Raw genomic sequence first — 72,089 nt, forward strand, 5'->3', positions numbered from 1 at the left:
GAAGAGGTATGACAATGGAATTTCCTACTCTATCCTCAGTCCCTCTATCATGCCACCGTAATTGGATACGGTGTCGAGAAGCCTGAAGAGATTGCTTCTAGTCGTGTCCGTTGTCTTACGATATATATAGGTGTTGAAGCCCTTTTAAACACTACAGAAAATGGCGCCAAAAATGTCAACAGTGCGGCTGCTCGCTTTATACGCTTTCAGTCGCGAAAGCCGCAAACCGGCACGAGCTTCCTATGGCGACATTCTTGCATCCCGATTCAAACCACATATATCCTCCTTGACATCTGTAACCACTGAAAATTTAGGTACCAGAGGTCGTAGCAATCTATTCTTTCTCACGCCATCTTTTAAAAAGCACTAAGGCTTTCTTTGTGTATACGCCGATGGCTCTGTTACCACAGAGATTTAAACAGCATTAGACATTCCGCGGTGGCCTGATGGATATTGCAAAGTTGAAGAATGAGACAACTTGAATCGTAGGGTAAGCAACAAAATATTTTTGGGGCGAAGTTTCATTGGAGCAAGGTTGGCATGCAAGTACCAAGAAATCCGGCCTATACCGATGTTTCAATACTCCTCAAGAGAGAACTGGTCGCGTAAAGTAGTGACGGGAAGCAAGAAAGAAGAAATCTTTAATAAACAATACAGTAACAGAGTATACACAATATATTAGCAGAGTATTCAAATACAGTTATACGAGAACGTGTTTCATCTGTGCTCGATTGTCCCAGGCATGTTGCGCATACGCAGTGCCTCGAAGAACTCGATTCTCATTGACTTGATTCCGATTGACTTGATTCTCATTGAATTTTTTTCACTTGCCAGTGCTGCATCGCTAAGCAACGAAATCACTTCGACGCGACGAATGTGGAGTCGACTGTACAGTGAGTGCCGTTATTGCATCAGAAACTTCGAGTCAGCCATTTACGGTGTCGCTACACAACGATCGTTTACGGTCGGGTTACACGATATTTTGTAAACGCAATAACTTATTTTCTGTCTGCACTATTATCCAAGTGAAAAAGAGTTTGCTGTCACCAGCGAAAGGCTGCAACGGCTCCTCTGTCATATGTATTTCATCTTAATAAAAGAAGAAACACCTTTTCTCGATCACAGCGGCTATAGTGTGGGTCTAAAAAGTCAACGCGAGTAAACATCCGCGCGCGATCGCCCTTCGCTTGTCGCGCGAAGCCAAACGCGAAGCGACACAAATAAATACACGAAATGAGAAGCGTCGGTGCGAGTCAGTTTCGTCTCAAGCACTCACTCCCTGGCTTCCTTCCCGTCCCGTATACACTTCCAGCCACTCGAAAAAGACACGTCCACAGTAAAGGAAGGGTGTGGGGAGGAGAGTACTAGACGCGCTCGACGCAGTCACGTCTCCGTTCGTCTCGCAGGCGCGTCCGCAGCATTCTCCGAAACGACCGGCGCGATGCATGCCTCGAGATAGAGGTTGAAGGATGCTCCCGAAAAATGCTCGCGCGTGCCATACTTCCCTTTAAATGCTCTTGCTTTTATTTTCTTTATTTTTGCGCGCCGTCTTTCGAAGCGTGCAGATGCTTAAATCTTGTTTCGTCGTCAATAGATGTCCTCCACCGAGTCCCCCCTATACATACAGGCCTGCTCCTTCTAGCTGGCTAGCTCGACCCTTTCTGACAAATGGCTGGTGAGAGGAGGCGGGGAGGAGGGGGGGGGGGGGGAGAAGCCACCCAGCCCGCCGCACGTGTCTATGCGGCAACGTTTTCGGTCGTGCGAGTGACGCCCCCTCTACCCTCCTCTCCACCTTCGCCTCTCACAGAAGAGATAAAGCGGCGGGAAACGTCGGGCGTCTTGTCTCGCTATTGTTCATAACGTTATTTCTCTTTGTCGGCTCCGTGGATAAAAGGGTTCGCTTCGAAGGCGCCGAGCGCGCATAGGCGCATATATCGTTCGCCTTTATGCGCTTCCGCGTCGATTGAAATGGGAGGGAAGAAGGTGGCACTATTAGGTTAGTTTGAAATTGGGCGTCGTGTGTGCAGAAAGAAAAAAAAAAGGGGGGGGGGGTAGCGGTAGAGGGGTAGTCAGTTCAGCGACTCGCACCCCCGCGTACGTGCTCGGCGGCCCTTGCCGTAACTGTGAAGTGATAGAAAAATAAAATAAAATAAAGGGCTAGGTAGGCTAGGCGGTTTGAGAAACGGGATGGAAAATAACTGATGATACACATTCCTTTTTATGGCTTACGAAATATCGGCCCGTGCAGAGGTTCTCGAAAACTGCTTGCTTTTTTTTTTCCTTTTTCTTTACCTTTCGGGAAGGAGATGTGCCTTTACTTTTAGCTTTATCTAGTCTCTCGATGTGAGCGCATTCTAGTGGAGTCGTTCAACGTTAGTGCCATTGCTTCTAACGAAAACTTCGCGATGGAGAAAAACAAACCATTGTCTTTTCGAAATAACGCTTCAGGTTCTCAACGCAACGCGTTCGTTTAATATATGATGCACATGTATTTCTGAGGAATGTGGCAGCTGTATTTCTAGGGAATGCTTTGTATGGAGTTTAAAATCAGCAGTTGTGAATGACGCGCTCGCTTCTCACGTAATTGCTCTTTCTCTCAATGCATACATGATTAGGAAAATGAGTTTGTTTGTTTTTTTCACGTACATGATTGGTTTTTTATTCTGCCTTGAATACAAGCTTGCCCACCGTTTGGTTGCACACTGCTAACAGCTGAAACGTTCATCTTATACAGGGGTAAATATCGGAAGACCTCTTCTTATACTCTTCTTCTTGTTTCGTTTATTTAGCAATTAGTAGCTGCGGCAAATGGGGCCATATGCTTATTTTGTTGCGGACATTTCTAATCCATAATTATTGAAATAAGTACATTCATTTTTTTCCCTTTCGTTGTCTTTCCTCCTTCCGAAACGTAGCTTAACCAGCCGGTAACCGCACGCAAGCGTATTAAGTTGCGCTAGTTCATTGTTCAACGTATAGGAAAAACAGCGCAGGCACACACACACACACACACACACACACACGTGCACACACACAGTGCTGTAGACATATTACCTCTGTAACGTACCTAGAATCATTGAACTTTTTTTTTTAACGCGATAGCGTTAAAGAGCTCGTATCGCAGAAATTCCGCCGTCGGCGTCGGGGCCGTTGGTTGTGAGCGAAAAATCATCATCTTGTCCGTGACCGAAAAATCGAAAAAGCTGCAAATAAAAATAATAAAAATGCTGGGTCCGAGTGAGAATCGAACCCAGGCCGTCTGCGTGGCAAGCAGGTGTTCTACCACTGTCAAAGGCAAACTCGAACTGCCTTTGACAACACAGCCACGCCTCTGCTTGGAGCTGCATTGAAAATAATTTTCATGCTTCCCAAAAATACGCGTCCTGTATACAGGTGTCACAGTACGAGATGTAATATCGCAGTAATATTGCGTGGTACAAGCGTACATTGCCATCGGGCGTCACACCATGTCAATATCATAACGACTTGGTGGTTTAAAGACAGCCACCCATTACAAAAGGCACACACATTACTGCGCGTATTCCCTTAAGACCACGTAGTGGGTGCATCGCAACTTCGAAAATGTTTCTCGCGCATAATTGTTCCTGGTTTAAAGCATGCTACCCATTACATAAGGCACACACCTTATTGCGCGCATTCTCTTAAACACTCATAGTGTTCGAAGTGCGCACTAGGGGCAGGATATCGCTATCGCGTTCAACTCTTAAAGGCGAAGCTAAAGCGTCCCCCAATTTTTTTGTATCGCAACCACTTTACAAGGCAAAGAAGAGTTTTAGAAAGTTTGTTTCGTCAGATTTATTGGCTTAACACAGACTTCAACAATAATTATTCCGCTTAGGTCGTCGTCACTGGGACTTTGTCGCGGAGATATCTTCCGTGCCATTTGCAATTTCATCGCAAACACAAAGCGATTATCTTGCTAAATTACCAGAAATTATGCACTGATTCTTTATTTAACTGACTATTGTTATCATTGCTTTACCTCAGCAATAATGTCATATTTCATATCGTTTATACATTTTCTTTTTCGCTCGTAATTATGCTGTAGGATTATAAAGTTAATTAATATAATTATTAACATAGCAAAAATAACATCGAAACCGCCTGGTTCTTGGTCAATCTCCCGTAGTGGGAATGAACCAGTGATAAGGAGCAAAAGTAAAAACAATAGAAGGGGTACAAGGTCCTTTTTTGGTCTTCGTCGATTTTCTGCGCTCTGCACGTGAAACAACACCAGATGGTCCAAATTTCTGGAGCCCTCACTACAACGTGCCTCATAATCATATCGGGGTTTTGGCACGCAAAACCTCAGATATTATTATTATTATTATTATTATTATTATTATTATTATTATTATTATTATTATTATTATTATTATTATTATTATTATTATTATTATTATTATTATTATTATTATTATTATTATTATTCATTTTCCGCGCTGTTTATCTGCACCAACCGCAGTTCATAAACTAACTCTTTACATCTACCGTGCTCTCTTTTAAATGCGAAGCATTTCTTAGCGAACCCTTGGCACTTTGAGCGTTTCTGTCGACGTTATCTATCTATCTATCTATCTATCTATCTATCTATCTATCTATCTATCTATCTATCTATCTATCTATCTATCTATCTATCTATCTATCTATCTATCTATCTATCTATCTATCTATCTATCTATCTATCTATCTATCTATCTATCAAAATTGTCGTGGGAGGGTAAGAGGATTTGACGAATATGACTGTCTGGTCATGACATGAATAACGTGAAAATCCTGTCGCGTACGTCGTCAAACCCTCTCCTCCAGTCACGTTTGGCACATACCCGTTTACCACGGGCCCTGGTGTACGGGTGTGCGCCACAGGTGATTGACAGTTTATATCTACCCAGGAACGGCGAGAACAGAGATTGGTAATTTAAATGAGAGAGCGTTAAGAAAAACCGACATCGGCAGCGTTGACCCGACGAATGCAAAGAATGAAAATTAGGATCCCAGCGGGAATCGAACCCAAGCATTCTGGGTGGCAGTCAGGTATACTATATACCAAAGAGCCACGCCAGATCTAGAATCTGCTTTGGATAAACACCCTATGCAGGCGTAACGTTGGTGCAACGTCACTTTTGGTTGAGGTGCTGACTATCTAATTTTATAACAAAGCAATAAACACTACATATGTACTTCTACTATACAGGCGTCATGTCAGGTCAACGTCTTTGGTTCCAGTGTTGGCTCCCCTTTATAGCAGTCTAATAAGCATTATATTTGTATTCCTATGATTCAGCAAGCTATATTGAAACGTTGCTCGACTCCGGAGGAATACATTAATGAAAGTTACGTATGATATCACATCACTGCACCGTAAAGAGCACTTCGTTTCGGTAATACTAACTGACGTATGTGCTTTAACGTGAGTGCTGACGTTACGTCACATCATAGATTACGTCACATCACACCCTTTAAACGCTGGTGTTGTCGACGTGCCTGGTAAGCCCACGATGGGCACACAACTACTACACTTGCAAAAACGCGTCGCTCGATTGGCTCAAAGCCATAAAATGCAGCATAGAACTACTCGCTGGCTGCTTCGCATTAAACCGGTTCCCACAAGGTGTGGGATCTGCCGAATTTTTTAACGAAGGCCAGTCAAAACTGTTAAGAAGGTCTCCCGGAGGTGCATCTTGGGGTAACGGAATAAAGGCGCCGTTAAGTCCATATACCACTAGCTCCGTACAACGACCCAGTCGTAATTTTGTGCGAAACTTCCAAATTCGAGGCGTTTGGTGACTCTCCGCAGGGACAAAGGCCTTTTCAATTTCCTGAACCCTATGTTTTCTCGCGATGCCTCCACTGGCAAAAAGTAAGCGCATCGAGAGACACGGCCGGAGTGTGACGCAAGATCCCACCGGAACAATAAGACTTTGGGCATCGATCGATCCATACAGTAAGTTCCCTGCTTCCACCACTCAAGGTCCCCCGCGGGTCCACCTTCGTAGCCATGGGCGTCGCGTGCAGCCTCGGTAAAGAAAAGAGGGCCCTGCGAGAGCCCGGTGATTATGTTGACTTTGCCGTGTCATCTCTGCGGCGCTCAACAACGCGACCAACCAACCGACCACATCGCGAGTCGCTGTGCGGAGAGCACCGTCGCAGGAGTGTTCCTGCAGTGCTCGCATATGCTCGTCTCGGCTCTTGCTATAGTGGGCCAAATGAGACGTCGGTCTTTAAGGCTATGCCATTGTTTGCGTTCGCCGTGCCGAAGAGCGCGAGGCGTTTAGGCGCCGAACGCTAAAACGTCTTGCATGTACCCGGCGTGATCTACTGGCCCTGATGGAACGGCGAGTTTGCCTGTACGTGCGAGTGGCCGCGCTGGTTATGCACCACCGCGTGTGTTCGTGCGACAGGCCCAAGACAGACGAGAACGCGCCTCTTGGATCGCTGTGCGTGCTCCGTGTACGGGTTTGTTTTGCTTCGGTCCTGCACCGCTAGCCCTAGCTGGCGTTCTCGTATAACGTTGGCTCGGTCGTTCTCGTCTGAGCCCTCGCAGAGCCTAGTCGAACGGCACGTCCTGGGAAAGGGATGACGTCGTAAACACGTCGCGGAAATATTTGCACGGGGAAAGAAGTCATGGCCGGAATACGTTGGGGTCGTTAGGCTTCGCTGGTGTGTATGGTCGCGTTAATAAGCTGACGCACGCCGCGAGATCGACAACTGCGCGAAACGTGCTTTATACTATAAAAGCGCGCTGAATTCTGGCTGAAATACGTACTGAACAGGGGAGATTCAAAGATGGCTCTTTCGGTCGATAAATGGAGTTCGGCGTGAGATGTCTGCTGTGAAAACTCAAGGGGGAAATTGATCAGTCACGTGGCTTCGGTAGACGGGCACAGAACCCCCTGCTTCGCTCGTCCATAATGATGGACGCAGATGGAAATAACTTAGCAATGGCTGTAGGATCATCACATTGATCTGTGAGCACAGTGTTCTCAAGTATAAATTCAACTGCCCCAAAGAAATATCAGGTTATTGTAACAAAATAAGAGCAGGTTGCTCTTAGACAGGCGGAAGTACTCTTGAACCGGGAGAGTAAGGTGGTGGCCCAGCAAATAAAGTGTGATTTCAATGTGGATAGTGGAGTAACAAATCTTTCCGGCATTCCCTCACGCTCATTTAATGGCTAATATTTCAGCCAATAAAGATTAGTAAACCTGATAACTGATCACATTATTTGGAGTTACGACAAAACATTGAGACCATATCGAATCCACGATGGTCGAATCCACGTTCAAACGAGTGCACATGCTCATCAGCCCCTCATACGTAGTATCTATCTATCTATCTATCTATCTATCTATCTATCTATCTATCTATCTATCTATCTATCTATCTATCTATCTATCTATCTATCTATCTATCTATCTATCTATCTATCTATCTATCTATCTATCTATCTATCTATCTATCTATCTATCTATCTATCTATCTATCTATCTATCTATCCGCCTACGTCTGGGTGCTCTCGTTGTCGCCTCCTTAACTTGGTAAAGACCAAAATTGACATAGGAGTACATGAGGGTATGACTGACATGACTGCCTGGTCATAACATGAATAATGTGAAAATCCTGTCGTGTAGATCATGGAAAGTCTTTCCTCCAGTCACGTGTGGCATATACCCGTACCCCACGGGCCACGGTATGCGCCTAGATGGTGGTGGCTGTGATGCTGCAGCAGGTGGGCTAAGCCTGGCCTGCACGGCCGGCAACTGTTCCACCTGGGCATCTCCTGAATTGTAGGTGTCTGTCATCACGTGTTGAACAGCCCAGTGTCTCGCAGGAAGACCATCAAAATTCGTTGCACGCTCCTCCTCGTTGACACGGGCCCTTCAGGAAAAATGACGTCATCAAATGTCTGGTGCCTATATGACACCTTTTTTGCAAGCTGCGGACCATCGCTGCTCTTTCCACATCAAACTGCGGGCAAAGCCAAATAAAATGTTCAATGTCCCCGATGTCACCGCAGAAGGCATCGAGAAGGCCCAAAACGGGGAAGCGTATCGCCCATTCTTGAATAACCAAGCCGGGGGACCGGGGTGTGTGCGGAGCCGGTTCTATGCGGTACAACAGCGTCGCTTGTTCTCGAGAAAGTCCATCGATTACACATGCTTGGCGTGGAAACTTGATGATTTCTTATTACATCTTTGTTATTCTGGTAAGTCTTAGGAGCTCTTACTTTTGGAACACATGTCCGCGCTTCGCATGCAAGGACATCGGCCTTTCATTGCCTTCAATGCCAACGTGGGATGGGATCCACTGAAACTTTGCATTAAGCTCTTGCCAATAAGGTGTTTAATGAGCGCCAGAGATTACCTTGTGAATTTTCCTTGAGGTAGGCCGCGATGCAGTCTTTGTAGCGCCGACTTGGAGTCCGTCAGCGCTAAAACATCTCGTGCAGAAAAAAATCGCAATTTCCGCAAAACCGAGGTTATTGCGGCGCTTTCTACAGTTGTGGACGAAACCACACGATCAAGGCGGCCCGACCATGAAACCTATAGGTATGCAGAAAGCCACTGCGCAGTTATCCGTTTGTGTGCACACCGATGCGTCGGTGTACACTTGTAGGTGGCCGCGGTACATGGTGCACAAGTGGTCCAGCACAAGAAACTTTGCTTCCGCGGCTGGAATGGTGCGTTTCGCCGGTAGCTTGGGTACACTGAAGTTACAGGCAACATCCACAAAAGAGTGTGGCGGGTCCATAGGGCTGCGCTTAGCCGATTTCCAGCCTAAATATATCGAAATGTGTTCAGCGCCGCGTTGAAATGTGAGCCATGCAGTTCTTGCTCTTAGCCGCCGGAGAAGCGCCGTGCCTGCGAAAGACTTTCCCAGTCTTGACAGCGCTGCGTCATCAAGGCCTGAGAAGCCAAAAGGCGGAGCGGAAGAGACTCGGCTTCATTGGTGTCCTTGTTTGAAGCCGCCTGAGGAACTCCCATCGCCAAGCGAAGACCCTTGCTGTGCAGTGCCTCTAAGCGTTCAAACTGGTTAGGTGGCGGGGATATCAGTGGCTGCTGATAAAGAATGCGGCCTGCTATGAGCGCATCATTCAATTTAAGCAGTGGACATAGGATTGTTGCCCCAACGAACCCCTGCCATGCGACGAAGAGCGTTGATCCCTTGAACTGATGCGATCACCCTGTACCATCAACCGCACGTCACCATGCATACAGTAGCTTGTTGTCGATTGTATATATACGCAGGAAACGGACACTTGTTGCACAACAAATTGAGTGGCCTCTAATATTTAGCGAAAGACGTGTTGACTTCCGTCTCACACCCGGGAAGAGTATGAAGGTCGGTTTTTCCGCTGATAACGACAGGTCAAGTGCCGACAAGTGACGTTTAATAATTGAAATGGCGCCCTGTGCTGTGCGCCACAGGTGATTCACAGTTTGTATCTGCCCAGGAATGGTGATAACATACAGTGGTAATTTAAGAGCGAGAGTGTTAAGAAATGGCCGCATCGGCAGCATTGACTTTACGAATGCAAAAAATAAAAATCAGAATCTCAGCAGGAATCGAACCCAGACATTCTGCATGCGTGGCAGTCAAGTATATTCTACCACAGAGTCACGCCAGGTATTGAAACTGCTTTGCTAAGCAGGCGTCATGTCGTTCTCGCCAACGTCACTTGTGGCTGCAGAGCTGGCTATCTAATTTTATAATAATCTAATAAACATTTTATAACAGTCGAATAAACATTACATATGTACTCCTATGATTCAGCAAGCTATATTCAAGCGTTCCTCGGCCCCGGAGGAATACGCTAACGAATGCTACGTATGATATATATCCACATCATCGCACTGTAGCGTGCACATTACTTCTGATAAAACTGACGCCTGTGCTCTAACATGAGTGTTGACGTTGCGTCAGACCATATGTTACCCTTTAAACGCCAGCGTAGTCGATGTGCCTGGTAAGCCCACGATGTGCGCACAATTATTCCATTTACAAAAACACGTCGATCCACCACGTAACGTTTGGCTCAAAGCCAAAAAAAAATATATGCAGTATAGACGTCTACTCGCCGACTGCTTCGCATGAAACCGATTCTCATAATGCCTAGGATCTCCAGAATTTTCAATGTACTTTTTTCTGCGATGCTGTTATCTCAGTGTGTTCAACAGAGAGTAACATTGAACCCGTAATACCAAAACAATTATTAGGCTAAAAACTACTCGGAACATTCAGTTGTTAGACAGCGCCTGTGTCGTCGTTTTTTTTTTTTCTCGTCCGTGTGCCGTTTGCGCTGACCGTCATAAGATGTCATTAAATCTAATATCGGAGGTATTAGCTAGCGAGCACTTACAAAAGAAACACTTGTATTCGGCCCCTGCTCTTTCTTCATAAACGCACTAAATAAAGTTGAACTACTGAAGTTTACTGGCACGCATGAATATTTCATCTGAGAACTCCGGTCCAGTGGTCGTATGCGGCATTGAACATGCTGTCATCACAAAAAATTAATATGGCGAAGAATAATACAGCCGTCGGATACGATTCTGACGCGCTCCCAAACGAGCTCGTTAGTTCCACAGGTCGCGCAGTTTCTAGCGATTAAGCCTTCGGCACCCTCGCAGATTACTCAATTGGAAACGGTGTGTGCACGGGTGGCATGAATACGTAAGATGGCCTGACTCATCTGGGTCATTGAAAACGGCGCCACTTTGTGCTTGCAGGAACTGAAAGTGCGCCAGCAAGTTGCAACGTAAGCCGTACAAACAGAAGGTTAGCTGCGCTTAATTTCACTGGCTTAGAGAAGCTGTAGTGTCAGTGTCCGCAAACACACACACACGCACGCACATGCACAAATACTTGTGACTTCCTTGAAATGGTTATTAAATAAAGGTATTTAATACATTTCTCTGTTTGCCACTTTAAACCAACAAGCACGTTTACGCCCTTGTATGATGCATCTTTCCCTCGAAGGTGAACATTCGACAGAATTCTGTCTGGTTTGGAAGGAACCTATGGATAAGTGGGACTCGAAATGTCGGCTTTTTCGTTTTCGTATATTAAAAAAAAAAAAAAAAACTTTTACTCTTTACTTTCGTTGGTGTACCTCTGTTTCACCCATCTTTCCCTCAAACAATAATAATATGTCCCACTTACGCTTCTTTCCGTGAAAACATTGGTATCGCTTCTTTCCTGTCGAGAATAACATGCCACTCTGACAACGCGCCTAGTGTTCAATTCAAGAACAAGTCTAGGCCATTTAACACTTACTAAAATTCGTGCCCGAACAATAATTGCCATCAATATATATCTAGCATGTCTTTGATAGTAAGTTATCTATCGAGCTTTTTCAAGAAATTTCAGGGAACAGAAGCAAGACAGATGATTGATTATTGTTTGGACATACAGTTTTCTATGCTATGCGTTTCGAGACAAAGAAAAAAATACAAAGGGTGTGAACCCTTTTCAGTGATCATGGATCGAAATGCCAGGCTCGCAGCGTTAGAGGAAAGACACGTAGGATATACCACGATTATTCCTTGAGACAAGATAATCTCATAAAAGACTGATTATTTTTAGACTGGTAGTTCTAAGCCATTGACATGTGCGCGAATACAGGGGGTATAACCGTGAAAAAGACCTGAATCCGAACCCACCTAAATGAAGGCAAATTCACAATTTATTTTTGGTATACGAGACAAGTAGCAGCTTTAAATTTTCTACTGAGTAATGTAAGCCATGGAACTTGAATTCTCTGCAATGCTTAAGCAAGAACAAAACAGCGGTAAGCCAAGAATACCCTTTTGAAAAACGCGCGTCGCCGTACAGCAACGAAACCGAAAGCAAAGCCCCAAATACGTCACGGCAGCCATGTTCAGCTCGATTAAGGCTAGGGATTCTGCTACAGACACGACTTCGGCTAACGTCGCCTGCTCTTCTTTTTGTCTTGTTTCGTTTGTTTGTTGCTTCGAGTTGATTGCTGGCAGCAGTTCCGAGTTTACGTGAGCACGGCTCTTTCCCTTTTCTCTCGCCTTCTTTTCACGTATTAATATTAATGTGTCGCACGTGGTGTTAACTTACTGTCACGGAACTAGAGCTTGTAAATCTTTGAAACGATTACCTGCGGCACTGTTATCATGCCTGCCGCTTTAGCTTACACGACGGCACGTCGTGTTCTCTCAAAGTGCTTCGCGGGTCGTTTAGCGGTTCCCGGGCTGTCACTGCGCTACTGTTCAGTTGCCAACACTCTCCGCGTCAAGCAGGAAATTGAAGAAAAGCGCAAAGCGGCCTTGCTCGGCGGAGGCGAGAAGCGCATAGCTAAGCAGCATGAAAAGGTAGGATAATGATCCTCCGCTCGGTGTGTTTCTAATGAATGAGCTGTACCTGACAAAAGCCTCGCGCTTTCTTCGTGTCGTTATCCCACAGGGAAAGCTGTCGGCGAGGGAGCGCATATCAATCTTGCTGGATCCCGGAACGTTTGTTGAGTATGACATGTTCATGGAGCACACATGCAGTGACTTCGGTATGCATAAGGAAAAGGTAATCGTGTGGTAGATGGCTACCTAATTGTGATAACGTGAAAGAGAGGCTACAGATTACGTATTTTCGCTCTCTTTATAGTTTTCTGGTGACAGCGTCGTGACAGGGCACGGAGAAATTCACGGCCGACAAGTGTTTCTCTTCAGCCAGGCGAGTACTAGTACGACCCAAAAGCACAGGGGCGTAATTTTTCATTCTTGGGTCATTTTTCTTTTTCTTTAAACAGGACTTCACAGTTTTCGGCGGGAGTCTTTCAAGTGTCCACGCCAAGAAGATATGTAAGGTAGGTGCCGTGTGGTGTACCCGCTTGATGGGAATTCTGTCTGATCATTACCTGACCTCTCAGCAGCTACATCAATGTACGATACAAACCTATGTTAAAGAAGCAACACGCTAGTAAATAAACACTTGAAAAAAACACTACTGCAATGGTTCCATTGATTTCATGTCAACAGCATAGCTTCATCATCACTGTTGCCTATCATAATTATCTCTGGTGTTGGAGCCACCCCATGAAACAGTCGGGCTTACCGTCATTACAGCATTATTCAGTACACGTAGTGTGGCCTGGCTTTACTATCTGAATGAAGCAAAAGAGACCTGGCCTCCAATTCCAGTGTGCCATTTATAGTCAACAGAGATATCAGTATTTCTGCATCCTTGTGTTAAAGCTTGGTATGGTGGTAGCTCCATTGCCAATGCAAAAATATTACCTTTTAAAATGGGGTTTAAGCCCTAAAGCTCTTGATTCAGAGACTGGTGTGCTATCAGAATGAAACTAAAGCTTGCAACGTGTTGAATGATAAGGAACTAGCATACTATGCTGCATGTAATCACTCACTCTTCATGATAGCTTTGGAAAATAACAAGATACTCGCCTCTATTTTTGTAGGTTATGTACTCACTCAGCACTAATGTACTCTCAAACTTGCCTGCACTCGACTTGTGTTCCTACTAGTGCCTGCCAGTAGTCACTCACATCTGTAGACTCTTCCATCAAAGTTTACCAACGCCCGCTTGTGCTCAAACTCGTGTTAACTTTCACTCATAGGCATATGTCTACTTACCAACACTCAGCGTTCATATGACAATTGAAACTCACCACCACTGACTCTCGTTTTGTACTCATGTTAATTGGTACTCTTCTTCAGTCATGTCAACTCGAAATCTGCAGCACTCACTCCTGTTCTCTGGCATCATTCAATCACTCACTGTCTTACACCTGTCAAATGAACACGGGGATAGCTTGTGTTGGAATACTCATGAGCGAGTATGCTAATCTGAGCCCTCGATGGGGGTGGCAATAGCAGCCAGCTGCATTTGCCTTTTAGTTTATGTATGTTGCTGTTATGTTCATTCTCACTGAAGCGCACTTTTCATAAGCTGCAAAAATGCCGAATAAAGTGTGCACCAGACAGGAAAAGACAATGTGTATTGTAATCAACACCATACTGAACCTGGTTTTTACATTCTTCGGGGTAGGCGTCACATAGTGTCAGTAACAAAGAGAAGATAGAATAAGCTCGAATGGTGAATGCTATAAAAAGATTGATGGTGGCTGTCGAATCAGTGTGTGCATGTCAAGCAATGAAGATCAGACATGACCATAGGTCGGCAAACTTACTCATGAGTCTACTCCCTCAGACTCGGATTGAGCCGCGAGTCTTAGTCTGAGTGAGTCCGAGTTAGTCTGGCTGTGGAAAATTTTGGTGAGTCCAAGTGAGCATCAAGCCCAAAATATATTTCATGAGTGAGTCTGAGTGAGCTCCACATTTCTTGCTGACCTATGGTCCTATCTACTCAACTTCGGCACTACTATCAGTCTTATGTCAGTTCACGTTTATACTCGCATACTTCAACACACTAGCATTCATACGCCAGCTCAATCTTTATGATCAGAGGCGTGAGTTACGGAGGCGGAGGGAGAGGAGGGTACCTTGACCTCCCCCCCGCCAGCAAATTCTTTCACAAGAAGTTCTTGATAAAAATATGTCGTGTGAGTCATCTCTTTCAATAAAGATGTCCTTACTGGATTGCAACCACTGATAACTCGCATTTGAAGATATGAGATCAAAAGGCGCCAAGTAGAGCGCCGATTATGCGAAATATTGGTGTTAAAGAGCATTGGAACCTTGGTCGAAAAAGCTCATTACATGCTAACGGACTCTGAGTCTGCTCACTCAGACTCATTCAGACTCGGATCGAGGTCGGAGTCTGAGTGAGTCCAAGTGATTAATATTTTAGGTGAGTTTGAGCCCGAGTGAGTCTGGTTGCGAAAAATTTTAGGGAGTCTGAGTCCGAGAGTGTCCGGTCGAGGAGAATTTTGGCGAGTCTGAGTCTGAGTGAGCCCTAACTGCAAAATATATTAAATGAGTGATTCTGGGTGAGCTCCACACTTTTTGCCGACTATGGACATGATACATGATCTAGAACACTGAAAGGAAAAGCTTGTTGCATGCCAAGTCTGCATTAAATTTTCTAAAGACAATCTGCTTTTTCTTTTTTGCCTTGCTATCTTTTAGACAGCTGTCTCATTCGTGTGAGCAACCTTACAAAATGTGCCTGTTGCATTAACTGGTATTCAGTGATGACAGATGCCAATAATCTTATGACTTATTACGTCTTATTTGTCAACACTAATAGGCATTTTTCATTTCCCGCTAGATTATGGACCAAGCCATGCTTGTGGGAGCTCCTGTGATTGGACTCAATGACTCTGGGGGCGCGAGAATCCAGGAGGGTGTGGAATCCCTAGCTGGCTATGCCGACATCTTCCAGCGCAATGTTCTCTCTTCCGGTGTTGTACCACAGATCTCTGTGATCATGGGGCCCTGTGCTGGGGGTGCCGTTTATTCTCCCGCTATGACGGACTTCATCTTTATGGTCAAGGTAGGTGATCATACACCTCGGACATGAACCTACAGCATTGTCGCCAAGTCATATGAGCAAATATAACAGGTATTAAAGCTTATAATGTATTATTCATTTCGTTAATGCGGTCCTCTGGGTTAGGGCCGGTAGATGCTTAGGCCACCTACTGCCCAAGTACGAGATATTGCTTAAGACATACTGTGAGGGTGATTGGTTAGTCATGATGCTACCATATCCGATCGCTAGGAGATACTGTTTCGCAAACGAATGCTTTGCCCAATCTCAAAGCAGTGTGTATCTATGGCAATATGTAGCATCCACCCTGTACATTCATTATGGATGGACTCAAGTACGTACAGAGGTGGTCAAAAATTCCCAGGCCGCAACGCCCGGCCGCGGAGCAGCAGCTCGCTGCTATCGGGGCACTGCCATCACAATCACGCCTTGGTGCACGCTGGTGTCCAGCGTGTGCGTGTGGAGAGGGGGGGGGGGGAGTGTATCCCTCTCTCTTTGTTGCTCTCCTTGATAAGGCTCCGACTGTGTTCGTATGCAGCCAATTGGCCTGCGCAGGCGGCTGAGAGAGCCACCGCAGTGAAAATAGATAGTTAAACGCACGATATTATTTTCCAAGAAGCCCAAACCACGGTAATGTATGTGGTGTCTAGCTAAATGTGGCCGCAATCATGATGCGTCAGTTTTCCGGAAGACTGCCGCCTCGCTGCTACACGCTACACGCTGCACGGTAGTAAAACATCGAAGAGCGGACATGAGGGAACATGACGCACCAAGTTTATACGTCGGTTTCTTATCAAGGAAAGCGAGGAAAGAAGAGAGAGATGCACCCCCCCCCCCCCCTCCCCCATGCACACGCTCGACGCCAGCGTGCGCCAAGGCGTGATTGCGATCGCAGCGCCCCGATAACAGCGAGCCGCTGGCTCTGCGGCTGGGTGTTACGGCCTGGGAACTTTTGACCACCCCTGTGCATGTTTATGTGTACTATAGTCACAGCATTTAAAGTTTTTTACTGTTCCCTGACAAACATGGTAGCATAAACAGCACTAATTGTGAGATATGCTTTTCTCGTCATGAGCTCTGAGGTGTAGCAGCAATACAGGCATTTTAAGTTTGTCTGTTGCCACCTCTGTTTTCACAGGATACAGTTATACCTCAGTAATCACTGGGACACAAATGGCTTGCTGCGCAGCACGCAAAACTGAAAAAGCTGAAAAAGCAATCTCGTAACAGACTGCTGGCTCAGCTCTGTTGCTGTAGAAGTGGCTCAGAAGACACCAAGTACAGGTGTATCATGTGACCCCCCTCTCAGCCAGATCTTACTTGCATCCTAAATCGGATCAGTCTGTGGCGCTAAATGTCAAGGGCATACCTCTGTATTCTGCAGCATTCCTCAGCTCAACACTTCACCTTGACTTGAAATAGTCTATGGCAGTGCTGCCTTTTGACGAAGTGGTTACTGCACTTCGTTGACACCCCAGAGTGATTCGTGAGAAGTGTGTTTTTCTCAGTCTAAGAGCAGTCTAAGACACAAACTAAGAGCAGCATTTATGCAACAAAGCATTGGCTTCTAGTACTAGTGTGCTAATGTCGAGGTCAACTTTAACTTGATCACATGTGCATGAATAGCTGTATGAAAGAAGCTTATGAGATAAGGGTGTTGTAAAATAGAGAGGGACTGTTCGACTTACCAAAATGCTGCACAGGAACTTTGTTTTTTGTGGTGTTGATTGGACAAAGGTATTTATTTTGTAGACTCAACCATGTGGAATTTTTAGTACCAGCTGGCATAGAAAATCTCAGCAATGGTGTTCTTCAAAGAGATTGTTGGATGATTAAAAGAAAAAGACTGAGTGTTCCGTTTACTTGGGCAAGATGTTTACATGAATTAGAAGAAACTATGGTTAGCATTGCGCAGAGGCATCTGGTGAGGAGGAGGAATAAGCGTTTATTGTACAAAACGGTATCGCGGTGCTAGTCCCGCTTCTACGAGAGTTGTCCGTAAAATAAGGTTCCCAATGATTTTTGACAATGAGAAACATGGTTATTGCCATTGATGTACACGGATGTACGTCTGTACATCCATGTTTGAATTCTCTGAACCATTTGCGCACGTGTTGTACGCTTATGCACTTTTGCTCGTAGTCTTTGCGCAGTTGGGAATGCATGTCCACCGGCACAGTGTTTTTTGCACAAAGAACAAAAAGAAAACTGAATCACTGGGCGTGATTCGCTCCTGGTCGGGAAAATTGAGTGGGAGCTCCATCTCAAACGGCTGCCAAGCCAAGACTGAGCGTCGCAGACAGCTAACCTTGGGCGGTGACTGCGAGAGGGGAAACCAAGCTACACGCCAGTGTCGCCGGATCACGCATAACAGCGTTCCTCGCGACTACAGCTCCTTGGGAACCTTATTTTATGGACAACCCTCGTACCCTAGGTGGGAGGTCTCCTCATTCCAGGAACCCTCTGGCCTTCGTTGCCTCCTTGGCCCTGGCGACAAGACGACGTTGTCAGTCCAGGCATTTGGTGAACAAAAAAAAAATGTCAGGCTTGCGCGGAACACGCAGCACAGTCACAGTGAAAGATGGACGAGTGGTCTTTCTAGAGCCCGTTCTAAACTCTGTTGGGGCAACTAATGCAAGTAGACTTGCAAGGTACCCACTAAGTCATAAATCATAATTTTTTTGAAGTATATAGGGAAGTATGCACTACGCCATTATTTGTCATTCTGCGGAGAAGTGTGTGGTACCCGCTACACATCTGTGAGGCGTTATGTTGACATTGTTGATGCTGTGGCCATAGGTCGTCAAAAAAATTGGAGCTCTCTCAGACTCACTTAGTATATTTTGCTCTTGGGCCTCAACTCAGACTCACTAAAATTTTCCTCTACCAGACTCACTTGGACTCAGACTCACTAAACTTTTTCTCAGGTGGACTCACTCGGACTCAAACTCACCAGCACATTACGCAGCCAAACTCACTCAGACTCACGGCTCGATCTGAGTCTGAGTGAGTCGACTGATGAGTGCGTTAGCGTAAAATGAGCTTTTTCGGTCATGGTGTCAGTGCTGCTTAACTAACCAGTATCTCACATTATCGGTTCTGCACATGGCGCCTTGTGATCTCATACTTTCATATACGAGTTATCAGTGGTTACAATGCAGTAAGGAAATTTTTATGAAAGATTCGACTCGCACAAATATTTTTGTCAAGAACATCCCATGAAAAAGTTTGCAGAGGGAGGTCAAGGCACCACCCCTTTAGTCACACCTCTAATCAATAAATATTGAGGTGGCACATGAACACTAGTGCATTTAAATGTGTGTGAGAAGACGGGAGTATAAAAGTGAGCCGAAATAAGGCTGATAGTAATGCTGAAAATGAGTAGATAGGACCGTAAGTGGAACAAAAGTGGAGCTCACTCAAATTCACTCAAGAAATATCTTTTGCGCTTATGGCTCACTCGAACTCAGACTCGCCAATATTTTCCTCAACAGGACTCACTCAGACTCACTAAAATTTTTCTCAAACGGACTCACTCGTACTCAAACTCACGAAAATGTTACTCACACAGACTCACTCAGACTCGCAACCCGATCTGAGTCTGAGTGAGTAAACTCATGAATGAGTTTACCAACCTGTGGCTGTGGCTGATGACAATGAATAATTATGACTGAGCCCTTTGTAATGGGTTAGAAGCATAAAACGACCCACTCGTTATGCTGTTCGCATTGTGTGATGCCTGATTATTATTTAGGTGCTCTTCTACCACACTTTACTACATAAGTTAATGTGATCCCTTGCCTGACAAGACACCTGTAGAGGGTTTTTTTGTGAAGGAGTTTGAAGCACTGGCTTGGCTCCATGGTAGAATAGTCAGTGGCCATGCTGAGGGCTTGGGTTCGAATCCCATCCGGTCCTGGATATTTTTTTCTCATTTCGTTTTTTTTTTTAACCTCGTGCAATAGTGGTTATGACACCGGCAGGAGCGGCGGCAGCGCAGACAACTATGCCACTAAAATCGGCTGTTGTGATGTCGTAACAGCTTTCGCTGTAAAATCTGTGGGTGTGTAGTGCATCAGGGTACCTGTTTTTCTTTCTTCCGTTAATTTCATAAATCCTTTCACAATGTAGCATACTCAGTGGGTTTATACAGTTCTCATGACACCACAGTTACCAGGTCTATTTGTTGTACCTACGTGTCATTATGTTCAGACTTAATAAGATACAAGAATTTTGTGCATAGGTACAATTCTGGTTGACATTGTTTTCACATTGCTTTGTTATCAGAGTGAAGGGAAATATTCGCATGAGCAAGGGCCATTTACTACAGTGAGGCTTTGCACTAGTCATTAAAACATGGGAAAGGAAAAGTGATTGCTTGAAAAGATTTCCTTATTGCGTACGCATACACACGCACACATGTGCACACACACAATGGGAACGACATGACAAGTTCGTCTGCATGTAATTTTCTAATCAACTCAAGATCTTAAAAACTTTCTTTGCCCTCTGCTTTTTTTTTCCAGGACACATCGTACCTCTTCATCACAGGCCCAGATGTTGTGAAGGTATGTAGTAGCATACCTGCATGCATAGCCATCAGTTTTTTTTTTTTTCAGTTTCAGTTTATTAATCACTCAGTTGCATCATTTGTATACGGATGATTATTCAGACGACAGTCCCAAAGTCAGTTACTGCAAATGGGATTTCCGCTCGGTGACTTGGTGCCCATAACATTCTTCTGCATAGCCTTATGGACAGCATGATGTCACAGACTCGTGTGTTCTTTGCAGCAGGCTCATTGCAGTGGTGAAAATACACAACAACACTTCTGTGTCATGTTTTGATGTTCACTAAAACAAAGAAAAAATTGGAAGTGACCAACTCGGCAGCATCTGAAACAGCTAGCATTAATTTTTCAGCCGTTTCGCCGAATGCAGTCTGTGGTTTTTGTGGTCTCAATTTAAAGGAACACATAGTCATACCTGGATAGATGGCACTCAAGGTGGATTGCAATGTAGCTCAACATATTATTCGTTCGAAATGCAATATATGCCTTTCTGAATCATATCTAAAGACTGTGTACGCTTGAGACAGTCTTTTGAGATTGTGAAAAACAGGACTTTGCTAATTCGTTGCTCTAACGCGTTGTTGAAGGCATTAAAGTTTACTTATTACTATTGACAATTTATCCACCCCTTCTTGTGGAATTGTGAATATCACACCGTGAGGCCTTTCACATTCTTGAAGCAGATGGCAGTCTTTTATTCTGAAACAGCCGAAAGCAGTGTGCTTCACTGCACAGCAATTACTTCTTTCTCCTAATAACATCTTTTACAGCACTACACAGCTGCATTGCAGTGAAGCTTACTAGTAATCAAATCGGTTGTTATGGAGCACAGGTAATATGCCATGCATATTTTGAAGAAATAAAAAATCCTTGAACCCGTGTGTGTTGCTGGAGCCAACGTTTTGACAAGCGGTCTTGTCCACTTCTAGGCAGGAAGGCAGCCATGAAACGACAAGACCACCTGTTGAAATGTTTGCTCCATTGTCACTTCCTGTTCAACGATTTTTTGTTTCTGCAAGCCTCCATCTTCTGAACTTTTGCCTTGTATGCATATCTTGAGACATGCACCTCGCTCAGTTTTCCTTAGTTGCTTGCCCTTCCCTTAAAATTTCATACCCTGTTTGGCAGCATCTGCCAAAATGGGGCTGCTTCGTAGGCCTGAATATTTCCTGCGACAGATTTGATTGCGGGCGCATCAACTGAAATGCGTTAACAGGTGCACTGCACGGTGCAGCCTTCTATGTATTGGATGTGGGCATTAGTGGGAGCTTGATATAAGCGCAGTGCAGGGCTATACTTCCTGCATAGAATCTCCAAGATTACCGTATATATTTGTAGAAACAGAAAAGCTGGCAGCGCCATCTAGCTGCAATTGGACTAAATACCTTTTCTGGCAGGACTTTTTGAATTTTTTTTTTTTTTTGAAATTCCCCCTCCATAGTAGGGGTGTGGTCCTTACACGAGTATATACAATATGCGACAGCTGTTCGATATGGTGAATAATTCTTTATATCTGGATTCTATGGCATCGTACTGTTCTAGTTTGTGCAGTTCTCATTTTTCCTTACTACTACTGTTACAATGCTAGCAACAGTTGTTCAGTCCTTCGTGCTATAGTGTGATATACTGCCTGCTTATCCTGTATGTATGCACACATTACATAAAGCAAGTGTTGCAGTTTTTTTTTTTTTTCATTCTGCATGGCCCCTTACATTAAAAAAATGTTTAGGGAGCCCTGCAACACTTCTTCACACAGCTCAAACCATGCTGCCAAAAATTTTTGGCAGCAATTTTTGGCAGCATGGCTGCATTTTTAGCCATTTTGATACAGTGCAAAGGGTGCTTCAGGCATGAACCAGATCTGTCCTTATATTTCATCAAGTGTCTGGCTTTTCAATGAAGGAACAGCAGCAGAGGGATGTAAAATACAATTTTTTTTTTCACACATTCTCAGTCGAAATCAGCGCACTTTTTATAACAATGTTGTAGAATTTTAAACCGTTCAAATACAGATTACATTTGAACCCACATAAATCGAGCAGTTGTAGAATCCCCTTGAATATATTTTCGATATGTAAAATATTTTATGCAGTAAAAGCTTGTTAATTCAAGCTTAAAGGGGACTACAAAATTGTTTGAATTAAGTGGAGTTTGAATTAGCGGGCAAGCACTAATATGAATGGACATCGCTCCACACTGCACGGACAGAACCCAAAAGAAGTCACCTCTGGAGTCGTAAACGCAAATTAGCTGCTACTACATGTTTGTGGCAGGTGATTTTGTAAATTATATTCATGGAGCTCTAACAGCGAACAGAATGAATTGATCAATCAGTAATATGCCAGAAACGAGCACCAACATGCGTTCATGTGAGCAGTGAGCCTTAATGTCGAAATATGTGACAGTATTTATGCCACAAAACACGTTTATTTACATGGCAGAGTTCACACAGTGAAAACTAAAACAAATCAATAATTTGCATTTGCTTCCGTTTCTTTTGTCGCGACTTCTTAAAAGGACACTAAAGGCAAATAACAATTTATGTCAGAGTGAAAACTCACTGTATGACAATGTCTAAAACGGCAATATTATCAACAGCAGTACCCTACTTACCGAGAAATTAAGCCAAATGTATCACACAACTTGCGCCACAAGTGGGACATTTTGGAAATGATCCCGATGACGTGAGAGTGTCCGACTACAATTAATCACTAGTAATCAAACTAGCTGCAATAAAACAAGAACCTTCCGTGCATCAAGAGATGTAATAAAATGCTGCTTGTTCGTTTCTGTTTGATTCATGGAAAAAAGAAACTTTTTGGCGTTGCCACAGGGAACGGCGCACGTGGTTCAAAGGTTCCGATTTCGCTGAACTGCGCTTCGCCCGGCACCCGGCTTCGCTCACGCGGTCGTGTCTCAGTGGTCGTTTTGGTAATGCGTACTGCTGCGTGTGTTTTGCGCGCTCGTGAAAGTCGCTCTGACAGAAAGTTCGACAAAATGCCACATGCATGTGATGTTGCCGGATGCCCGAATGGTGCACGCCGCCAGTGCACGCTGCCGCGCAGTAAAGGCGGGCAACGTTGGGCACGGCAACAGTGACGTCAGAAAGACCGCTTTCATGCGTGTGATTTGAAGTGCGCTAATGCGATGCGGATCACTAAAGCATGACTTTATTTCAAGATAGGCACTTCCTTGGCACAGTAGCACTACGAGGTTTCTGGACCGCTATTTCAACAGTCAACGTTGACTTAATATTTGCCTTTAGTGTCCCTTTAAGCATCATTCGCAGCTTGCTTAAGGCCAACTCGGGCGATTTTTCAAGGTCAGTGGATTTTAATCAAATTCGCTGGGTACGTTCCTTTTCATGTTCCAGTCATTTATGCCAAATTACAGGCTGGAGAGATATCCAGATTCATTACAAATGAATTTTATTGATTGCTCCGACTCTCTCTACCTTGCTTCCCAGAATTATTTGCAACATTGTCAGTGTGACGTTATTTTTGGCAAACCAGAAGTGACAGAACCGAGGTGCCACTACAGCATCTGCTATCCACGAGCCAGCAATTGTGTGTGTTTGGCCAGCGCTTCGTTGTCTGTGCGTGTGAATTTCACTTCATTGTGGGCGTGTGTGCGGTGGGTGGCTAGTAGTTTTGCGTTGTGGGCTGCACACGAACCTTGACAGTCACGAAACACTCGCACCTAACGATTAACCTACGACTTTTATGTTAGAGTGGTTAGCTAGCAGGGCCGGTTTGTCGCACGGAAAGTGCGGTAATACGGTACCATTTGAAGAGTGCACATGCGTGAACATTACCGTACGCAAACACTTTCCATAACATATACAGGGTGCACCGTGACTGGGCCTATTGGTGTACGGTGAGCTGCGCGTCCTACGAAAGGTGGCTTATTCTTGGCTTATATTGTGGCGTATTCGGGTGGGCGATTTTGAGCGCTCTAGAGCGCTCTGAAAAGTGGTCGCGCGTTCGGTTGGCAAAATCCGAGCGCTCGAACTACCTTCGGGTGGTTCTTTCGGAGCGTCAGCCTCCGACTCGGAGCGCTCCCGACCGCTCTGACTTCGAAGTGAGAGCGTGGTGCGATCTGGCCGGGAGGGGCACTAGACGCCGCGTTTACCGGCAGGTGACAGGGTGACAGCACGAGCGCGCATTTCAGAAGGGGAGAGCATCGGACGCGTAATACTTTGTACACGTGTGTTGTATTGTGTTCGTGGCGTTTTTGAGCGTTTGTGTGGTGAGTTCACATGTACCAAGCCATAACTGCACCATGTCGAAACGGAGGCGGCTACTGAAGGCGGACGAAACGTAAATGGTGTTACAGCAGCTCGCAGACGAATGCCTTCACATCGATGACGCCGAGCAACTTAATAGCGTATGGTAACGCATTACATGCGAGTACAAAGCTTAATCGTGTTGGCAAAAACAAGCGCTCTATGCCGAGCTCGCGTGTGATCGTGAACGGCGTAGGAGACGGCCGGCGTCCGCCATGCTAGGCCTACCTCTCCGAATCGTGAGTGACGGCGAGCTATTGCGATGTGCTTGTCGTTCGCGAAGGCGTAGTTGTAGTGATTATTTTCTTATATAACGAAGCGTGGCTGTGCAAAGTTGTTTGTTTTGTGCTTTATTACGAAGATACGAAGTCCTCCAAGTGTGCATGCCGAGGCGCCCTATGTGGGCGGAGCCGCTGATTGCTCGTTCGCCCCGTGTGTGCTGAATCGCCGTACGCCGCACGCCGGACATCCGACGCCGCACGCCGGATCGGAGGCAAAAACGTACCATCTGTCTCGTCCTTAAACCAGCAGCTCGGACGATGACGCCAGCTCGGATGGTTGACCGCATTTGTCGATGTTTACCCGGCGGCTTCCCGCGCTGGTTGCAAGGTGGCGCTACAGGCGCGCTGCTCCGAGATCGTCGATCCATTCGGTTGGTACGCTACCTCTCGCGCTCCGATTGCGGGCTGCCTCCGCATCTGCCGACTCCGAGCCAGAGGATTGGAGCGACCAACCGAATACACCATTAAATTCCTTCGGCCCTACCAACACGACGTTGAACACGGCTATTGCCAAACTTATGCACTCTTCAGCAATATTAGGAAGCTTTAGTTAGTCCACAAACTACTCAGCGATAGCATTTTATGCGATCGCGGCCCCACAAGCTTGAGCAGCCTGGACAGGTGGCACCATCTGGCGGTGGAATGCGCAACCAGGCAAGCAAATAACTAAACAAGTGTGTTCTACTTCATCAAAGAGGAATGGCGATTTTAGTTGGCCTCCAAATGCGTCTGAATCGCAGCTGTCATTTTCCGACAGCTGTGACTGACTGTGCATGTAGCACAGTCAGTCACAGACATGGTACGGCTGTTGCGACAGGGTCTTTAGCCTGAACGTCCACTCTTCGCCGCTTTCATATTACGTGCTGGCGGGACTGGCATACCTTGCACGATTTCCAGTTTTTGCCAACTTATACGTCACGCGAAGACAGTACTGCTTGGTTGGGTTTCGACTGTAGCGCTTTTTTGCTTATTTAAAGTTATTGTCCAATTTGTCGAGTATTTCTGCTATCGCACCCATGACTAGGAGCGTCTCAGGAACATAAAAGCACCATTACTTTGACATGGTCAAAAAATCGCCGCATTCGGCCTTTAAGAACTCCAGCGCAACGTACGAATTCTTGTCTGCTGAGAAAGGCTGCTGTTTCGTTGTTTTGCATAACTATTAAATTTGGTTTGGCTTGGTTTTGCAACACATTGTGGTCACTCTGGGCTGACTTCTGCGAAGAGCGATGAAAACGAGGGGCTCCCAGTTCAAATCAGTAACTGTTGTGGATACCGACACGCTCGAATTATTCGGAGTTTTTCCCCATAGAAATAAATGCACAGGGCTGTGCTGGGACCAAGGCATCAGTTCGAATTAAGCAAGTTAAAATTAACAAGCTTTTACTGTATACAGTTGAACCTCTGTATAAAAGACATGCATGGGGGAGCAGTTCTTGTCTCTTACATGAGGTGTCTCTTATAAGCAGGATACCAGGTTCTCATTTTCCGGCGAATCCCTATTTCAACGCAGGCACACTGGTGTCTCTTATATCTATGTGTCTCTTGCATCAGTGTCTCTTATAAAGGGTTTCAACTGTGTCAAATTACCTATACGTAGAACTTTTTTGCAATCCCCTTCAGATTCGATATAAACGGGTTCAGCTGTATAAGTTTCAGCATTAATCTATAGCTGCGGTGTCCTTTTTAGTGGTTGCAGATTTATGACCTCGCAGAGATTCCTCGAAATCTCTAAGCACATGATAGTCATCTATGCAGTGGAACAGTGGTTACGGTGCTCGTCTGCAGATCAGTGGTTACGGTGCTCGTCTGCTGATCTAAAGGACGCAGCTTCAATCCCGGCCACGGCGGTCACATTTTGGTGAAGGCAAAATCCTAAACGCCTGTGCACTGTGCAGTGTCAGCACACGTTAAAGAACACCATGAAATAGTGCCTGCACTTTAATAAGCTCAGCATAAAGAAGCTGTCCTAATTATTTGAAGCTTTCAGTTATTTACCGAGTACTAGCGAATTCGTTTTTTCTGCTTGAGATTATAGCAGCCGTGCTACCTCAGCTCGAGTACTTTTCATTTCTTCTACAGTTTGTATTCTGCCTCTAGTGCAATGATATTTCACTGTGATTGCAATTTGTTTATCTTGTTTTCAGGCTGTTACAAATGAAGATGTCACTCAGGAGGAGCTTGGTGGGGCCAAAACTCATACAGTCACTTCTGGTAACTGCTATATCCTTTGTATATTAACCCTTTGAGGCATAGGCGGAGAGCACGGGGGGGCTGGGGGGCTTGGGCCCCCCCGGACTGCCTCACTGGGGGGGCGGAGCCCCCCCTCGCTGGCGCCGGCCCATGATATTTTTTAAGAGCTTGGCTTAGGTCCCCGTCCATTGATAACATACTGTTGGCCGTCCTGTCTCGCAGCTATCCTGTCTCGCAACAGGGGGCTGTTTGTGCCCGCTTATTTTTGATTTCAGTCCTTTGAAGTTCGGCTCATGGGCCAGTGACAAGTCAAACATTCAGTGGAAAATGTTCCTTAAACGGATTTGCACGTGCAGAATATGTTGTGTTGATGAACAACTGAAGCGACGGCTTAAGCTATGAAAAGTTGAAAAATTCACCGACGATTATGATACTGCCTAATGCGAATCCTGAGCCCAGCTTCATGTTCGGGCAACGCCAACCATGTATGAAGTTTTGACTATCCGCAGTTGTAGCAATGTAACATTCCTTACATGTTGCCACAGAAACTGCCAGCGCTCGAGTGCTATGCACACTGCTCTGTGCATTGCAGGCGTCGCGAACCAAGCGAAACGCTGATAGCCCCGTTACGACAAGCGAAGCCAGCCGGAGTGCACGTGCCAGCCCTGCATGCGCACAAGCTCCGACCCAGGGGCCAGCGCGCGTGACGGGGGACGAAAGCGAGGTTAGAGGCCAGTGGCTCGTGATATTGACAGATTCCGCGTTCGCTCTCTTTCGTCCTCATTCGCGCTATCGGTTCCGCTGCCGACGCCAACGGCGACGCCGCTCAACGCAGGAACGGACGCCTAAGAGCTGCACCCTAAATGTCTTGAACCCCGTAGCGAAGGGTTTTGAGAACACAAAAATGCTACTGAGAACACAAAGCAATCCCGACACATTCAGTCAGTGAATGTTTTGCACAAACTTACTCGCCATAAAAAACGGGTAATTTCTTAGTTGTCTACAAATTGGTGGCCTTCGACATGCCTGCCTATAAAAGTGCCGAGAAAAGATGGCACGCATTGTTTATTTATCAGTAAAGGGTTTTACTACAAGTTCGGTCACCAATGAGCAACTCAATTACTCGTCCAGAAAACAACGTTTGGTGGAAAGATTCGTAGCCGAAGCTTCGCACAAAGTTTAGTGGTAGCAAATGGTATTTGCTATCATCTGAGAATTACTTTCGGCCACCTTGAATTGAATTCACTGGCATAACTAAAGCTTCCCGTGCCAGCATTATCCCGCTTTCTCCTGTCTGCTGCATGTTTTAAGAAACTAAAGCCGGTTAATAAAAGAAATTCGGCAGATCCCATGCATTGTGGGAATCGATTTTATGCGATGCAGTGAACAAGTAGCAGCCTATGCGGCCTTTTTCGCTTTGAGCCAAGAGCTACGAGGTGGATCGATGTCTTTGTGTAAATTGAAAAATAAACCTGGAGTCTCCCACGTACAGATCTTCATGATGATATCGCGATGTCAGCACCTAAGAGACTAAAGTTATAGTAAATTCTTTAATTTGCAAGTTAGACTCTCTCTCTCCTTCCTTCCACCCCCCCCCCTGTCTCTCTCTCTCCCCCCATATACTATATATATATATATATATATATATATGGGTGGGGGGGGAGAGAGAGAGAAATGTGGAAGAGCAAGTCGGGTCCCCGCCCCCTCCGGTAAAATGAAAACTCTCCGCCTTTGCTTTGAGGGTCAATCTTTTTCGCGAAATGCATCCCAAAAGATGTCTTTTTTTTATGGCTGAATTAAATTCGTTCTGATGAACCTATTCAAGAATAAAATTGTCTAAAACTTTTGGAGTGACCGTAAAGTGACAAAAAAATCTTTTGTGTTGTTACATGCACATAGTTTTTTCATGAGTAACAGCAAGATAAATTCTAAAAAAAAGAGAGCCTATACGAGTGTTAAAAAATTATGCATTGCAATAAACGTCTGTGTGGTTCATAGACATACAAAAATAAGTGCATGAAGTGGCGTCAAGTGGAAACTACGGAGGGAGAAAAGCCTCTTTTTATCCAGTCAGCATCGTCTCGTTGCAAACACTTTTGAGATGTTGCTCCCTCATCAACATCTGAATCTTAACCCGTAAGTGATACCTCTTATGACGGGCTGACATTTACTGAATCAGATTTTGATTTGCCAGTTGAACAGTGATTCCTCCGAATCGCTGCTAGATCCACTTTTGCAGCCGAGAGACTGGCGCACACTTTCATAGTGCAGGCAAACTGCACGTGTGAGCACACTGAAGAAAATTGTGTAGTTGTGAGTGCGTCTGGAAAGCAAAAGCAAGTCCAAAACTTATAATAATCATTCGTCTTATCACCAACAAAAATGGAAGCGGTTTTTGCGAGTCCCCGAAACAAGAAACGCAACCACAGCGGCATTGTTTGTGTCAGTCAGTGCCTATGTGGAAACAGGCGTAATCGCGTACCGGGGAGCAATAAACAAGATAGTAACAAATCCCTCACCTTTTGAAAGATTCTAAACCACAAAGCCATCAGTTTTGCGGGCGCAATAAGCGGAACTGGCTGAAGGACGAAACCAAAACTAGCTGGGGCACCGCTGTAGTAGAGCATAAAAAAGAAACGGAGAGGCATTGGCGCTAGAAAAAAATTCCACGTATTCCCGCAGTGTGGCAGCGCATGCTAAGCAAGAGAAATGATTGAAAAGGGCACGCGTTTTAAACATAGAGGCATGACGTATATGTACATTTTTGACCGTATTGTGGCTGTTCGGAATGACGTACATGTGCATCTTTGACCCTCAAAGGGTTAAGATTTTACTTGTATTTTCACATGTCATTGTCTGAGAGTCTTGCATCTTAAAGGGGTCATGAACCACTTTTCCAAGTAATGATCTAATGACCTCAGTATCGGAGTTTACTGCCTCCCGAATCGATTGCCGCAAAAATTTCTCGAATCCGTCAAGAATGAGCGGAGTTATGGGGGTTTGGCGCACGCTCTCAGTGCTTTCTCTCTTTTCTCGTGCCGACGAGCGCACTGGAAGCTAGACAGGGAGGGATGGCACGGGGGAAAGAAGTTACGTCAGCGCGCGTCATGAAACGCGATCGCTCTCCCGCTGTGATTTGCGTGCGCGAGTGCGGCTACCGTGTAAATTTAGCAGACTGAGGAGTGCGCAGCGGGCAAGTGGCGGCACCCCGTGGCAAGAAGCTCATCTCATCCGGCTATCGGCCAATAAGCATGCTATATCTCTTGCGACGTAAACTGGCAGATCCGCGACGTCAACGTGCAGACGCCCCGCCCACCAACGAGAGTGAGAACCGGCCTCTGTTTGAAAAGAGGGCGCCTGAGGAAACGGCAACTTCGCGCTCCGCTTGTGGCCTTTACGCGGCGCGCACGACTGTAATATTTTGCAGAGCAGTTCATAGCCGTGTCAGCTTTCCGCAGGATGTGTTTTTTCAACAAGCCGAATGGGTGCTTTATGACCCCTTTAAACTAAGGCTCCAACAGGGAGTGAAGGGTCTATAGTAAATGTTTAAGTAAGCCGTCAGCCCAGGGCATTGGTCGGATGACTTTGTTAAAACTGAGTTAAATGTGTTTCACCACCAAATATCATTTTTAGTTCACGTTCTTACCACTTGTTTGTTATTTTATGCACGAGCCATAAATGTAGTCCATTCCAAAGGCATATTTATGGCAAGAAAAGGATTAGTATATACCGTGGTACACTTCCAATATAAGGACCCTATAAAGCTAAAATAAAGTTTCAAGCCCAGCACTGAACTATTGTTTAACATGCTGTGTGAATGCTTTAGTTCCATACAGTTAGCCATCTCTACCAGCATGTCTAGTGCTTGAAAGGAAAACTAAAAGCAAGAATAAGTTGAGCTCTACTGGTAAAATATTCGACTGGAGTTCAAAGGGGAAAGGCACCCTTTCTTTTTTTACTGTACCATGAGAATTGCTTGGTAAACCAGAAAAAAAAATAAAAATGAATGATATCGATAGAGCTTGCCTTTTCTATACCAACTCGCCGTGATGTCACGAATTTCAGTCGCATCTCCTTGGCCATTGTTTTTATTTTTGTGGGTAAATACAGGCAACATTGCATTACAAATAAGCCAAAGACTGAATATGGCAAATTTCAAGAACCTTTACTGCTCAAGAATGGTTCCAACGTGAGAAAATACATTGAAACTGATCATGCATACTGACGTAGCTTTGGCGCTTTACAAACATAAAATCTTTATAAATTAACGTTTGACCTTTCATTTCTCTTCTAGCAACTGGCTTCTTAGTGTGAAGTAACAGAAGCAAAGTTCTGAAAAAAAAGTTTTAAATCTAAACGTATTTAGCGTTTTCCTTAGGTATTCATACTTTAAAACACGACATATTTCGAGGTTTTCAGGCCAAAGGGCACTGCTCATTCTCGTTGCTGTTTTGTTGTTGAAACCCAGGTGTGGCTCACAAGGCATTTGAAAATGACGTGGACGCCATGATGGAGCTGCGTCGTTTCTACGACTTCATCCCAATGAACAACAAGTCTGGGCCTCCTGTGCGGAAATGCTTTGATGCCTGGTGAGAGCAATTGGTCCGGTAACCATAGGTCAGCAAACTCGCTCATGAGTCGACTCACTCAGACTCGTTCAGATTCAGATTGAGCCGTGCGTCCAAGTCTTAGTGAGTCTCGGTGAGTAATATATTCGTGAGTGCGAGTCAGAGTGAATCCAGTTGGAAAAAATTGTAGTGAGCCTGAGTCTGAGTGAGTCCGGTTGAGGCAAATTTTGGCGAGTCTGAGTCTGATTGCGCCCTAAGTGCAAATATGTTTCTTGGGTGTGTCTGAGTGAGCTCCACATTTTTTGCTAACCTACGGTTCTATCTGCCCAACTTCAGCGTTACTATCAGCCCTATGTAGGCTCATGTTTATTATTGCGATAGCAATTACAGTAGAACCCCGCTGATACGTTTTTGAAGGGACCGTAGGAAATAAACGTAAGAGACTGGAAACGTAAGAGCCGAAAAACAGGAAAAACGGCAAAATATTTAGTGGTACAGAACTTTATTTCAATTCTTAAGAGCAGCACGAAAATTGGCGCGCTCAGCCGCGATCTAGTCGATGAATAGAAACGCGGAGCTTAGGACGGCCTTATCCACAGAAATGTAATCAACGTATGTGATTTTTTTTAACACCAACAGCTGTAGGCATGAAAGAACTAAGCACACGCAATCACGACCGGCGCGGCGAGTCCGACCGCGAACCGCACGCACGACCATGCGAGCTCCAACCAGCTCGAACTCCTCCCGTTCTCCGACAAATAACGATGATGATGAGTCCACGCCAACGCGATGGAAGAAGTGAATGCCAATCTCGAAGGCCTTGCTTTCGCAAGCAATTACGTCATACACGCCATGTTTGTGCAATGCAATCTCAGAGGCTATGCTTTTGTCAATAGTAAATGCCAATCTCGAAGGCCTTGCTTTGCGAGCAGTTACGTCATAGACGCCATCTTTTGCAATTTGAATCTCGAAGGCCATGCTTTTGTTTGCATCAATTGAAGATTCTGTTGCTTGCGCCCTCATGCGGCTAATATTACGGTCAAACGAGGCCAAGCTGCGTGAAAATGCGTCATGGCCCTCCGCTCTCTTGGTAGTCACTCGGTCGGCTCCGGGCGCACTTCGCGACGTTATCTACGGGGTCCGACAGTTACGACGTAAAGCGGGGTTCCCAATACATTGTATCCTATGGGAGCTATGCCGGACGGCGGCGGAGGAAAACGACCCATAACAGCGGGAAAACGCAGCAGTGAGGAACGTAACAGCGGGGTTCTACTGTATATGGACACTCTCGGCTGGTTTTGCTGCCGCCGTCGCCGTCATGTCCCGTATATGTATATGTATTTTAATATCAAAGCATCAACAAAGTGAGCAGCTGCGTAGCTTCAGTGTTGCCTTAACCGAACACAGTAGTGGTCCTTCGCTGATTTGTAAAGGAAGAATTATGGCGTAGAGGGTACTTAACAACTGTAGCTTGCAGTAGGCATTCCTAGTATAGTTGGAAACGAACCCAATGTACCACACACAGTCGTTCAGTTGTCTGTACAGGCACGGGTTGAGGCATGCACCGAGAACCGAAGGCCAGGCTAGCATTTGAGAAGGCGATGTGCATGGGGTCCGATTAGGCTATCGCGTTCTACTCTTGAAGTCGAAGCTCAAGCGTCCTCCAAGTTTCTTCTCACGTCTACTCACACGTACTTCAACGCACTAGCCTTCATAAGCTAGCTCAATATTTATTGATCAGAGGCACAAGTTACGGAGGGTGGGGGTGTCCTTGACCCCCCCCCCCCCCAAGCTCTTTCACTGGAAGTTCTTGTTAAAAATTCGCAGTTTCACCGCAAGGGCGAAGCAATGAACGTGATAGCAACAAATTGTAATGTCATACGAAGTAAGGCTGGCAGCTAACTCTTTTAGACCCAGTGTCGCATAACTATACAGAACGCTGATTTAAGAGAATACAGCCGCTCCCAGGAGATAAGCGGATGTCGCACAGTCTCCTCGCGTTGAGAGCGCTGCACGTATAAGGGTAGCACGAGCTGCCCGCTGATGCCTGCTGAGATAGCACACGCGCCAGCGATCGCGGACCGCGCCCTTAGAATCAAAGTTCACAGTTGCTGCTCAAGCGACACCCCCACGTCCCTTCATGCTCGTTCAATACGGGCGGGGTGTTTCCTCTCTGCTTGAGCAGCATTTGACGACAGCCTCGCACGCAGGTGATGTTATCGCATTCGCTCTCCGAGTGACGGAGATTGGCCGGATTGTTTGATCTCTGCTTCAGCCGTATGCATCACCCGCACTCGCACGCTTTTACTCGCGGGCGGAACATACGATGCACGGTGGGATGTTATCGATTTGGACCTTATACGGAACATGACAGCGACGGCGACGCCAACGGCCAAAACCCGTCGAGAGTGTCCATATAATTGCTATCGCAATAAAATATCTCTTATGAGTCGTGTCTTCAATAAAAATGTTCTTACTGGATTTGAAGGCACATGATCTTGAAGGCATAATCAAAGGCACCATGTAGAGCACTGATTATGGGAGATCATGGTGTTAAAGAACATTGACACCGTAGTCGAAAAAGCTAAGTATACGGTAACACGCTCATGTGTCGACAAACTCAAACTCAGATGGAGCCCGGAGTCTGAATCTTAGTGAGTAATATTTTGGGGAGTTTTAGTCCGAGTGAGTCGTGGTGAGGAAAACTTTAGCGAGTCCGAGTGAGCCAAGTTATATCTTTTGAGTGAGTCTGAGTGAGCCCCGCATTTTTTGCCGGCCTATCCCAGGAATGCACTCGCATTTCTTCCTAGAAAAATAGTCAAGCATATTTGTGATGAAATCGGTTTTAACAAGCTCACAAATAAATCGGTTTTAACAAGCTAACTGATATAATGAAGTGGTGTTGCACTCTTTCTTTTTTAAATTTCATGCCTTTTAGCAATGGAAAATTTTCCTTCATTGAATATTGCAAGCTCTTCTTAGCTTAGAATGAAGGCTTACTGATCATATCGCACTCATTAGACTGAAGTCTGGTGGTGTCTAATTTAGCCATTCAAAACTCTTGCGAGCTGCCAGCTACCTGGTAACATGCTTTACCAGCCGCGCTGCTGAGCGTTTCCGTTCCCTAAAGAGTGCAGCATCGGAACTTCTGATCACCGTCACATACGGGAGAGTCGTGTGATCTGAGCTGAAAGGTCACGTATGATGTCATATTACCGCCAAAACTTGAATAAATGAGACGGTTCTTATGGCGTTGCATAAGTATTGCTGTTTAGCCTGCGTGATTGGCTTGATCGTGTCATTGGACAGGCAAGTAACCTATGCTGTGGGGCTTCGCGCTCTCACTATTTCGTCTGCATCACTACTGCCGGAACCAGAGTCTACAGCAACATGTCGCTCTACTAATGAGGTCCTATGTGCCTTTTCTGCTCAGGTCACGTGGCTCTCCCACATGTGACACTGACTGTAAGTTCCACTACTGCACTATTTAGGGTACGGAAACACGCTGCGCTGCTTAGTAGGCAGTGAAGAATGCACCCTGGTTCACACCACACTCCGCTGATGCAGCCCATCTTTGCACTCTCGTGCACCCTTTGCAAGTTTAAGCTTGTGCCATGAGCTATTTACTGTTACCGTATTTTCTCGCATATAAGCCGCCCCTGCCTATAACCCGCTCCCCTAACTTAAACCTACAAAAGGAAAAAAAAAAAAACATGCATATAACCTCCACACATAACCTGCACCCCCACTTTTTAAGCACATTTTTCCGGATTTTTATGTTGGTTATATGCGAGAAAATATGCTGTACTACAAGAATGAAATGGCTACAGTGGAGTTCAGTTAAATTTTATGAAACTGCTTTATGCGTGTTTACAGTTGTCTCTCTTGTGTATGTTTTGTCAAGCTTCCATCACCAGTTCATGACTGGCACTCGTACATCGGACCTGAAATCTCTGTGTGATTTCAAGTGCGGTACTCTTTTCCACAACAGAATGCTTCCTCTTGCCTTATGTGCTAAGTTTTCAACAAATTTAATTACCTATAGGGTGTCATACTTGAAAATTGCTAGTAGGGAAGGCAGTTTTCTTTTTTTCTGCAGCTGCATGTCAATTGGTGTAGCAGTTTTAAAACTGCCCAGCCAAGGCTAGCAAGACATCAACCTTGTAAGATGAATGAGTCCAACATAAGAGTTAGGACGCCTGGAGTTTTGACATTTCTATTTTGAATTCAAATAAATTTGTGGTGGTGGTGGAGGTAGCGGTGAAAGGGAAGGGTGCGCACTTCAGAGTAGTAAAACTATGGCTGTTTTCGCCGAGCCCGCTGACAAGACATTCTATACATGTTTTGAATGAAATTTTTACGCTGCGCAGGGATCGGATAGTTCCAAGCCTAGACAGCGTGGTGCCCCTGGAGTCTACAGCCGCTTACGATATGCACGATGTCATTCTTGACGTAAGCTCCCGATTGTCAGTATTTTTCGCCAGCCAGCCTTGTAGACAGCCAAGTGATCAGAAAAGCTTGTGAACGATCAGGCTGTCCAAAAACAACTTTTGTTTCGTTTTACAACAGTATGAAAAATCTGTTTACGTAGTATTCTTCAGTGCTGCAGATCAGTCAAGTAATGTCAACTTGAAACTACGATGGTTGAGGCTGCAAAAGTGTTTTCGATCTGCCAGGTCATCCAGGCTGATATGCTTTGCACATCCTCATGAAATCGGGGACATTGCTGGTTTGACTGTGACATCAACGGTTTGAGCTTCAAGTTCATGTGAGAGCTTCCTGTCTACACAGAAGGTTGAACCCTTAAAGGGGCACTAAAGTGAAACAATGAATTGATTTATGTTGATAAATTTTGCTCTGAGAATGACATTAATTCCACTACCATAGGTTTATTAATAGATGAGAAAATCAAGGGCAGGGTTTCATTTTTAAATTTTGCACTGAAATCTGCATGCGTTAGGTTCTGGATTTCAGTGTACTTTCCATATTTCGGTGACATTAGCTCAACGAAAATTCCTGAAACTTGTTATATGAAGTCTCTGGCTCCCTCGGAAGACACTGTACTACCTCGTTTTACCATTTAGGAACTATGTAGGTCCTAGTAGATGCTGTCATAATGTATGATGCCGCGGTAACTGGTGCAGGAATTTCAAGGGGGCATTGCCACCCGCATTTTTCTTTTTCGCGTTTGCTTGCTTACCAAGAGTCTTCTCATGGCAAGTGTGATGATTTTAGGGGCGAAGCTCCTTAAGGCGGCACCCGTTCGTCCCTCGTAGTCGTAGTCGTAGTCCGTAACCAGTCTTACGCTTTGACCTCCAAGGTGGTGCCTGTGCGTTGTTGAACAATAAAAAATTCGCAGCGGTAGCTAAAAGCCGACTTCTTCAACCTTAGCTGTTTTTTATAAATAAAAATTATGCATTGTATTAAACATAGCTCACAGACATACAAAAATAAGCGCACCAGAGTACTTTTCCGGTTAAAAATGTTCGTGTTGTAACACCAAAAACTTTTCAGCGTGTGATAAGTCTTTGAAGCATGGCTCACCGCACACGCTTTTCAGATGTCGCTCCTTGATCGTCATCGGAGTCTGAACTCGTCAAAAAATCCTGGTCTAACAAACTGAAATCCAATGAATCAGATTCTGATTCGGCACTTGGAGAATAGTCCGCATTGGAAGAATCGCTGCTCGACTCACCAGCAGCAGAGCAATCGGCGCGCGCTTCCATAGTGTAAGCGAACTGCGTCAGTGAGCGCACGGAAAAAAAACTCTATGGTTGTGCACCCGTCCGGAAAGCAAAACGAGTGAAAAGGCTACAGCCTTCGTCTTATCGCCAACAAGACTTTGTTAGTTTTTCCGAGACCGCAAAACAGGAAACGCAATCACGGCGGCGTCGTTTGTGTAATTTAGCGCCGCACCGATACAGATGTAATCGCGCCCCACGGAGCAATAAACGAGAGAGCAACAAGCGGTCACCCTTTGAGAGATTAGAAACCAAACAGCCATCAGCTTCGCGGGCGTAAGAAGCGACAACCGCCCGAAGGACGAAACCGAAACCAGCCGGACCGCGTGCGCACGTTCAGATGCGAGACTACAAGCCGCCGCGCTTCTTTGGAAAGAAAAAAAAAAAGACGGAGAGACATTGGCGCATTAAAAAAATTACACGTATTCCCGAAGCGTGGCAGCACATTCCAAGCAAGAGAAATGGGAGAAGGCGCGCGTTTGAAACCAAACCGCGCCGCGGGCGCGCTCGGTTGCGCAAGCGATAGCCGGCACGCGGCGCACCGTTTTGCGAAGCATAAAAAAAGCAACAACGGAGACACATCGGCGCATGAAAAAATTCCACCTATTCCCGAAGCGTGGCAGCACATGCAAAGCTAGAGAAATGATCGAAAAAGGCGCGCACTTTAACCAGCTGCATCGCGAATGCGCTCGGATGGGCAAGCGATAGCTGGCCGCCGTTTTGGGAAGCAAAAAAAAAAAATACAACGGAGAGACATTGGCGCGTGAAAAAAATTCCACGTATTGCCGAAGTGTGGCAGCACAGGCCAAGCCAAAGAAATGACCGAAAAAAAGCGCGCGTTTTAAAAATAACGCTATGCCGTACATGTACGGCGAAACCGTTTGTTACCAGGAAAGCTTTTAAGTCTAGTAAATAAACTTTGAAGGTGAGCATGCTGTATTATTTAGCTAATCACCTGAATACCAATTGTAAAGCCATCAGTCTGTCACACGTTTGGTCTCAAGTGCTTTCACGGATGAGCAACTTGCATGAGTACTATTCGCAGCAAGCTTCCCACGACAGCTTATACTGCATGCCACCATGCTCGCTAATGGCAAGTTTTGCTCAGGGTCATTCACTTTGCCAAGGCCTTAACGATTGTTAGATGTCATCGACTGTTGGTTGTAAAGGATATAATTTGGTGTGTGAATTGATGCCGATGTGTTTAAAGCAGCCAGTCGACACTGTTAGAACCAGAAAATTACTTCAAAAATGAAAGCAGGAGTAGGGGGCAACCTGAATGGCACAGCATTGTTCACAATATTCATTGTTCATGTGCGGTGTGTACAAGTGTGTCCCCCTGACGAGACATTTAATAGAAAAACTGGAGAATTCCTGAAATTCAGGGACACTAAGCATATGCACTTAAGGTGATCCAGAACTAGAAAATTGATGGAGATGGGGTTGAAATCACCTGGTACAGTAGAACTTCCTTGAAACAAATTCTCACTTGACATGAAAGTACCGCAGTCAAATGCAACTTAGCTGTGAGTGTAATGCAAACCTAGTGAAAAAAGAAACAACTTCAACCAAGGAATTGCATTCTGGAACGAGTTCACTCATCATCGTCATCCAAGGAGGTGTTTTCTTTGGGCAGTATTGTTGGTTGATCGCTCATGAAGACAGTTTCACACGTTGCTTGGCACTGAACGTATCTATGACAGCATTTCTGCCAATGCGCCAGCTCACAACCTTCACACAGTGCCAAGAGCACTGTCGGCAGCTTACTTTGAAGGTTCATTGTATATTCATGCATGATTCAATGTAAATTAGTAATTTAGTATGAATATGAAATATCTATATGCCCTATGCAGCACACTTCACTGCGTGATGGTTCTTCCAACATTTAACGTGCTTCCCCACACCCACTGGGTAGATAAGCAGCTAGGTAGAGAGAGAGAGAGAAAGTAAGCGTAAACGCAGGGAGCCTAATCAACCACGTGCTCAGTTCGCTATCTGATACAATGGGAGGAGGAAAGGGGGAATAAATAGAGAAGAAACAATCAATAGGAAACAACAGATGAACACTTGGTGCGAACACGCACACTCACTAGTAGTTCCACAAATGTTCGTGAAGTCCGGTCCACTTCAGGAAGCACAGTAGATCTTTTCTGGGCTTATTCATGTACGAAAGCGTAAGCCAAGGTCCCAGGATGTTGTTTTCCAAAATCGGTCTTGCATCAAGGCGACAGAGTTTGGTGTCTCGAGCACATCGCTGAGTTTGGTAGGATGGGCAGTGGCACTGTCTGCCATCAGTCTTCTCATAGCTGCAAAAGTTGCATGCTGCACTGTTGGCCATTCCATTGAGAAAGGTTTGTAAATGCTACACCCAGCCACGTGCGACACAGCACAGTATTGCAACAGCACAGTTTTGCGACAGGAAAGTCTGAGTGTCAAACGAAGTTGCAAATTAAAGTTGATAGAATTTAAGCAGCAGTTGGAGAAATCTCATTTATGTCACTGTAAAAGAGTGATGTGGTGAGCAAGCGGATGAGGGTGCCACGACAGCGAGTGAGGTGTTGTGCGGCTAAGCATTAGGGCACGAGTTTGATTCCCTGCAACTGCGGCTGCATTTAAATGGCACTAAAATCCAAAATACTTGTGTACTTAAAGCTAGGCGCCTGTTAAAGAGACACTAAAGAGAAACAATGAATCGGTTTAGATTAATAAATCGTTCTTTGAGAGCTATAATGTCGTTAATTGCACCATCATAGGTGTATTAATAAAGGAGAAAATGAAGTTCAAAGTTTCATTTTTAAAATTCACGCCAAAATCTCCACGCGTGACGTCACGGATTTCAAAGTGTATTTGTCGTATTTTGGCGCCATTGGCTCAACAAAATTTCCTCAAACTTGGTATGTTAACTTTATGGCCCCCTCAGAGGACAGTGTACTTCATTTTTACCATTTAGGAACTACGTAGGCCCTAATAGGCACCATCAAAATATGCGACGTCACAGCTAATGGTGCGGAAACTTCAAGGTGGCGTCGTCGCCCACATTTTCTTTTTCCGCGATTTCTTGCTTACTAAGCTTCTTCTCACAGCAAGCGTGGTGTTTTTTGTATCGTGAGAGAGTAGTTTACTAATACGAGAAAAATTGTTTTGCTCTTTATTGTCCCTTTAAAGAGCCACTGGGAGTCAATATTAAACCAGTGACCTCTGTTATTGCATACCTCTTAAACATTGTGTGGCTTCAGTACGTAAAACTGCAGAAATTTTTTAAAAAGCTTCCCCACACAACCTGGCTGCATCGCAGTGAAGCCTACTATAAAGCTAATTAGTGATTGTGGCGCTTTTATACACCTTTTCACAGGAGAGAAAAAACGCCGTCATGTTGGGCTGCGCGCAGGAGTACAAAGGCCGAGGTCACAGCCTCGGTAGTGCATTTTTGGGGGGTCACGCCTATTTAGCGCCGTCTGTGAAAAGATCTATAGGACCATTGTGTCATGAGCCATTCATATTTTTGCTATAAGCCATGTAGTTCCCTTCAAATGCAATGTCTTTATTGATGGTATCTGTCAAAGCGGGGCGCTTCGTCAGCCTGAATCTTTCCGCTGACACGAGAAGTGACAAGACTCTCAACAAGAAGCGCACTTGCAAGAGGTGTACTGTGGCCTGACATTCAATACGTCTGTTGAAGGTGGTCGTGAACATTTTCTATATATGTGTAGGACAGTGCTATACTTACAGATGATACGTCCTAGCGGATGTTACAGCTGTTTAATACAGACATTAGTTATATGTGTCTTTTTTTAAGTGCAATTGAGAAGGTCTCAAAAAGATCATCAGGGATGATCGTTCCTCTCTTGGCTGTTTTTCATTGTACTACTGGCAATTTGTAATGGGGATTCAGTTTGCCCTGAAACTCTTTAATTGGAGTCATTTTATATCTATGGGACTTGTTTGTGTAACTGAATTCTGGCTTTTTATTGCAGGTAGTGGATGACCGTGACTTCTTTGAAATTATGCCAGCATATGCAAAGAATCTGCTTATCGGGTTCGCTCGGATGAACGGTCAGACTGTTGGCATTGTGGGCAACAACCCCAAATCGGCAGCAGGTGAGTTTAGTAGAGCAAGCTGTTCTTTGTGTTCGAAGACGGCTTGCATTTATCAACACCACTTCGCTTCTTGTTGTATGGCACATTTATAAGCTCCTCTTATTTTTTTCAAAACACTTCTGCACTCTTCTCTGCCAATTTACAGTTAGACTTCGATTATATGTCCACCGGTCATGCAATAATCTATTTTACATGGAATGTGTTTGGTCCCGGCAGAACACCCCTAGGAATAATGTATTAAAAACCTTGATTATGCAAAACACTTTTGCTACAAGCAGACAAACATGCCACAAGCAGAACAAAAGGAGTTGCATTAGTGTTGTAGTTTGCGTGCTGCTTGTGTTTGTGTATTCATCACCTCAGCAGTTTAGGCAATCGACAGTAGGTATTTTGGAAAGGTTGACGGAACATCACTTTGTATAGAAGTCATGTGTGCAGATTGTTTACTCACACGTTCGAATGCTTTCTGCAACTTCTGATTCACCAGTGAGCATTGCTACTTTTTTTTGCACCAATATTGTGCTGGCTATCACCGTCACTGTTTTGGTGTTTACTTCATCAGAAAGGCCAACCAGTACGATGAGGCTGAGTATTGTAATATGTATGTGTGTAGGGAAGATAAAGCTAAACCACTGCCTTATCTTTCTTTTTCTTCTCTAATCTTTGTGCGGCTGATTATCTGATGCCTTTATGTACATACACCTTACAGGTTGCCTTGACATCAACTCATCTGTGAAGGGTGCAAGATTTGTCCGATTTTGTGACGCATTCAACATTCCCATTATCACATTTGTGGATGTTCCTGGGTTCTTGCCAGGTAATTGAGTTTATTTAGGTGCTTAAGTTTAAAGTTTGACAGACACTTGTCTGGATGGGATTGAAACACTGTAAAAGGTAGAAGCGGAAACCTGAAGCACTGCAGCACTCAAAGTATCAATAGCTTGGTCAGCATTGTATTGAAGATACATTGGACAGCATGATGCTCTGGGGTTTTTTCCTTTTCTGCCTTTTTACAAGGGTTGTGTGAATATCACTTTTCTTGTCTGAAGTGAGGTTGAAAAGAATGGTAACTGGTATCTAAAGATTTCGAAGCAAGTTTGAATGAGAGTTTTTGCCAAGAGTCAGTTTGAGCCTCTCGTGGTATGGTGTTGTAAACTTGATTGTAAAACTCGCACTTTCAGTTCCCACAATGCGTAGCATATCGAGTTCTTAGTGCAGTTGAGTTGAGCAGAGCCACAACAGTACATATTTAGTGAGGAAAAGTGGTTTTACGTGTTTGATAAGCAATACTCCTTCTTTTTTTTTTAGTTGACTTCTTATGATCCGTATGACACTCGCGAAGAACAAGTGTGTGTGTGTGGGTGTGTGTGTGTGTGTGCGCGCGCGTGCATGTGTGTGTGTCAACCTTGAAGGCAGATGATGTGAAGAAGTGTGAGGAGTTCAGAATTTATTATGTTATACTAATTAGGGGTGTGCGAATATTCGAACTTCCGAATATTTTTCGTATAGTGTTTGCTATTCAATTTGATTCGCACCGGAATTTGACTATTCAAACTATTTGAACTTTCGGAAGATAAACGCAGCCAACATCCGATTTTTCAGAATCACTAGGCACCACGAAATCGCCCGAAAAATCGGCTGTCTGAAAAATCGAATTCATGCTTTTTTATTCTGCTCAAGCGGTCAAATCGCTGCTGCCGCATCCGAAATAGTTTTAATCCTTCCCAGTACACTTATCAGGCATTTTGGTACACACCCAGGCTCTCATGAATACATTCGGTGCCTGCCACGAACCCCGCTTAACTAGGTCGTCTCGTCATGAGCGCCGCTGCTACCAGCAAAGCGCAGAATAGATTACGGCTCTCACGCATGCAGCGTTTGGAAACAATGACGCGGAACACAAAGACTGTGGCGGAAGAGCGGACGACTCGTCCGGCTTTCCCCGATGCATGTGCGTGGTGTGCACACGCATCGCCGAATCTCCGCCGATACGCAGCATTTCCTGGCGCGTGAAGCCGTTCGTTCCTAGTTGTGTGCAGCACATCGCCAACCGCGCTGACGGCCTCACTGCCAGGGTGCTTGCGTTTGATGGCTAGTGTTCGTTCGGATAGGCCTAGTTATGACATGGCCACTCCGTTTCCGATCGCACACGGGCGCGGTGATGGCGAGCTGCTTTCGTTCGTGAAGGCAATGCGTCTGTGCGGCGCGCCTAACGGTCTCGCACAAAGAGGCAGCATGAACGGCGGCGTGGCGCGTTCGTGTTATATGCATACCACTGCACTAGGCCACATGCACTGCTGAGCAGTTAGTCGAAGATGCTTATCATAAGGGTTGGGTGCGTTTGCTGCCTGCCGCCATCACGCCTCCATGCATTTCCGGTGCTTATCCGTAAAGACATCGCCGTGACAGTGGCCCCTTCAGATTTTCAATATGCTTCACCCCATCACACTCTGGCATTGCAACAAAGCTGCCTTTCGGACGCTTTCACGGTCGCTAACAGACTTGACTCACGAAAGCGCTGTTTCGAACCTACGAGATTATGGAGAGACGCGACAGAGGTGGGGAGCTTTAATTAATGCCGTTTTCGGACCTGAAATTCGGGCAGAAAGACCGAAAAATCGGACGCCAAAGAGTTTCAGCATCCCGAATTTCAGATGTTCTTATACATTGATGTCTATGGGGCAGATTAGGAACTCCGGACTCGAAGGGAGTGCGCCCTTGTACGCCAGATTCACTTGGGCCTTCACAGGAGTTGAAAGAGGAGGAGAGGTTGAGGAAATAGCATCTTTTCCTTTCGCATGTTAAGTGCTGTCTACACCACATTGGTTGCACCAGATCATGTAAATAAATACAATTTGGCCTCTGCATTGCCTCATTCTTGATAAGACAACTAGGGCACATTACCCCTGCAGCGCTTCACCAACCTAGCCAAAATAAACGCTTTCATCTTGCTGTCTCATAAGAATATGCTTAGGGATCCTCTGCAACTCTTTTTTGAGTAATTTCGCTTCGAAGTATTACAAAAAATATTCGACAGCTATTCGAAAAATATTCGATTCGATTCGCACTCACACTTTATTATTCAAATTTGCTTCACACTCAAAATTTTGCTATTCGCAGAGCTCTAGTTATAATTACAAGTCTATTGACCACTTTCTTTAAAGTTCGATAGAATGAATACAGCGCTGCAGGCATTTAAATCCATCATTTGAGCAGTCAGCGGGCTGCGCAATGTTAGTTTGTCGTAAAAAGCATGTGGCTGCATGAACCACCAGTTTGTTATCAACCTTCTACGTCATTATAGCACTCTTCACAGTTATAAAATGCAACATACTATGAAGGACTGAAATTTATTAGATGACTTGTTTGTACTGCATTCTTATCCGAACCTCCCATGCAAAACTCTTTACTCTTTTCTTTCTTCTCTGTAAAGGTACCGCTCAGGAGTATGGGGGAATCATCAGGCATGGGGCCAAACTTCTGTATGCCTATGCTGAAGCGACCGTCCCCAAAATAACCATAATCACTAGGAAGGTGAGTTCAATCCCACACATCGGTTTTAGATGCTGGAAAGGGCCCTAAACGGGCTAAATATACAGTAGACTCTCAGTAAACGGAAATATCTTGAATGGAATTGCTGCTTAAATGGATCAACTGCCTATCATATGATTGGTTTGGTACCTGAATACTGCAACTCTGTTCATCTCTTAATAAACGGCACATATTTTCTTGGTCCCTTCAGGTTCTGTTTAATGAGAGCCTACTCTACTTGAATTTCCTATTTACTGCATCCCCTCTTGGCACCATTTGTCAACCTCTTGTTTGCCAGCATGCTACCCACACAAATGTCGCCGCTTTGTCATGATATGGAAAGGGAGTCAGATTTTGTTGAGAATGAGAGATAATGTCTGTGAGTTTTGAACAAGAGAAAAGTTCGGCAAAAATGGGTGCTTGAAGCAAGGGGAAATCGTTGAACAGTCTCTTTCACTGGAGCCAAAGCTTCAAAAAGTGGGCCTATCTTTGTCAGAGCAGCAACTGTCTTTCTTGGCATTTTAACGCTATAGCATTAAGGAGCTTGTGTCGTGGAAAAGCTGGTGTCATCATTGGTCCCGTCGGTGGTGTTGGCCGTGAGCAGAAAGTCCCGATTGATGCAAAGAACGGAAACAGATCAAAGCATGCTTGACACCATGTTTCCCGGGGAGCTCCTGCAAACAAAGTAAAGTAATTGAGCAGGAAAGGAAATTGGGAAAACTTGGGTAGGGACAGGAACAGAATGCAGGCCTTCAGGCTGTGAGACGAGCACTCTATCCAAATAGGCACAATGGTTCGTTGATCCAAGCTGATTGGAAGGGGATCTTCACAGGAAGCAAGCACATGTTGCAGCTCTTTGTGACCTTGAGGCTTGCGCTGACATCATCACAACTCCTGGTGGTCCCCTTGAAATGAAAGTACGTTCACATGCATTTTTAAGGCTAGATGGCATCACTCTCCCATGATTCTATCTTGCTCGCTCTCCTCCAACCTCATTGGCGTGGGAGGAGAGCAAGCTTGTGCTTAAAGGAGGGAAAGAAAAGAAGGAAGGGGAGGGGGAGGAGGCTATTTCAGATAGATAGGTTGGCATGACAAATGAGGGATCGGTGTTGTACAAAAAGGGAGGAACAAAAGCAGGAAATAGAGAAGGTGATCGCTGGGTTTGGTTTCTTTGACAGGGCACACAAGGCTTTGTACCATACTGACAAGGCGCACTTGCACGTCTTTGAAAAAGTTTTCTTAGTTTCACGAGTGCACCGTTTCTTTTTCACTGGAAGACAAAAAACGCACTGGTCACTGTTGAGCAGACGTTTCTCTACTTTGATGGGAACGTATTTGCAGGCATATGGAGGTGCCTACGACGTGATGAGCTCCAAACATTTAAGGGGAGACACCAATTACGCTTGGCCCACAGCTGAGGTTGCTGTCATGGGAGCCAAAGGTGCCGTCTCGATCCTGTACCGGGGAAAAAAGGACGTGGCACATTATGAAGAAGAGTACATCCGCAAGTTTGGCAACCCTTTCCCGGCTGCCGTCCGAGGTGGGTAATGAGTTGGCAACCATCGAATAAACCTACTGCTTCTTGTATTGACTCTGAAAGATTAACCATGTACCTTGCGTCAGGTGCTCGTTGAAGAAATCCAGCTGGTCAGTAATTCGGAGTTTAAACTGCGGTGTGCCGAATAGTGGTACCATGGTTTCAGCACTGAAAGCAATGGTTATTAACTAGGCTTGTGCAAATAGTAAGTTTTAGGTTCGAAGAGAATTCGAAGCGGATAGTGATATTGGTCGAATAATTTCGAACCAAATTCAAATAGTATATATCACATGTTATAAAGAAAAATGAGCATATTTGTCATGACCCAACCAGCCTGCACAATGTTCTTTTTTTAAATTGTAACAAGGCATGTGCAAATGTCATTCTTTTTGGTTCAAAGGAAGTGGAAGCAACTTTGAATAGTAGCAGGATTTGGCTTTCGGTAGAATGCAAAGGATAACCTGTAAAATATATTACATTTTAAAATTTACTATACTTGGAGCATATAAGCCGGTATAACAAGTTTTTAAACTTAAAAACTGATGGATCAGTGAGAGGGTAATAGGTTCATTTAAAGGGCCAGTAAACAGGCTCCACATTTTTTTTTTACACCCCCCAAACAAGCTCGCCAATTTGTACAGTAGACGTGGCGATCACATATTCCGAATATTGCAGCACTGCGTGCCGCGCAGACCCTCCATTTCGAAAAACAATTCCCGCGCCTCTTTCCTTCGCCTGACCAATCCCACTCGTACACGCAGTGACGCAAAGTTACCCATGGGCAACTTGACGTACCACTGAGCTCGTCGATTGGTCTAAACCAGGTCTCAACAAGTTGATGTCAGTTCCTGTTCCCACCCACCGCTACGAAACTGCACCTTGTTTCTTAGCCCTGTGGTGATGCGGTTTCGGCCAGGCAGTTGTGCGTATATTCCTCGCACTGCATGGCACCTGCACTCACTTGGCCTTCGACACGTGGAGCAACACGTGGAGGAAGCATTGTTCAGTTGTCGGCTGCAAATGGAGCAGAGAGAGGGGGAATAGCTCGGACGGGTCAGGGTTCTCCACGCTTTTCTCTCGCGCCCCTTTGTCGTCTTGGAAAGCAAGCATGCATTCCTGAGCGCTGCATTGTGAACTGTCTAAAAGGGGTTAAAAATACCGAAGAGCCGAAAACTGCCCATCAAGTTACGGAGCACGTGCGACAATGTATACAATTAACAACCAGGAACCACAGCAAGCGGAAGCGCATTGTGAATGACCGAGCTAGCCGATGACGTCAGTTCCTGATGTCCTGTCACGTTGCCGAAGTGGGCGGAGTCGCGACGACGGGCTACGCCTTCCCCTTCCTGTGGCGGAGAAGGGTGGCGAGGCCACGCGAAAATTTGAAACCGGCTGAAACACACGTTCTAACCCCTGTAGCTTCCTTATTATAGCACATACTCGCAAAATTCTTGCGGTAGCATGTTCACATAACAAAAGTGCACATATTTATCTTCATAACAATTTTTGGACCTCGGGGTTGTTTACTGGCCCTTTAACGTTGATGTGGGACTTCGCGGCAGTGCGGATTTTCCCTGGAAAGATGTATTCACGGTATAGCATCCCTCCGCTGCAGTGAAACCACCTTTACAGGGGGTTATAAGCGGACTAATATACTTTTCGAATACTTCGAAATTTTCAATAACTTAAATTCGCATCGAAGCGAATTCAAATACTGTATTATTCGTTCGAATATTCGAACTGCTCGAATATTCGCACAAGCCTATTATTAACAAATTTACTAATGCGTTAAGAAACATTGCAAGGCTGGCTTGAATACTATGGGTGTGCGAATATTCGAAAATTTCAAATAACGAATCGAATAGCGTTCTATTTGGTTCGGTAATTGAATCGAATAGTGCATATTCGAAATACCGAATATTTTTTAAATATTTTTTGAATATCAACAACAGATAAAAGTGCTCAAAGGAACGAGATGATAGAACAGAGGGGGTAACTTTTCTTCTTTTCATCATTAAAAGAGCACTGACACAAAATATTTGCACCTTGTTTTTTTTGTTGCAATAGATAGCATATGACCCCCTTATCATGGCTGCAAACCTCCTTTGCGCGAGTGCGCAACGGTTATTTATTTAGAGACGCTTTTAGAGCGCCCAGTCGCAGTTTCGGTTTCAAAGAGCATGGAGCTAGGCAGGAACACGTCCGGAGGCTAGGTAAACACAGCTGGCCACTTGACCATGCAAAACTGTGACGTAGAGGCGCGCGAGAGCAGGTGCGAGCGGGCGCCGCACTGACAGTTCGTCTGCTACGCCAGTTCGTCTGACACGGGACACTTCGAGCTGCTTGCTTTTTGTTGCGCGTTTTTCACGCTAGAAGTGCGGACGTCGTCCGTGTCGTTGCTAGGCATGGTTCCAGCTGTCAATAGAGCGTTTTAGTCTGTCCGGCATTAAAAAAAGAGTCGCGTAAAACCAAATAAAGTGTCCCCAAGCTGGCACCAGGTCAAGTGGCGCCAGCTCTGGAGGATGAGAAACAACTGACAAATGTTTCATCTATGTCCTCCGAGCATTTGGAAGCGCCCATCTCGACTCGCTAAGCCTACAGCATCGATTATTTGACTATGGCTCTCAAAAACGGCGCCGAACTGGGACGAATACATTGCTGTCGAAGCTTAAGGACATGAATCTAAAGCAAATGGTAGCATCAGTTTGGAGCTCACACGCTACAGAGCGCACGGCGGCCACTAGATAGATTCGAAGTGGACGACAAGCGCTTTTGGCTGTGTGGCCATGTTTTTCGGAGGCACAAATGCCTCGCCGGCGAAGCTTGCCGTGCACGTTGGACAGCTATCATGCGTGCGGCGACGGCCAACGTTCTGCGGCACCGCACCGTTGAGGCAGGCTTGCCGCTAGCGTGAGCGGGCCACAACATTTGCCAGCGGGCACGACGAGCGAACAGCGGAAGAGAGCACATCCAGCACAGGCAAAGCCGCAGGCACGGAGGAAGAAATGGCAGGTAGCATGGCACAAGCGCAAGGGCACAACCAGCAACCAGCCAACACAAACTCGTGACGTAGGTTTGTTTGCACAGCCACCGCGTTGATGTCAGCTTCGCGAGGCGCTCGCCTCTCGCTCACTCGCGCGGCACGCTCTTTAAAATTGATTTTAAATATGTTCTAGGCTATATTGGCCCTTGATATTTCGTAGACGTTGTGTATGGCTCCACATACATCTATTTCACTCATTATCTCGCCTTTGAAATTTTGTGTCAGTGCTCCTTTAAACTACCCAGATGCATGCAGCCCAGGTTTTTACGGGACTATCGACGCTATGTGGATTGCAGGTTGAAGGTCAGAAAACTCAACTTTGCTTAAAGCTCAAGTGTCGCCGAAGCGACAGTGTCATCATTCCACAATCTTCACTATGACATCCATGATGATCTTAACTCATTAAAATTGCTTAATATTTATGTATCAATTTTATTTAAAAGCTGTTTACAAAGTACCACCTTCATTACTGAAGGCACTAGTTGCTGCTATATACAAGCTTGCCTCATTTTAAATAATTGTGGTACTTTTTTTTGTCGGTTAGAAGTACCGTATTTACTCGATTCTACCGCGCCCTCGATTGTAACGCGCACCCGTTTTCCGCGACCAAAAAAAAGTCATACATCGATTGTAACGCGCACCCATTTTTCGTGAGAGAAAAGAACAAAAAAAGTCCGTAGGAGTCAAACTTCGCACATTCAGAGGAACAAGTATTTGGGTTTTAAAGAACTAAAGTTTCAAAAAAAGTAAAACACAAAGTCAAAAAGCGGGCCTTGCCGCTAAAACTGTCACAACCACTACGGCAGCGATACGAGTCGCGTAATGGATCAGTCCTCGTCGCTGTCGGACAACTCCTTGTCGCTGTCAACGCTCTTCGATTTCGGGAAACCGGCCCTGCTTTGGTCCACTGAAACCTTTTCCTGAAGCTTTGCTGAAAAGTCTTCCGCTTCTGTTTGCGCCAGTCTCGCACGCACGTTTCGGGAACTCCGAACGACCGCGATGTGGCCCGATTTCCGTCCGTCTCTGCACATGTAATAACTATTCTTTTAAATGCGGCATCGGGGTGCACTCGTCGAGTATTTGGAATCGGCACTTCCATGCCGTCGATGCGAACGCAGAATGGGATGACAATCTCCTCAGCACACGAGAAATGGCCAAGGCGCATAGGAGGCACCCATTTTGAAATGCCCATGGCAATATGATAACAGAGTTTCTTTTTTTTTTTCGGTACTCGATTCTAACGTGCATGCGATTTTTGGACTCGGTTTACCGGAAAAAAGGTGCGCGTTAGATTCGAGTAAATACGGTAATCATAATGTTTCTTTGTTAAAGGTTGGGGATATTTGTTTCAAATAAAATGTTAGGCTATTTTGAAAATGGTTGGTTACCTTACCAGTCTAGGGTTGCTTTGAAAATGGTTGCCTTACTATTTGAAAACTATTCGAACAGTATTCGATTTGTATTCGTATTCGATTCGTTGTGATGACTACTCGATTCATATCCGATTTGGTTCTAAAATTCACTATTCGTACACCCCTATTGAATACACATGCAGATTGACCTCGTTCATTCTACAGTTCTATGCATTGTTGCCTTGCATTGCAGCTTCTTTATAAGCATGTCAAGTTATGGGAAAGTTTCATGACCATTAAACAAGTTATAAGAGAAGTCCGCCATTTCCCTTGCAGCTATATACTTGTGGCTTACTGTGAGCTAGGCATAATTGTCGGTGAAAGAAAGAGTCGAATATGTCAAAGGAAGGCTCAGAATAATTTGGAAACTGATTTATTAGCTGTCTGTGTGCAGTGATGAAATCCTTTTTTTTTTCTGCAGGCTTCGTCGATGACATCATTGAGCCAAACATGACTCGCAAGAAGATTTGCAAAGACCTAGACTTGTTGCAAACCAAGAAGCTGAAAAATCCAAAGAAAAAGCACGGCAACATTCCACTGTGATTCCATTTGGCAACATTCTTCGTTGCGGGCCACCCGACATTATTCGGACTTTTTCTATCCTGTCCATGGTGCAAAGAGCCTACGTGGGACTTTAGGGTGTACATTTCTGTTTGTACAGTGTTGTGTGGGGTGTCCATGTACTGCGTAACTGTGGTGAGCATGCAAATGAAGGAGCACATTGTGAAACTGCTGTGATTAAGGCACTTTTTGAAATGTGCCATATTTGATACTGTTGCAAACTCTGGGACATGTGAGCATGTGACTAATTGCTTTCTTTTAGTATATCATTTTGTTTATTTCTGTTCTGTATGTAGAATCGTATACTGTCTTCCAAGCTTCTTCCGAATTCAAACTGAAGTGAAAAAAATTTAAAAAAGCCTCAGTTGTCACATTTTTTTTACACTATCCTGATAACTTTCCCTTTGTTCTCAAAGCTTTTCCTCTGTATGAGGAAATAAAATCGTAGTTGTACTGGGATCGTAGTTGTACTGGGATTGGCATTTACTCTAAAACAAACTGAAAGTATTTCTTATATAACCAACATGTGCATAATTTTGTTGGCTGGCAGCAGTCTTGCGTTTTTGTTCCATTTCGGCTTCTTTTGAGCATTTTACTGACTGCTATTGATGATACCGCTGTGGTTGTGTGGTGGCACTGCATTTGCAAGGTGCAGACCTGAAGAGTAACCAAGTGATATTTACACAAGTTAAGTTTCTCTTGTTTTTCTTCAAGGTATCTGTTGAAAGGATGTGTGGCATGTCCTGCGGAACATGTAAAATCTACCATGAAGCATCTCTATGCAGAGTGAATGTAAAACAAATGCCTTGCCTGATTAGTTGTTTTTCTTTATTTGTTTTTTAATTTGTTTTATATGTTCCCATATTATGTCGCCGGGTCACCTTGCTACCTCCGTGTTTTGTATTGTGTGAATCTCGCCAATGCATTGTCTAACCCAGAGATTGCATTTCGTACTTCCACTGTTCCCGCTACTCACGCTTGTTTTTTTAAAAGCTATTATTGTGCATCCTCTACACCGCTCTTTCTTTATTGGATGTGCGAACTATCACAATTTTTTTATTTCTATATTTTATACCTGCTGCTTGTTAAGAGCATTCATGCTGATGTGTTGATTTTTTCCGGTGCTGTTTATTATTATTTCTAAAATATGGCTTTTACACAATTTAGTCTAGGTAAACACGTACACATAAAACTGGAACCCTTTGCAGTACTCATTCTGGCTCATTTAGGCTCATTTTAGGGAGAAAATTGGCACTGCTTCTGTGCAAGTAATTGTGGGAAACTTTTATAATTAGTGAGTCTGAAATTCAATATTATTGCCAGCACGTTGAGATTTATTGTAATGAATTTTGGAGGCATTGGGAAAAGTGTACCTGATATATGACCTGCTTTTTAGTAGACTTGTGATTCACTGATGTAATGAGGCTGCAAATAAGTCAATTCCTTTTTTAAATAAAGTAATGCCATTGGCTCCTATCTATTTTGTTTTGGCTTGTGTGTCCCACTCCATTCTGGTTACATCTTCTCCTAATCAATGCTTATTTTTTCATTTAAGGAGTACTCTGTTGCCTGCTGAAATGCAAGAATGTGCCCAACAAATTTATCATAAGCTTGCACATTTCTTCTGTGTTTTGCTTGTTTTAGCGCCGTCATTTTATGACTCTCCTGAATTTCTCACTGGGCCTATAGGGTTCTCAACATAATTTACCTGGATGTCTTTTGCTTTTGACGGGGTATCCTGTAACATAGCAAGGACACTTTTGAACTTGCACAAACACATTTTAAAATAAGTAGCACATTTTCATTGCACGCCTTAAAAGTATCGGCTAGTAACCTTGATGGCAGTGATCTGTTGGGTGTCTGTGAACAGAAACACTTGAATGGGCTGTTTCTGACAATCTGACTTTTGCATAGCTCTGTTTACAGGGAAAGAAAGTAATTCCCAAAGCTCAGAAAATACTGCTTCAGAAGAATTTCAGCTACTTCAAGGTGGTTATTATGGTCTGAAAATTGTTGTATGTTATCAGCATTTCAGCTATAATTCATTTTGCTATTGTGGGCTGTATTCAGCTGAGCCACTTTTGCTGCACTGATTTAGAAAATTAATTAAAACTGTGGCTGTTAATTTGTTTCACTCAATGACGTCAAGGTAAGAAACCTGAAGTTTATGTGAAGACAATCCTTTTTTGGAAGTGCATTTCATTTGCATCACACATTTGCTTAGCTGATGGTGGCAATGGTTGTCGTTCAACTATACACTAAATTTAAGATGTTCATGCTGGGTTTCTTCTCTTGTTCAGGTTCTCATCAAGACAGTGACATCTACATTTCACATGTCTTCAGTCAAATAAACTGCACATGTACACATCATCATCATCAGCCTGTCTATGCCCACTGCAGGGCAAAGGCCTCTCCCATGTTCTGCCAATCAACCCGGTCCTGTGCTTTCTGCTGCCACGTTATACCTACAAACTTCTTAATCTCATCTACCCACCTAATTTTCTGTCTCCCCCTCACGCGTTTGCCATCTCTTCACGCTTTGCCATCTCTTCTGTCTCCCCCTCACGCGTTTGCCAGTCAGTTACCCTTAATGACCACTGGTTATCCTGCCGACGTGCTACGTGGCCCGGCCCACATCCATTTCTTCTTCTTGATTTCAACTATGATGTCCTTAACCCCCATTTGTTCCCTGACCCACTCTGCTCTCTTCCTGTCTCTTAAGGTTACACCTATCATTTTCCTTTCCATCGCTCGCTGAGTCGTCCTCAATTTAAGTTGAACCCTCTTTGTAAGTCTCCAGGTTTCTGCTCCGTAGATAAGTACCGGTAAGATGCAGCTGTTATATACCTTCCTCTTGAGGGATAGTGGTAGATTACCATTCATGATTTGATAATGCTTGCCGAATGAGTCCCATCCCATCCTTATTCTTCTAGTTATTTCACTCATGGTTTGGCTCCACGGTTACTACCTGTCCTAAGGAGACGTACGGCAGGGAGACACGATCTCTCCACTGTTATTCACCGCGTGTTTACAGGAGGTTTTCAGGGACCTAGATTGGGAAGAATGAGGGATAAGAGGGAATGAAGTATCTCAGTAACCTGTGATTCGCTGATGACATTGCATTGATGAGTAACGCGGGAGACGAATTACAGCTCATGATTACTGAACTGGATACGGAAAGTAGAAGAGTAGGTCTGAAAATTAATATGCATAAAACTAAAGTAATGTGGAACAATCTTGGCAGAGAACAGCGCTTTGCGATAGGTGGCGAGACACTGGAAGTTGTAAAAGAGTACATGTACACAGCAACTGCAAAAATGACTATGCTGCCATTGCTGAACTGCTATCGCGGAGCAACTATTTCTACAAACATGTAAAGGTTCCTTTGGACACACCGTTGCACCTTCATTCGCCTATTTATCTTTTGTGTTAAAACATATTGTTAGAGGGTTAGTAGCCTGTAGCCTTTGGTAATATTGTCATTTGATTTTTGAAAGTTTTACCCCATTTAATAAAATTGATTGTGGGTGTATTTCCGAACAAAAAGGTAAGCCTTTGGTAATATTGTCACATTTGATTTTTGAAAGTTTTATTCCACTTTAATAAAATTCATTGTGGGTGTATTTCCGAACAAAAAGGTAAGCCTTTGGTAATATTGTCACATTTGATTCTTGAAAGTGTTATCCCATTTAATTGAAATTGATTGTGGATGTATTTCCGAAGAAAAAGGTAAGCGTATAGCCTTTGGTAATATTGTCACATTTGATTTTTGAAAGTTCTGTCCCATTTTAATAAAATTGATCGTGGGTCTATTTCCGAACAAAATGGTATTGCCTTTGGTAATCTTGAGTTATTCGATCTTTGAAAGTTTAATACCATTTTAATAAAATTTATTTTGGGTGTATTTGTACATAAAAAGGTAAGCCTTTGTAAATGTACTTTATTAGATTTTAAAGTATCGTGCCATTTTAATGAAATTGATTTTGTGTGTATTTATGACTGAAAATGTAAGCCTGTTTTCGACAAGCTTTCTTTTTCGCACCCATAAAGAAGGAATTGGCTGTGGGTGCATTTTAACACAAAAATGTTTTATGCCGGGATCCACCACAGCTCCACTGACGTATTTCCGTCACGGATCTCACTTTGTAGCCTATACACTAGGAGATGAAAAAAAAAAAAACTCGAGGAAGAAGTTCCGTCGCCGGAAGTCGAACCCACGACTCCGCGCTCCACAGCATGCGGCGCGAACCGACTCGGCCACAAGCTTTTTTTTTTCTTTATTGTGACTCGGCCACAGACGGCACGTGCACGTTCTTCACCATGCTAACGGCGAGCTATTTGTATACACCATTTACCGTTGGCGGTACTCGGAGATCGGTGGCACTTCAGCGTGTTTCCGTTATCACTAGTGAGATGGCGCGAAGGGCGTAGAAGGGCGCGCTTTAAAGGTCGTCGCCCTGCGCGTTGCGATCGATGCACGTGCGCCTCCACAGGGCGTGGTCGCTCGTGCGCGCGCGCTATCCCGTGCTGGGGGGAGTGGTTTGCACGTCTGGTCTCACCGCAAGATTAGCGTTGAAGTTACAAAGAGCACGAAGGTCACTTCGCTCACTGCAGCGGCCGCTTTTGCGAAGGGTGCGCGCTGCTCACACAAGTTACAACTGTGACAGTTCGCGCTCATCCTGTGTATACTTGTGCGTTCGTTTCGTGCGTCAGGGGCGTAGCCAGAAATTTTTTTCGGGGGGGGGGGGGGGGTTCAACCATACTTTATGTATGTTCGTGCGTGCGTTTGTATGTGTGCGCGCATATATACGCAAGCAAAACTGAAAAACTTCGGGGGGGGTTTCAACCCCCCCCCCCTTGGCTACGCCCCTGTCGTGCGTCCTCCTTTGTGTTTCAGTAGCGCGCTTTAACTGTCGAGTTGCGACAGTTGCTGGTTCGCGCTCATCCGATGTATGTTCTTTCCGTGCGTCCTTTCTACTCGAGCAGCGCGTTGCGAGTTTCGAGCTGCTTGCCGCTCTTCGCGTGACATTACAACTTCTTGTTATAGCTAGGGCTCCGGGTTTTCGGAGTTTATTTTTCTTGAAATTCGGAGGGTGTTTTTAGGAGTTTATTTCTCGTAAGTCTACGATTCTCCGAAATTAGGCGTTTAATTTTGCATTATAAGTTCTTGCACTGCCTTCGTATTAATTTTATTTCCAATGAAAATGCGTGTCATTGTTGCTGATAATCATGTTTTTCCATCCTTTGACTTTTTTATCACTTCCTCTTCATTTACCCTGTCAGTAAGGCGGTTGATGTGCACTGCTGTAAACCCGTGTAAACTCTCCAAAACGTACTTTGTGGGGGGGGGGGGGGGTGCAGGAGCTGGTAGATGCTTTTCAGCTTTTTCTCCCAGCCTCCCTCATCTTCTTGATGAAAACAATAAACCATGCACCTGATATTATTATTATTCTCAATACTCCGAAATCTTAGATGACATGATATCTGAACACGAAAATATGTGAACACGCTAAGTGTATTTTAGATGTCTGGAAGGTTTGAACGTGCAAACACATATACATACATGCCCAAATACTTGAATACAAAACAACTACGTTTGTTCGTATTCAAATATTCAAGTAAGTACCTTAACGCTTCTTGTAATAGAGGCAAGCATACTTTACGAGGATGCTGCCGCTGGTGGAGGTGCGCTCCTTTTGATTGATGATTTTCAGCTTTGAAAATGCCCTTTGAACGTTGAAAACGGCCTATTAAAATCGGATCTTATCGAATAAACTCGAATTGTCAGAAATTTTACCGGCGAGTGTCTATCGGATTTTTCCGGATTTATCCGAAAATACGGAGCCCTAGTTATAGCGTTCATTCCTTCGCCCTTGTACCGAAACAATGCACAACAAACGCTCAAGTATACGTCTGTGAAGGCACGTTTCACTGTCGTGTTATACCAATTCCTTTGACAGAGGGATCAGCCATGTTTTTTTTTTACCAAACAGTTAGAAATCGCGTATTTACAATGAAACTGTGTATGAATCGTTAGTGCGATTTCATTGCGTACGGAGGCAGGAAAACGCAGAATATAATAAATGAAATAAAGTAAAATATTTTCTGGTGGTTCTTGATGTGAAACCGCCCCCAAGTTCCTTATGCGGGCGTTCTAACCACTATATGCTATAGACCTTTTCACATAGACGGATCCCTGGGTGCGGCCATAGTCCTCTTTGGGCTGCGTTAAATAGGCGTGACCCCCAAAAATGCACTGCCGAGGCTATGACGTCAGCCTTTGTACTCCCGCGCGCAACCCAGCATGGCGGCGTTTTTTCCCTCCTGTGAAAAGGCCTATACCCACCCCTGCTTTCAGAGAGATAGTGTGTGTGCGTATCTTAACCATATGAAGAAAAACTCCCAGAAATAAATGGAAAAACAAAATAAAGATTGATGTTGGGAATGGATATCACCGTCGGACCGAATGTCGTGACTACTGGGCTACGCCCTCAAGCTTGCAGAAGGTCGATAGTATATCTGAACCATATGAAGAAAAGCTTTCAAAAATTTATGAATAAACCAAAATAGTTTTCATGGTGGAGCTAGATTTGAATCCGGGACGCCACGCTCTGTTGTCGAGTGCCTTGACCACTGGGCTACTCACGCTTGTGAGAAGTAAACAGGTCTGAAGGATATGAATGCGTTGTACCCGCAGTTCAAAAATATGTAAAAATATACTACTTTCTATGAAGGCTTCATCGGCTTTCTTGATAGTGGTATAAAAGCCCTCCGCACATTGGCGTCGGCAGGATTTTGTTTTGAGGGGTGCAAACCCGTGTTGCATTGCGGCTTGGGGAAGGGGGGGGGGCGCTGGTGCAGTTTGTGTGGGCGGCAAGTCACTGGTGTCGCTTGAGGAGGACAAGTGCCCCTTTTGCAACCCCGTGCCGACGCCCGTGCCTCCGCTGGATAAGATGTAAAACCGACATGGGGAATCGTACACATAAGGAAAATTCTGGGTTTGCGAAAATTTGATGCCAAACATGCGTTTTGGTGGTCGCGTGCGATCCGCCCGTTTAGGGGCCGCTCAAGAATCTGACGAACGCTGGAAAGAAGAACGCGGCACTGTACATTTAAGGAAAATTCCGAGTGCGCGAACATTTAATGCGAAACACAGGTTCCGATGATTCTGGGATACGCCTTTCGTGGGGATGTTCCACACGCTGAATATCACTGGAAAAAAACAAGATAGATAGATAGATAGATAGATAGATAGATAGATAGATAGATAGATAGATAGATAGAGATAGATAGATAGATAGATAGATAGATAGATAGATAGATAGATAGATAGATAGATAGATAGATAGATAGATAGATAGATAGATAGATAGATAGCAGATAGATACTAGATAGATAGATAGATAGATAGATAGATAGATAGATAGATAGATAGATAGACGCTGAATATCACTGGAAAAAACAAGATAGATAGATAGATAGATAGATAGATAGATAGATAGATAGATAGATAGATAGATAGATAGATAGATAGATAGATAGATAGATAGATAGATAGATAGATAGATAGATAGATAGATACTTTTATTCAGAAAAGGGTGAGCGGAAGGTCACTTATAAGGAGATGGGAGAGGGGGAAGGAAGGTAGACACACAGTAAGTCACTCGCGTCAGGCCGCTGGTAACTCCAAGGCAAGTTATCAGAAAGGGCGTATGCTTGGGCATGATGGTAATTCATGTTTCACTTCTTGAGCGCACAAATGAACAATGAACAAGGACGAAAAGCAACGCGGACACAGCGCTGTGTCCGCGTCGCTTTTCGTCCTTGTTCGTTTGTGCGCTCAAAAAGTGAAACAAGAGTTATCAGAGTGTTCGAGTACGCCCTTTTGTACAGCTTCCAGGCCTGGATGTGAAAAAAAAAAATCACAGCATATCCACGGAGTGAATGATGATGAGTGGGCGAAGCTGCGGAGGTTCATCGGTAAACCGTGAATCTTCCGTGAATTCTGCCCAGTACATCATCACCGACGTGAGATCGGGCGCGTTTATACTAAAGGTTCGATGAGTTATGACGACTTGCAGCTCACTTTAATTTTACATGTACGCTGTGAATTTTCATTGTTTAGAAAACCATTGCTTTAGAAAACATCTGGCGTCTTTCGTTAAGCAGCTGGCGTCTTTTCGTTTTGCTTTAGAAACATCTGGCGTTCTTTCGTTTTGCTTTTAGAAAACATCTGGCGTCTTTCGTTGGTTTATTTCATCAATCAACGGCGTTTTGAACAAAATTTTTATTGTTTAATCACGCACAGGAGAAATCTCACCAGGCACTACCTTGGAGGTAAACAATGGCTGCTAATGGGAATGAGAGACAGAAGAAGTCGGCTTTTAGCTAACACTTACACTTCTACTAACGTTTCCTACTGGAACATGCCAATGGCTGCTAATGGGGAATGAGAGACAGAAGAATTCGGCTTTTAGTTAACGCGCACGCTGCGAATTTTTTATTGTTCAACAACGCACAGGAAAAATCTCCCACCGGCACCACCTTGGAGGTCAAGATCTGGTACTAGCGTTACGACTGGTTACGCACTACGACTACGACAACTACGAGGGACGAACGGGCGCCGCCTTAAGGAGCTTCGCCCCTAAAAACGGTCCTGTTCTTTCGATGAGGATGAAAGCATGGCAGTGTAAAATGAGGTGCTCGATGTTGCCTACGCATGAAAAGTGGAAATAGATACACATGCGGGAGGCTGCAGAGGTGTCGATTCCTGGTCTGGTCAGCAGGAAATGGCATAAACAAGAAGGACGCCGGGCAAATGACGCCCAAAAACAAAGCTCCCGGGAATGCCGTAAACACATACCATCCTGCTATAAAACTCTGCATTTACGCGTCACTCGGACTACTCTCAGAACATCTGCGCAGGAGATTCTGCGTAGATATTCTTGTCGACACGCTGGTCGTAACTTTAACAAGTGTTAGCATTATATATGGATGTATAGGCGTACGCAGGGCTCTTCATTAGGGTGAGCCAAGAATCGCCACAGCGCTCCCCCCGCCTTTCTCCCCTTCCATTGGTCAAGTCTGAAAACAAAAAAAAAGAAAAACGAGCTGCGCAATGGATGCATAGTGAAAATGAAGCGATGATGTGCGTACAGCCGCCCAAATCTTTAGCTATCGTGCGCGAGTGCCGACTTTTTTGTGCGTCAGCGCCGTACGACGGAGCCAAGTTGCAAACAGGGCGAGAGTAAGCGCAAGAAAAAAAAATCACAGCATATCCACGGAGTGAATGATGATGAGTGGGCGAAGCTGCGGAGGTTCATCGGTAAACCGTGAATCTTCCGTGAATTCTGCCCAGTACATCATCAACGACGTGAGATCGGGCGCGTTTATACTAAAGGTTCGATGAGTTATGACGACTTGCAGCTCACTTTAATTTTACATGTACGCTGTGAATTTTCATTTTTTAGAAAACCATTGCTTTAGAAAACATCTGGCGTCTTTCGTTAAGCAGCTGGCATCTTTTCGTTTTGCTTTAGAAACATCTGGCGTTCTTCCGTTTTGCTTTTACAAAACATCTGGCGTCTTTCGTTGGTTTATTTCATCAATCAACGGCGTTTTGAACAAAATTTTTATTGTTTAATCACGCACAGGAGAAATCTCATCAGGCACTACCTTGGAGGTAAAGAATGGCTGCTAATGGGAATGAGAGACAGAAGAAGTCGGCTTTTAGCTACCGCTGCGAATTTTTTATTGTTCAACAACGCACTGGAAAAATCTCCCACCGGCACCACCTTGGAGGTCAAAGCGTAAGACTGGTTACGCACCTACGACTACGACTACGAGGGACGAACGGGTGCCGCCTTAAGGAGCTTCGCCCCTAAAAAAAGCCTTTGCGTCGCCAAATAACAAATGAACGATCCACATTTGTCAGCTTATCTCATGCGCGGAGGCCTGTGAGTATCTGTGGATTTCATTTTCTCGGTTGCTTGCTGATCTTCGGAATATAAGATACGAGCAAGACGCGCTGCCTGTTCGTCTGAAGTGGGTTAATGCAGGGTGACGTTCTCACGAAGGAACAGCCAAGCGGACGATGGGCCCAGCTGAGCGCGCTTCGTGGGCATGCGCTTACTCTCGTCCTAGTTGCAATTTGGCTCCGTCGTACGGCGCTGACGCACAAAAAAGTCGGCGCTCGCGCACGACAGTTAAAGATGTTAAAGATTTGGGCGGCTGTACCTGCTACTCACAGCGGTCTGGGACAGACCCGACTGGGCAAAGATGTGGGTCAGATTTGCCCCCCCCCCCCCTACCTTAGACGACTGGGAGAAGGGGGGGGGGGCACACCTGTGGTAATAGAGCCGAATCTGAACGAACGCAAATGTTGGCTTTTCAAAACGCCATTAAAAGCGTCCTACTGCTGCAATAACTGCTTAATGCTTTAAAATTAGAGCTAGAAGGAAATGTAACTTTGGTATATCGCGGTGTTACTATATATAGTGCAAGAGACATTCTTCTTCCGTGTTCCACATCGGAGCCGACAGCGGCTTACCACCTCCGCTTCATTCGTTTTACAGTGGACCTATTAAGCTTTTCTTATGCCGTGAGTCGTCGACAGAAGACTATCATCATGAAGCGGCACACGCTCTTTTCGTCCTCTCCTTCCTCTTCGTCCTCTTCTTCATCTTCTGCTTCACTCGCAGAACGCGTTCGCCGATTTGTCAGGCGTGGGAGGCAATAACTCTGATGGGCGAGAGAACAAGTACAGAGAGAGTGAACGAAAGAGAGAAAGAGATCGAAAGAAAGATAGGAAGAACGAGAAAGATAAATCCTTGGCGAAAAAAATTATTCGGACCCGCGTACCCATGGTCCGAAGCGAGCGTCGTAATCTCTCGGCTATTCAGGCACGCTAGCAGAGCATAGCATAGCCTTGTAGCGTATATAATGTTCCAAGGGGATGGGAAAGGGAAGTGAAGGTGAGGAGGAGAGAAAGGAGGAGGGGAGAGAGTAAAGCATAGCAAACATGAAAGTGTGAACTAGAGAGAAAGAAAGGAAAGAAAGACAGAAAGATAGAGAATTAAAGAGAGAGAGAGAGAAAGAAAGAGGAAGCGAGAAGTAGAGAGAGAGAAAGAACGGGAACAAATACATAGAAAGATAGAAAGAGCGAGAAAGAGAAACAAATAGCGAGAGAAAGAAAGCAGTATAAATAAATTAACAGAGACAAAAAAGACAGAAAAAAAAACAGAGAGAAGAGAAAAAAAGGAAGGAAGAAAGAGAGAAATAAAGGGAAACAAAGAAGGCCGCCAAGCTCCGCATTTCCTTCAGGGTTGTCACCTCTCTTGCGAAGCTGCCTGAATTTTTTTTCTCCCTCTCCAACTGTTGGGCAGCGCACTTCCAAAGGCTCACCTTTACGCTCCACCTTTTACGGCAATCGCGTTGCAGACGTCACGCATTTGACGTTGCAAGACCGCATTCGTGACGTCATCTTCAGCTGTTTCATATGGTGTGCATGGGTGTAAATAATACGGTAATACCTTGTACATCGTCACAGCAAGATTTATGCACCATTCTTGTCTATTTAAGGGTGCCCGGTTAGGAGAGGCAAACAATATATGAGCTTCCAATCCGCTTGCATGACTTCACTTGAAGCAGTAGCTGCTTATAGCTCTATGCGAGATCGTAACAGTTAACAGGATCTAAACAGCTTGTTAGCTGGTTAAATAACTTCAATACTATACCGGCTAGGCAAATATTTGAATGTAGTACAACCTTCATCACGTGCTTTTTACATAACCCTTCGAAATGTGTCGCGCTGCGTTGCCCAGCAGCTAAGGTGTTCACTTCGTGCGCGTACGGTTGCCTGTGATGATCATGAAGAAAAAAAAATGTCTGATTACTTCACCGTATCTCACCGACTGAGCACTCATACATCTGCAAGTACTGTGATGTCCCGGACACTCTATGCCATATGGTGTGGGGATGCGTACAAAACCCTAGCACTGCTACACTAACCGAAAGAGCAGTGGGAGGCCAAGCTATCGGACCCAGACCTGAAGAATCAGCGAAGCCTGATTCAACAGGCACGAGAGATGGCGAAGGCCCGCAGCTACTTGGAATAAGGAGGCCGCCCACCTTGGGCGCACAATGCGCTTGCTCAGAATAAACGTTTATTCTCTCTCTCTGGTTCAAATAATATGCGTTTATTGGCTCTGTAAAATGTGTCATTTTGTTACATGTGTAGGTATATAGTATGACTATATCGATGCCAGTGAACAGTAGTTGGGAAGCTCACGCACCCAGTGAAGCTGCGGTGATTACAAAAAGTCACTCGGAACATTTTCACATACTGAAAACTCGTTTCAGCGTATCTTCGAATAACTAGCCATTTAAAGACAGTGTAAGCTTTTCTTTAAAGGGGCCCCTGCAATACTTCTTTAGCATGGTCAGAAAACGCTGCCGATCGGTAGTCGAGGCTCCCGAGAACACGCGAGCCAAACATTTTAGCGGAGCACGCGGATTGGAATTTACGATTAATTCTCAAAGTCAGCTAGAAATGGTTCCCTATTCTCTCGACAAATGATGCCATAGATCCAAATGACCGTCCCATAAATCCAGTCTACGGCCATTGGCTCATTTAAGCATCGTGAGCTGCATAGTTACCGTGGCCGCCGCAAGATGCCGCCCTGTGCCCCCGCGCTCGCTCGCGATCACACTGACTGTCACACTGACTGTAAGCCGCGCGTTGGACGAAGAAAAATAAAAAGATAAGAAAGTGCTTAAGGTCGTGACGCGCGCTGACGAAGAGACGCATCTTCTTTTCCCCTTGTCAGCTTTCAGCACTCTCACTAGGAAAGGAGAGAGCGACCGCTTGAAGCGGGCGACGACTCCTTAATTGGTAACTCCGCTCGTGCTTGACGGATTCTAAAAATGTTTGCGGCAGTCAATTTGTGCGCCGATAAGCTCTTTTAACGGAGCCATTCGACGATTACTTGGAAAAGTTTTGCAGGGCCCCTTTAAACAAGATGCGGGTACAAGTTTTATAATATTCGCACCTAACGTCCTTATATTCGTTTTATATTACACACTTCACCTTTTATATTCATTTTAATAGCTTCCTAATGAAATTATTGGCAGCGAAAAGATAATATTTAGAGGATCACTGCAGGCTCACGTGCCTGCCTGCTAGCTGACAAGCGCGTAAAGAAAAGCAAAACTACGGTCTGGCGGAAGTCAGCTACTGTCTTTGGATACGCAAAGGTCAGAAAGACCAGACTTACTCCAGCTTCCGAGCTGAAAAGTTCAAGTTGGGAATTGCTCACCGAAGTACTACATTTCATTTGTATGCGAATGGTCTCTGCGTGTGTTTGTGGTGCGTGCGCGACGTTTGGTACACTATAATATATAGAGGTGCGAGTCAGAAGTCATCGAAGAGGGCCAGCTCTTTCGGCGTTAGTCCGTGCTCGCTCGGCACCACTTTGCTTTCCGGGCAGCGGTCGAAGTAGCGGGTGTCTCCATCGTGGGCCACCCGCGGCACGATGGGGGGCTGTAAAGGAACCGATGTGGACAAGCACATGCTTCTTGGAAACAGTTTCACTATAATCAGTTACAATCCAAGAAAAAAATGTCAGCTCCGGCAGCTGCCTTTCACCTGTGAAACACAGTCGTGCTCGCTGTGTTTCGCTCGAACCGTAAGTACGTTTCCTCGGCTCATGTAAACACTACGCACATTGAAAGCTAAAGGCTCGTCAGTTACTACCTAAAACATTTATCGTGAAGGAAATTGTGCTCACTAGAGAAATTGTAGAGGCGGCCCACATTGCACGTTTGGGGGAGGAATGCATTAGCATGCCTTCCACTGACTTGCACAAAAAAAGAAGTCGATTATCTTTCGCAATGCGCATGCTCTCGCAAGATAAAGTTGTCTGGACTTTATTTTTATTTATTTCGTCATCGCAAGATGCGCAATTTTCTCCTGCATATATGTGTCTTTTTCTGAATAAAAAAATCAGTTGAAAGTCAGCGCTTGTCCGTGTCAGCTCTCTTTTCGTGCATTCGTGTTTATTCCCGCGCTGTTGAAATTTCCTTCACGATGAACTACCAACTCGCCCAAACTGTCACGTTAAAACATTTAGTTTGGCTGCACAGCAATGTCAGAATGCCTGACAAAATTTAGCAGGATGTTCAAGTTTCCGACCTAGAACCAGCGACACAAACGCGTGTCTATATAGGCAAATCAAATTGTCTTAATGCCATTCGTCGACTGTCTAACCTTCGCTAGAACCCATTCGACTGAGAAATGCATACTCTCGACACCAAAGTTTGCTCACTTCAGTACACGTAAAACATCTGAAATGGCATCTACGACGTCAAAAATATTTTATACATCACTTTTAACAAATCGCAGGTTATTTCCCAGTTGCACAGAAATTCACTTCAGAATTGCAAGAGCTTCGACATGACAGCCGCCGTGTGGGATACCGGGCTTCGGATTCAACTTGCAATGACCGAAGTTGCTGTGGTCAGTTGCGACATTGTAAAAAAAAAAAAGGAACAAACTCAAACTAATGGCACCATAATATCCTTACGTCTACATTTCACTAACCCTGAATGCAGGTTAGTTGTTTAAGGGACACTAAAGAGAAAAACGGTTTTCATTCTATTAGTAAATTACTCTTTCACATTTCCAAAATCACCGCGCTTGCCGCGAGAGGACGCTTGGTAGGCGAGAAAACGCGCAAAAAGAAAATGCGGATGGCGACGTCACCTTGAAATTCCCGCACCACATTCCGTGACGTCATAGATTTTGACGGCGTCTACTAAGGTCTACGTAGTTCATAATCGGGTAAAAAGGAAGTAGATTGACCTCTGAGGGGGCCATAGACTTAACGCACCAAGTTACAGAAAATTTTGTTAAGCCAACGTCGCCAAAATACGGCAAATACACTTTGAAATCCGTGACGTCACACGCGGAGATTTCGGTTCGAAATTTAAAAATGGTATTTTGACTTTGATTTTCTCCTCTATCAATAAGCTATGATGGTCAAATGAACGACATTAGAATTCTAAAAGATAGCTTATCAATTTAAAGCGATTCATTGTTTCACTTTAGTGTCCCTTTAAAATGCGGGTTTATATTTTATCATTACCCCAAAATTGTTCATTTCAATGCCACTGTTTGCGACACCATCTGGACAAATGCCATTACATTTAGACGTGTGGCAGCTCCGCCGAAAGAAAAAATATCATTTAGGAACTTAATGCCTTTTCTTCCGCTGAAAGCAGTTTCCATACTGACTTTTAATTTTAGGACTTCGCTGCCCAAATCGCAGCCCCGCAACGTTACTGGGACGCCATTAAATTTCAGTGAACTTTCAGCCGCACTGCAGCGCTTTCATGCCTCAAACGTACTCAGAGCATCGATTATTTGCTTCGTTTATATCGTAATTTAATTCTTACCCGTTCTCCGCCAGTGCCGCAACTCCGTCATCTGTTGTCGAAAAGGCGCAGTAATAATAAAAAAAGAACACGTATACTTCGTATGAAGACTTGAGCCACTTGGAAGCCGGCAGCTTTCTCCGCTGGTCAACGGCCGTTGTACGTCTGTACGTTTCGTTGTACTTTAGCGTAACCACAACTCTAGGTTACTTGATCAGCTCTGCACATATTCAGAGGACCTGTCGTTTCACGATCATGATCTGGAACCAAGCACCAGTTTGTTGTACGAAGTGTATAGCATGCAAAGTTCCCGGCTAGAAAAATAAAAGATCGTAGAATAGAGTGAGGGCAACTTCACAACGTTGGTTCGGGCAACCCGTTACGAGCAAATTTAGTCGCATGCTTCAAGAAAACAAAGAAAAAGAAAAACTGACTCATGCATGTTGGTTATACGGTTACGCGGTGCTTTCAAGTTTTCCTATTTTGGCCCGACCAGGTGACATCCCCCGTTTGGAAAGAAGTTGTCGTTTAGATTCCTTTATTTGGCGTTGCCAGTACGCAGGCTGCGGTCGACTTCCTGAAAAGGAATATTCTGCGGCAAGGCATCCACATAAACATCACAACTGTCTAGACCAGAGAGGCTTGTATGAAGAAGACGCATTTCCAGACCGCCACACTTCCACACCCAATCGAGAAGAGGTTTATTGGCGGTGCGTTCCTGTGGTGACTCTACGAAGAAACACAGCGAGTCAGAACTGCAGAAAGATGCCAGCGACGAGCAGCACGAGACGGGCGAGCCGAGCAAGCCCAGCACGCCGAGCGTTGGTGATGCTGCTGACCGGAGACGCGTCTACTTCTTCACACATTGAACACATCTCCTTTTTTTTTTTTCCTGCCGCAAAGCAGGCGGCGGGGCTTTTATTTTCACAGAATCTCGTATCCTTCGAAAAGTAACAGAACAAACGACTACTTTCCACGTAAAAATGGCGTCGAAACAAATAGAAGCTCACGGCTATATGTGTATACGTTACATGCTTACACCAAATAAGTGACTGGCGCGAAGTGTATCTCTAAAAAAAAATATAACGATACAGTACACAACAGTTAGGTGCGTTGCCGACTCTTCTGCTCCTCCCGTCACTATACAGGGAGCAAAGAAAGCTCTGTACACAAAGTAGGCATCGCAGAAAGCGTTCCTTCAATCTGCGCTTGACTTCGACGACGACTTTTCTTGGGCACTGCTGTCCGGAATACAGTTACTTGGCACGACGCTCACCTTTGACAATCTAGTCGTGACCTAAAATAATATCGGATGCTTTCTCTTTTTCCACGCTTACATTATTACATCGAAAGACGTCGCGAACGAGTTGGCTTCGATATACACACACTTTGGGAGGACATTTCGCGATTTGTCGAAATCTGCATTCCAGCCCCTTCTTTTACGCTTGCTTATGCACTAAGACGTTCCCGTTGTACATATTTAATTGCAGTGGAAAGTCTCCTTCGCATACATGTTTCTACAGCTTTTAACAGTGCTCAAGATGTCAGGTTTTTTTTTTGTATCATTATTTCATTGTTATAGGACGGCAGCTTGTATTTCGTCACTTTGAAAACAGATTGTCGCCAGGATGATAAGCAGATACCAAAGGCACATTAAAAGTGAAATTTATAGCACTCATTTTTGTTCTGTCGACAGAAGGTCTCGCGGATTTCAGGGTCTGTACGCAGAGAAAGCTCTCACGCATGGTAAAATTATTCGTACGAGAAAATTTTTTTTTCAAGACTGTCGCTGGGCACATTATTAACGAAGGTAAACCGCCAATAGCGAATGACACTTACGAAGGAAAAACTTTGTTGGTACGGCCCCTGTTTCAGAATTCACTCACATAACGTATTTTTTTCTTAATCACAGTATATATATAAGAGATGCCTTGAACCAGGGCTTTTTTTTTTCTTTAGCCCTGAAGATGGCTAACTGCACTGCTTTATGTTCATGCGCCGTCTACCCTACAAGGAGGAAGAGGAGGAAGAAAAAGGCAGAAGGACCATGTCTACCCTGCAAACGTTTGATGTCATCGTGCGCCTCTTAGAAGTTTCTTAGAAACACAACAATCAACGCTTAGCAAAGCTGTTCATCAGCGTGCCGGTGAAAACGACGCCATAGGAGCAGGGCGGAAACATGCGCATGGCGACTGCCGCCTTCGCATCGACTGTAAGCCGAAAACGCTAAAAAACTAGGCCTATTATATAAAACATCGAAAGCTTCGCATCAAGGACTTGCAGTAAAGACCTAATAATCTCATCCATGATGTTCTCACCTAGCCACCCCTCACGATAACGTAACATGACTAAGTGTTTTGGCACGGCGTAAACGTGCCAGCTTAAGACGTATTTAGAACACCGGGAGTCGGAGACGCGAGCATCAACGCTATCGGCGACACCTTGCAGTTATGCCGTTCATCACCAAAGCACTAACAATGCTCACGCAATCGCCGACTTTGGTCCACATATCTCCTGGCGTTAAGGCGTCGCCTGATAGACAGTCGATCCCAATACATCCGGTATATTTTCGCAGTCACGTGGGAGGAGCCCACTGCGCGATAGTCGCGTCTCTCAGGACTATTAAGCTTGACCAACTAATCAATCGATTGTAAGCCTGACGGGTAGCACCATGGTTTCTGACTGCTACTGCATATGTCACCATCCCTCATCGACCCCCCCCCCCCTTTTCTTTCTTTTCTCTCCTTAAACTTCATTGTAGAATAGCAAACCGGAAACTTGAGGGTATGGTTTATCTCTCTCTATCTTTCTTTTCACCATTCCTTCTATCTCTTCGGATAGAACAGTACTAATACAACTCTTCCAGCCTGTAGTGCTTGATCACGGCGTCGAAAGGTGTCGCTATCAGAGCTTATATTCCTTGGTATGTCTTCCCTTGTTCCAGTATACACGTCAAAGCTGGTCAGCCTAAGCTTCGCCAATACACTATCGAATGCCTGTGTTCATGTAATTGGTTCTTCTCGCGATAGGCAGGGAAGCGCCACTTCGGTGATGATGAGAGGAGGAAAATGGCGCAACTACTTCTTTCGCCAACTGTGCCCTGCTGAAACCGAACGAAATTTAGGGGCAAATACTATATTCCTCACCTCGTTAAGGAATAATTCACAACTTAAAAGGAGCCAGAGCGCTCCATCATGATAATGGGTGGAGGTGATATGCCAGAGCATTGAGATCAACTTTACACTTGTTTGAAATATTTTAGCGTCATCTCAACTTCCTTGCTGTTCCCAAAGGTTAATTTTTGTCCCCATCGGAACAGGTGTTTTAATGATTTTTGATAAACTTGAAATTGATTGATCGATAGATGTCAATGTTGAAATTGTCGTCATGACTTTTTATGTATATTGTTCACGCTACAAAAAGGTGTCTGCGACGAAACTCGTCAACGTATTGTGTTACCAAATCAACCAATCCGACAATTAATTAATCGATCAATTAATCTATCAATTCTGCTCTAGTAGTCACCGATATTCTGTTTCTTCGTTCTTATTCTTGGGAGTAAAAAACAACCAACTCATCAGCTTTTTCGCAGTCAGCTGCTAATGTTGTTCCACGGCCAAAAATCTTGAGAAAATAGGCAAAAATATAATAGCTTCAATTCTGCCCTCATAGTTCAATGTTTTGTCATCTGTACCGCATACACACTCGTTCATTGCCAAGAGCGGGTGATGTCCTCTTGAGGTTGGCGTCTCCGGACTCGACCTTATACGTGTTCCGTTAATGTGCTCGTCATAGTCACAACTCCCGAGTGAGTGATTGTTTCTTTCAGTTGTCACGTCACACATGAGATGAAAAGGTAATTCAGTCGGGCCGTGCCGCGTGTGCCTGTTGTTAGTTGTGCCGTGTTCATTTACGTCTCGTTGTGGCGTGTCTCGCTCCGATGTGTATAAAAATAGCAGTCGGTATACCTTATATCACCCTGTTTCTATCAGTGGCACGCTACAGTGCGCTGTAAACACTGATTAGCTACGCCTACATCCGTATAAATGCTCACGGAAAGCTCGTGGAAATTTTCAGTTCACTTGGCAAATTGCTGTCGAACTAAAGTTTGATCGGTAACCGTCGCCGCATGGATACTTTCGTAAACCCGACCACATAACATGCACCACGCAAGCGCAGACCTGACGGTTTCGAAATTTCCCAGATTTGCACCGCTTTCTCTTTTTTATGTTTTGATTTTCTTGACATTCTGCATGCGACTTGTAAAAGAGTAGAAAAAAAGAACTAACATTTTGCGTCTTGTTCAACTCAAATAAATCCTTAACTATGTCAGAGATTTAACATCCGTATTAATGCCTTGTAAGAATGCCTCATGAGTTCCGCTCGTGCTAAAACAATTGGCACTATATAGTGAGCGGTACGTATAGTGTTTGGAAATTTAAAAAAAAATATATTTCATAGCATTTGTCCATCTTCTTTTTTTTTTTTTTTTTTTGCGCCTGACAGCCTGTCGTGGTCCCTTGCGATGTCTCTTATGACTGCTTAGTAGGTAAGGGACACGTCTTTCTATACACTAGTAAAAATTTTCGCAGCGTGTACCACAACCTAATCCTTCTCAGCCCACTTAAGGTTTCTGCGCTGGCTACACGAAATTAATGTTGCCGAAACTGCCTACCCCTCGAGCAGGTGGTGTTCGCAGTTGTCTAACGTAGTTAGATACTTAGGCTGTATTATAAACTGACCAGAACTTCGCTTGGGAACCGAAGTTAATGACGCGCTCATCTCTATGCACGATAAAGCCCGATGATTACATAACTCGCAAAGCGTTCGCACAACGACTACACAAAAGTCAGTCTACAACAGAGCCGCCCATTTACACATTCAGGATTATAACCCGGCTCCGAAAAACATGTAACAACGCTACAGACTAGAGCACAAAAAATCAAACCTATAGTGACTAGACTAACATGAGCATGTCAGAAGCACATTCATTTTTGACACACAGCACACTCCTCGAAGTTATTTTCGACGTCACACCGCAGTACTGTGGTCATTAAAGGAGGTAACCTTTAGCTATCAAACTTAACCGCTACAACTGTTGACAAGCCCTGCATCAGACCTTACAGCGGTCATTCACTGGTCAAGCGGGAGCATTGCCCGTACAGCTTCAACTAGGTAGTCCCCAATGTTAGTGCAAACCTCAGTGTGACCAAAGCAAGGCGGCTGCTCATGTAGCTACGTAAAGCACTTATCTGTAAACGGGTGATAACTCGAATTCGGCGCAAGAGATTTTTTTCGACACTGTGCCGGTGGTATAGCATGATAACAACGCGGTGCCGTCCTTCGTCTTAGAAGACAAGAGAGCTTATGTGAAAAGAAGAGAC

The 72,089-nt window shown here is 44.8% G+C and overlaps 2 protein-coding genes across 2 annotated transcripts in view; one reads left to right on the forward strand and one right to left on the reverse strand.

The window, feature by feature from the left end:
- The first annotated feature begins 11,976 nt into the window (after positions 1-11,976).
- On the forward strand, positions 11,977-52,749 carry LOC119387143 (propionyl-CoA carboxylase beta chain, mitochondrial). Its single transcript, XM_037654451.2, has 14 exons — positions 11,977-12,362; positions 12,454-12,567; positions 12,649-12,717; positions 12,794-12,850; positions 15,232-15,456; positions 19,980-20,021; positions 26,737-26,803; positions 31,251-31,371; positions 35,721-35,802; positions 41,066-41,189; positions 41,899-42,006; positions 44,623-44,723; positions 46,062-46,260; positions 51,134-52,749. Exons 1-14 carry the CDS (start codon positions 12,165-12,167, stop codon positions 51,253-51,255), a joined length of 1,629 nt encoding a protein of 542 aa, XP_037510379.1. The 5' UTR covers positions 11,977-12,164; the 3' UTR covers positions 51,256-52,749.
- A 14,851-nt stretch (positions 52,750-67,600) lies between these two features.
- LOC119387144 (cAMP-dependent protein kinase catalytic subunit 3) overlaps positions 67,601-72,089 on the reverse strand; it is a gene marked incomplete at its 5' end in the record, with an annotated part of 7,538 nt that continues 3,049 nt past the window's right edge. The window contains 1 exon segment of the mRNA XM_037654453.2: positions 67,601-72,089. This exon segment is cut by the window's right edge and continues 565 nt beyond it.

Source organism: Rhipicephalus sanguineus, chromosome 3 (assembly GCF_013339695.2).
Source record: "Rhipicephalus sanguineus isolate Rsan-2018 chromosome 3, BIME_Rsan_1.4, whole genome shotgun sequence".
Classification (NCBI taxonomy): Eukaryota; Metazoa; Arthropoda; class Arachnida; order Ixodida; family Ixodidae; genus Rhipicephalus; species Rhipicephalus sanguineus.

What these genes read in the sequence shown, in the direction of transcription:
- LOC119387143 (XM_037654451.2), top strand. Translation starts at nt 12,165, where the DNA reads ATGCCTGCCGCTTTAGCTTACACGACGGCACGTCGTGTTCTCTCAAAG. An exon ending in CGGAAATGCTTTGATGCCTG is followed by an intron (nt 31,372 to 35,720) that starts GTGAGAGCAATT and finishes TACGCTGCGCAG; the next exon opens with GGATCGGATAGTTCCAAGCC. An exon ending in CAACCCCAAATCGGCAGCAG is followed by an intron (nt 41,190 to 41,898) that starts GTGAGTTTAGTA and finishes TACACCTTACAG; the next exon opens with GTTGCCTTGACATCAACTCA.